A 71,548-nucleotide genomic window follows, 5' to 3' on the forward strand; every position below is an offset into this window, starting at 1 on the left:
TTTCTTATCGCAAACACAAGTGGTCGCGCGCTAGCGCGACCGATACTTCCGTACCTACTACACTGCTGTAATATGAGTAATGGTGGTTGCAAAAAAAGAACTGAAATACTGAGCTACTGTAAGCGAGATGTATTTAATCTTCGTAAACATTAGAAGTATAAAAATAATTACCATTCTGCGGTTTTGCTGTTTTAATTTTGCGTTTCGTGTAGGTACGTAGATAGGCGGCATGTGTTCACGCAGACCCAGCTGACTATCGGAAGCGCCTAAACATAGCTTTTATTACACCTATTCAAAGGTGCCTGTGTGAAAGCAGTTCTGCTCCTATTTAGGTATCTACTTAGAAGAGCGTGCCGCGTTTACGCATACTGCAAAGAAACCGGCTGTTTTGGGCGGTGTCTCAATAGAAAAACTGATAGATAGAAGTCAGCGTGAATCCGGCCTTAGAAATATTACTTTTCGTGCTGGTGGTCCATGGAAAAGCAGAAAATATGTTCCGCTTAAGATCTTTAAATTTTCGCTGGATTGACAGTTGGCCAGAACTCGATGGCAATGCTTACATGGAAAGCTGCCGCATCGTTTTCTTTTACTGGCAGAAAAGCCCGTTTTATCGCACATATCTGACTATGCAGTCACTCTTCCGCAACTTCTCGCCTTCTGATTTCGGGACTGAATAAACGATTCTCCGCCGGTAGTTAACAACCCAAAAAAACCCTTTGTTTTAATTTTCTCAGTTAGTTGCTAGTCGCACAGTAGTTTTAGCAATTTAAATCCCAGCATTTTCAAACTCACGGAAAGACTGTCTTTACTGCAGATAAATTTTACACAATAAATTTTACACAATTTTACAAGATAAATGCAGCACAATGATTTGCACAAACCGTGTATGCCGATTTTGCCACACAGGATCCCAAACACACATTTGTGTTTTAGAGTTCAATGTTTTTCGTAAAGGCTGGTTAGGCTTAATTTATTGCGCAAACGATTTATCGGTTCAACACCTTATTTGATGTCTGTTGGCAGCGGCAACGCAGGTAACAATAACGCAGTAGCGGTTACTAAATGGAAGACTTTCTTGGGTAAAGGGTACCATGTTTTTCTATGGTTTTCAGTTTTATTCGGGTAATTTTATTCTGGAGCAAAACAACGGTCGAGCAACTCGTACTTACCATGGTTTTGAACACCAAGTGCCCGTTTCCCGCATATGATTATGGCTGGTAATCCACGGACGTTTTTGGTCTCAACATACTAACTCAACTCGACCTGGTGCGAAAAAGTTCTAGTGTTTGGGTATTTATTTGACTAAGCTTCTTAGAATCTTAGGTTTACAAAAAAAGTTCATGGATCGCGTGATTATTTTCAAAATAAGTCTACAACAATTTCCTCGAAAGTTTCAAAATTTAAGAATTTTGTTAAAAGTCGTTTCAAAATCAGGGAATTTCACCACTTTACTTACTATATTAAAGCTTATCCAATATACGCGATGCTCGTGAGGGCAAGGCCACGTGATTGAATTTCTGTGAACAATGGTGTATGTAATAGTAAAGACCTTTGAGGTAGATCTCATTTTTTTCTCCGCAAAGAATCGTGAACGTTAAACGTTGGAGTTTATTTTTTTGTTCTTTTGTATTCAGATTTATATAATCCTTCAGAAATGAGCCTGTTTTAAAGTTTGAAATAGGGAGTTGCAACCCAAGGCGAGAAACTGTGATTCAGCAGTGAAACAATTCGTTTCCAATTTGCAAAACTGATATCTAAAATTTCATGCAGAATTTATTAAAATTTTGTTATTATTATCGAAAAATGTTTGAAGTAAAAAAAGTAAATGTTTCGTTCTACTTGATGCTTCAACTGCGCACCCGCTTGGTTTTTTTTCGGTTTTCTTGGAAACGATAGTTCGCTACCGAATATGATAACGTTAACGGAAAGTTCATCCGTGAAAATTATCTTTTTAATAAAAAGGACAATGGAATGATGCTGAAACGTGGTATTTATTGTGGGTTGAGCATACCGTGCTGTAGTTGCACACGCTTGTACACGCTTGCCTATCACAGACAGTGCTGTGACTTATATAGCTAGACAATGCATTCTCACGGTAGAACATCTAGGTTGTAGAACTAGATAATCAGCTCACTGGAATTGATAAAGGCAATATTCATGAATACAGTGGTTATGAATCACTATCGTAACAATGCTCTTGTTTTACTTGCTGGTCCGTTCGCTTCGAAGCGTTTGCTCGCGGCGCAGGTTCGCGTCGCCTCCGACTTCGTATTCGGTTTTCGTAGAAATGATAGCACGCTACCGTATCATTACAGTAACGAAAAGTTGAAGCGGATCTGTAAGAAGAATCTTTTGAGAATAATAGGACAATACAATCCTCTTGTTTCACTTGCTGCTCCGCTTGCTGCGCTGCGCTTGCTCGCGCCGCAGCTCGGCGGCGCCTTTGGCTTCGCCTTCGGGTTCCGCTATCGTATCAACACGGTAACAAAAGGTTCAAGCGGAACTTTAAGAATTTTTTTAGAATAAAAAGGCAATAAAATCCTCTTGTTTCACTTGCTTCTCCGCATGCTGCGCTGCGCTTGCTTAATGCTGACGTTATTAAAAAAATGTTTTGCTATGGCAAGGTTTTAAAACATATTTCCAGCAACTGCTCAAAAGTCTCAGAATCCTTTGGATTTTGTTTGAAAATTTACAAATTCTCGAATGTGCGCTTTTAAAGCGTACCCCTTCAAATATAAGCGTACCCCCCTTATAACCGGGTCCAAATTTCCGGACCCCCCGTATATCACTACGGCGGGTTCGTCAATAATGACCGGGTTATAATTTACGTTACGGTTCCTCAAAACTGCACTACCCGAGCCCGCTAAAAAAATCCGGACTGGGTCCAAATTTCCCGATCCCCCGTATATTACTATGGCGGGTTCGTCAATAATGACCGGGTTATAATTTACGTTACGGTCCCCCAAAACTAGGACTGGCTCAATCCGTACCAAGATCATGTTGCGCAGCGCGTTGCGGTTCCGACAACATTATCCGCCGCAACAAGACGGCAGTACTACTCTTCGTAGCGCCCGAAACAGCATCTGCAAACGCCGCAACGTGCAGCAACGGGCCGCAACCGTGCTAGCCCGTATGCTGCACTGGGCTGCTGCAACGCCGCAACAGCCGCAACACGGCTTATAAGCCGCAACGTGCAGCAACGGGCCGCAACCGTGCTAGCCCGTATGCTGCACTGGGTTGTTGCAACGCCGCAACAGCCGCAACACGGCTTATAAGCCGCAACGTGCAGCAACGGGCCGCAACCGTGCTAGCCCGTATGCAGCACTGGTCTGCTGCAACGCCGCAACAGCCGCAACACGGCTTAAAAGCCGCAACGAGCAGCAACGGGCCGCAACCGTGCTAGCCCGTATGCTGCACTGGGCTGCTGCAACGCCGCAACAGCCGCAACACGGCTTATAAGCCGCAACGTGCAGCAACGGGCCGCAATGATTGCTAGCCCGTGTATGCTGCCCTGGTCTGCTGCAACGCCGTAACAACCGCAACGCGACTAAAGAACCCGACGGTTGCAACGGGCCGCAACCGTGCTAGCCCGTATGCTGCTGGTCTCTTTCTGCAACGCCGCAACAGCCGCAACGACCAAAGCCGCAAACGGCAGCAACGGGCCGCAACCGTGCTAGCCCGTATGCTGCACTGGTCTGCTATGCAACGCCGCAACAGCCATAACGCGACCTAAACCGCAACGATGCAGCAACGGGCCGCAACCGTGCTAGCCGTATGCTGCACTGGGTTCTTTCGCAACGCCGCAACAGCCATAACGGCTTATAAGCCGCAAGCGATGCAGCAAACGGGCCGCAACCGTGCTTCAGTAATGCTTTGCTGGACTTCTTTCAGCCGCAACACGCAACACTATAAACCGCAAACGGTGCGGCAAACGGGCCGCAACCGTGCTGGCCAGTAATGCTGCGCTGGACTGCTGCAGCAACCAACAGCCGCAACACGACTATAAAGCCGCAACGGTGCGGCAACGGGCCGCAACCGTGCTGGCCGTATGCTGCACTGGTCTCTTTACAAACGCCGCAGCAGCCATAACACGACCTAAAGCCGCAAACGGTGCAGCAAACGGGCCGCAATCGTGCTGGCCGTATCTGCTGCGCTGGACTCTGCAACGCCGCAACAGCCGCAACACGACATAAACCGCAAACGGTCGGCAAACGGGCCGCAACCGTTAACTGGCCGTGTATGCTGCTGGACTTTCTGCAACGCCGCAACAGCCGCAACGCGACTATAAAGCCGCAACGTGCAGCAACCGCCAACCGTGCTAGCCCGTATGCTGCACTGGGCTGCTGCAACGCCGCAACAGCCGCAACACGGCTTATAAGCCGCAACGTGCAGCAACGGGCCGCAACCGTGCTAGCCCGTATGCTGCACTGGTCTGCTTTCTGCAACGCCGCAACAGCCAAACACCGACTATAAACCGCAACGTTCACGGCAACGGGCCGCAACCGTTAACTTGGCAGCCGTATGCTGCGCTGGACTCTTTCTGCAACGCCGCAACAGCCGCAACACGGCTTAAGCCGCAACGTGCAGCAACGGGCCGCAACCGTGTGCCCGTATGCTGCACTGGTCTGCTGCAACGCCGCAACAGCCGCAACACGACTTATAACCGCAACGTGCGGCAACGGCCGCAACAGTGCTAGCCCGTATGCTGCACTGGTCTTCTGCACACCCTAACAGCCGCAACACGATGCTACGGGCTTAGAACGGCCTAACAAGCGCAACACAGGAACGGTGCGCTACACTGTTGCGCCTCGTTGGACGGTTACTTTAAGTTTTTCATGTTTTTCCACTGCATACTGTAGCCCATAACAATATTTTAAAAAATATATCTATAGCTGCAATTTTTTCTGTTTGTCATGTGTACTTCGATAAATCTTATAATAAATAAGCTCCCAGCACATTATAATCACGTATCGTATTTGGACGTTCCGCTCGTTAAAACGGCTGTGAAACGGAAAGTACAATTTGAGACTACAATTAAAGTGCACTTTACGACTAACTGGTAAGCCAAAAATCCGATTCGTACAAGTGCACTGCGCCGCATGCGGATAGGATGCAGGCGTTTTAACGAGCGGGAAGCCCAGTAATGTGACTGCAGTAATTAGTGTAATGCGTTGGGAGCCCATATATAAGATTTTGCGAAGCAGTTTTTTTAATGAGAGTTAAGTATTAAGCAGCGTGAAATTCGGACATTTTGGAAAAAAGTTTAACGCAGTTTTTGGCATGACAAACTGGGAGGTCAACAAAAGGCATTTGCGTATGTTCCGAATCAGAATCTATGTTTGCGGTAGAACTTTAATTGTGTTGAATAATTTATGTTTTTATTAAGGGAAGTGACCCCGGTACATGAAGCTAAATTTGAATACATCCAAAAAAAGTTTTAATCTCCCGCACTCCCAAAGACTTTTTTTGAATCGGTTTATTGCGTTCTATTGCCAAATGATTTTTGTTTACAGCGATATGAAAACCGTGTGTGCGCGCACCATTCGGTTGAAGAGATATGAATAAAATATCCTTGTTGTTTTATTTATCTGTCAAAATGCACATCAACGAGCACCACTCACTATATAGATCACATAAAGAAAATATTTTGTCCCAGTTAACATGAGAAGGGACTGGGCACAAAATATAATCGAAGAATTAAAACAAAAAGGCACCAGAAGTCTCGCTATCGACCGATCGTTTTTCCAAAGAATCCTTTGGAAACCTAAAGATCCTTTTGACAAGAAACCAAGCTTCCATCTTTCCATATTTAAATGTACGAGTATATTCAAAATTTTAAAGTCCGCTTTAGAAGTAAAAAATGACTCCGTGCCAAAATGATCTTCATGCTTATTTGCATTTTTTCGCAAAGTGTGAAGGAGATTGGTACCTAATGAAACCTTTATTACACCTTGCTTTTAAACTTTGTATTTTTCTTGCAGCCATAACTCCCGGTCGGATGTTGCGCGCCCAAATGGTTTTTACGCCAATTCTCACATCTTATTTAACAACATGCGCTTGTAAAATAATGCAACCAGGTGTTAAGGCGGGAAATTAATTGTTTCCGTGCAAGTAACCGAATTCGGCACCATTTGCCAGGTGATATATTTTCTTTAGTAAAACCCCGGGTTCCTATATCTCCACGAGGAGACCGAAGATACTGATGCTCAAGCTGTTAAACAAGTTGGTAGGTACAACTTTCCAAACGAACAGAAATTAAAATCCAGCCCTGCAAGGGCCAGAAACAACACGGCAGCCAGCAACGGCATTATAGTGGCTGCTGCGGTATCGAAGCGTCACTTTGCGATGAACGTCCGTAACGGGCAGGATTCAGAAGTTGCAGTACCATCGCAGTTAATTTTAATGCGTCGGGCAACTAAAGATCGCTGCGCAGCGATATGCTTCGTCCATGACGTATCAACTGAGTCACTTTGTATAGGCCCGCAAAAGCACGGCAGCCATTAATGGCCTTGTAGCAATGAAATGGCGGACGCCATAGCGCTATTTTGTTACGATTTTTTTCTACCAGAAATCCTATCTGCAACGGAAAGAAACCTAAAACTACGGTACCGCTGTATATGCACGCTTCGTCGCGGCAACAAACGACAACGTCGTAGACCCGGGCTGCGGTAAGGGCGTCATAGTTATTTTTCCCTTACCAGCTTCCGTAACGAGCTTTCGTAACGGCCTCAACCTAGACATTCGCTACGCTTCGGTCGATTATTACTTCGACTTTTTCACATAGTTATCATTACACGATGGGCTAGTACTAGAAGTATCTTTGATGAACTACATAGCAATATTGATAAATCGTTGTCAAGGTACGATAAAAGTTACTTTTAGCATACCACGAAAAAATTCCTAGTGTGCCTTGCAGATGGAATCTGAATCGGTAATAGTAGGTGATACTGCAGACAATTGACCCATACGCATTGTGGTTTTATGGAAAAATCGCACTAAAGTTAGGGCGGCCCACTGACGATATGCTACCCGCTATTTTGCAGACGTTTTGCTGACCGGCAAAATATTTACCGACAATTCGTTGAGCGCTGACATTTTGCTGACAACACTCTGATGCCCGACAAAACAGCTTCCCCAAACCCAGTAAAAATTCTTTGAGATCTAAAATCAAATAACACCTAAGCAAAAATAAGAAAGTATGAGAAACATAAAAAAAACCTTATGTTACATACACCACCGGGATTACAAGAACTAAACCTGGGCAAACTGGTAATTCTATAAAACATGAGCACCGACGGAAGCACTTTGAGCCCTAAGCAACAAGCTATCCAGTAAACACGCACCGGTAGTTGAGAAACCCAGGAACCTGACCGATGGTCGGCCAACAAAATAGTTTCCGCAAAACGTCCCGCAGTGAAATTGTAGAAAAGCGAACTTAGGTAGCAATCTATCGGTTAGCAACTCGTGGTAGTTAACAACATTGTCGTACAGCAAATTGTCGGAAAGCAAAACGAAAATTAGTAAGAAAAGCGACTTGTTAACCTGAGCTGCGCGAAACACTGAAGCTAGCCATTGTCATCTCCAGTTTGTTATCGCAATCTATATGGTGGCACGCCGGCCGTATGAACTGTTTTTATCTGCGCTTAAGAAGACAAATAAAAATTTTATTAGTTCTCCAGCAGCGCGTTTTTCAAAGGCTGTACGTAAGTTCAGCTGCTTCTGAGCTAGGTCTGGCATCAGCCACTGCATCCGTAAACTGTATAGCAAGAAAAATTTTATAACGTTTTGACAATCATAACACATTGACACTGTTCTGCGTTCGAAATTTTGCGAACACAGCGATTAGCAGCTTTTGTTGCAAATTGCAGAAAATCACTTGTTACGAAACGCCAAAAAAATTAACAACAATGCAAAGATATTAAGGTTAGGCCAACTAAACCATTGCTCATTACAATTTTTCAGTACTTCCATTTTAGGATGGCTGCTGTACCCAATGGAAGAAATGCCCCTGCGGATCGAAATGTGGCTACTTTTCCTTGAAGGTGCGCATGGTTCCTCCAACAGGCCGGTTATTTTCCGCTAAACAATTCGAGAGATAATCGTTCCGACGCACTGCCATTCGGTGAATGAAAAAAAACTGCCTGGTTTTAGTCATCGCATTTAACTGCTTCTTGTACTTGGCCAACCAAGAAAACGTCTGCTCGGCAGCCATGGTATTTCGTTCAGTGAGAGTAGGATGGCTCGCTGAGTACTTATTGGGATGGTATTTTTCTTTACATTTAGGATCCTTGTGGTTCTGAATGTGCAACCCATCCACGATTTTGGATACACGACTCCACAGTTGATCGAAGGGCTCGGGGAAAGGCAAAGGCTCACCTGCAGCTTTCAGTCGGTTAAGTTGACAGATGTTATCATAACATACAAAGATGTTTCCCCACTATTCCGGCGCAACTTTTTGCAGCAACTCATAGAGTGCGCTGACAATAAAAAGGTACACCTGCCCAAGACTTTCAGCTCTGGAAAAAAACGCATGTCATTCGCAATACTGCTTTCGTATCATACAGCAATTATTTGTCCCCTGCAATTTATTAATTGCTACCAGAACGCTAGCACAAACAGTAGTAGAAAAGCAAAAAAAAAACATTAAGCTTTTCTTCGTTGTATCATATTCTTCTTCATTCTGTCCCAGCATTTCTTCAAATGAAACAACGGTAGATTTGATTTCGGTAAATGACTATTCTTCGTTTCGCGAGAATGGGCAGGTAATTCTAGTTGCTGTGTTGTGGTAATGCGCAACCGTGCAAACTGCTGTTATTTGCGGATGGAATGCAGTCATTGTACTGATGCCGAGCCAGTGCAAAGACGCCGTTGCAATGCGATTTTGTCTGTAAACTTCCGTGAAATTCAGGACGATAATTTGCAGTAATAGGAATATTTGCAGAGCGTGTGATGAGTTCATTTTTCTAGAATGTATTTGCGCGCTCGGATTAATGTTTCAAAAAGGCAACGCTTTTTCAGACGAACTTCCAGTTAGTTGGTCGGTGACTTTTATTTAGCGTCGGGATGTCCATTAAACTAATTGTCCGTCGCCTGGCAAGATGACCTTTCGGCGATATGTTTGCGGCTAAATGTTCTGCGACAAATCGTAATTGGCGAAATGTCGTGGTGCCCTCGTTCAACGCAGTGTGCCAACAGGATCATGAGCTAGTGTACCTGTAGATGGGAGCAAAGCTGAAAATATGTCCCGTTGGTCCAACAAGAAACAGATAACCGCGACTGTACAAATGCCCGCGCTGATTCTCTCCTTTCTCTTTTCTGCAACCGAGCTTGGGGTCAGACTTTCGACAGGCAATGTCTTCAGGCTCAGCATCTACTTCCCCGCTTAGAATCGAGTCGATGTCGATTCTTGCTTTAGTCTGCAGAGCCCTGGAAACTCCTGCAACAATCGAAGACTGGCGGCACCAACCTTACAAAGTATATATAGACTTGAATATCTTTCTTGACTTAAGCGACAACTGTGCGTCGAGCAATCACATTTTACAGATCCAAAAGCGAACAAGACGTAGCAAAAATAAATGCACAGCACCACTTGAAGTGCTCTGTACGAGGAGATAACCAATCGATAGTGGATTCGTTATTTTACGACAGGCTGACGAAAGTGCCTATCTACGGCAGACGTATCTACAGCATCAGCATACTAACATCCACGATTGATTATTAGTTTACTGTCACCAGTGGATAGCACAATCGACAACGAATACTGTATATGCAGTCTGCACAGAATAGCCACAAGTACAGCTATCCACGCATGGCCACGATTAATGAATGGCCACTATCCACTATCAATGAAAAATTCCGCCTAAATACCCATTTGTATCCAGAAAATAACCTCAGCAGTTCTTTACCTGCCATATGAATAGTGATTCGATCGGTTTCCGTTCCGCTTTCTTTATCAAAGATACGGTGTTTCAGACAAAACAGGGACCTGCCACATGGCGAATGCGTGCAAACTTGAGGAAAGTTAATCAAAGAAATTCCTTCAACGAAATTCTGAAAAAGCCAAATCATGAATTCGAGGTCATGAATATTTAATAATCATTAGAGACACGGCGACTTTAATGTAAACATTGATGAGGTTAAGTCAGTTTCATATATTAGCTAACCACTTGTACGTTCTAGTCTGGCGGTAGATAGTTATTCATAAATCACGAAAAACAATGACAGTTCGTGTAAACGCTTACATACAACGATGGGGCTGGAAACTATTTTATAATGCTGATATAGTTTAGCAGCAACACTATGATCGGTAAATAGACCTAATAAGGAAGATCTACTGAATTGTATAACACACCCAGCGGCTACTTACCCGCACTTCTGCTATACAATGCCGGAACACGATTTTCCAAAGTCCGTCCATAATAAACAGTCTTCCACACCCTTTGGCTACGCACTCGCCAGAACAGCGGTGTTCGTATGTGCTTGCGAAGATCTCGTCCATACGCTTGTCCAAATATTGCAAAACACTTCTCTGCTCTTCAAACTGGAAGGTGATCTTCTGCTCTCTGATGTCGCATTCAATCTCGTGTCGCAGGAAAATAACCGCCACGGTTTTTCGCGAGAACACTGAGACGAAACAAGACACACTCAACGCTTTTAAACTGGCCTGAAACTGTCTTGTATTAATTGAGACACTTATGACTCACATTTATTCCAACCATATGTGTACTTCATAGTTTCCGCGATTCCGTCGTAAGTTGCGTGATTAAAAAATCTAAATAATAAGTACTGTACAATTAGCAAAGCTGGAGACAACGTAGCCGAAGCATACATGTTATTCACGATTTCTTGGGCAAATTTCCTGCAGACGTAAATGTCCTGAGAGACATCAATGAACGGCTGCTCCACATCGTAAAAGGAATATGTAGAAGTCTGTCGGTTCGACCATGTGCATGGAGAGTAGCGGGACTCACAACCCCGGCATCTCAGAGTAACAGCCAACCCCTGAATAACCTTTCCAGCGCCGCAAAATATTGTAACCTAATAAATAATCAAATTTTTCTCCATAATCAGCTGAAATACACAATTGATGAATTCTGCAATATCGGTTTTTAAATAACAGACAATCATATCTGTAATTTTAATTTACCGTTGAAATTTATGAAGCAAAAGGTAAAGAATCTAGAAAACTCGGCATCTTTGATGCAAAAATAATGTAAATTAGACGCTATAAAGTAGGTTTTTTTGGGAAGAAAACGCAAAATGCCCCGTGGACTACTGTGCTAGATGAATGAATACCCGAACTGCTACTGCACTAGGAAGGTTCACTCGCTTTTGGCGGGCACTGCATGACCAAAGGCTCCAAAGCGTAGCATGATTCTAATTATGGCAGATAATACACATCAGGTTGTTGGCAGTATAAGTCCATTATATGATGTTTACAGTTATCGATGCAGAACTATTAGCACTACTTTATCTTTTGCAGAGCTGCCGCAGATTAATAATTTGATGAAAAGTAATTTTAGCGAAAATAGGCAATTAGTAAAAAATGCGGCAGTTTACAATAGCCGTCTCGTATACGGACGACGGAACAGCCATTGCTATAATTCTGACCATTGGTATTGCTACTGCCGCATTTTAACAAGTAACCGCTGCGTTAACTTACCCACGAAATGCGCTATTTACATACTATCTTCTACCACATAGCAAAGCGCCCATAACTTCCATACCTTAGTTGGATTACGGTGCCATGCCAAAACTCTTGGCATTCCTTTATTAGGTCCCTTTTTCCACGCACAACCTTTTAAACAATGGGTTACTGGGGGACACAGCACTTCGAGCGGAGCAACGAAAGGATCGCCTGTTAGAAAATCGGGCGAGTAAGATCCGAAATCTTTTAAAAACATCTCTCCCAATGTCGTCGACATCCCCATCATTTCGGATAAAATCTGGAAAAATAAGTCAATCCCTAGTTCACACGCTCAACACGGTAGTACGTAAATTTTCTGATTTTAGTTTTGCTTCATTACAATCTGATTACCGATATATTGCTAATTCACAGAACCTCCTTAATCGACAAACTACTTACCGACGAACACAATGCTTTTCAACTACTGTATTTGCTGCCCGACTATTCACAGAAATGCGACTAGTGTATTTTGCTGCCCCACGCTTTACAGAAAACATTTTACTGATAGATAGTTTCACCTTTAGTTAATTATTTTTTGTGCTTTTTTCATGACTTGACGCAGTAAATCCGCTACCGACTGCTGTGCAACTGGTTGTACACTTAAACCTTTTGGGAGTACCCTACCGGTCTGTACTCGTGTTTATAATCAGAATCCACTAACGTCCGACCGCCAAATGAAAAACTGTAAATTTGTAGATTTACTAACTCCTCGCATAAAAATTAATAATTCACCATCAACATGTTCTCCAGCAATGATGCCCTGCTGACAGCAGATAAAGTGTTAGACTGATTACATTGCAATGCCAAGCGGACCGGCTTCACCGCGGTCGATGGTAGTGTACAGACGAGATGAAGGAGTGCGTAACAACGATGCATCATGCGTCTGCTAGGAGCAGTCGTAGCATCCTAGACACGACACGCAGTGTTTTCCGGTGCCGTCGTTTGCAATAAAAACAATCACGATAAAGCAATAAAAATCGAACAAACATGGTTTTAATAGCGAGCGAAAAATATCTTGGCGTGGCTGAACGAACTATCTAGAGCGGTTGAATGATGATTACGTACAGAGAACTAAATGAGAATTTGACGAATTCTGTACCTTTGGCCTTGGTGCTGACGGCAGCCCCAGAAAATCTTTCATATAAAAAAAACTTTTACTTTTCATGTATTTGCAGAAACAGTAACCATCGCATAGCCTAATTAATGAGGCATGTCCACATTGAAGCTAGAAATAGCGAAATAACAATTTCAATAGCCTAATGCATCTTCATTATTTGTAACTATTTAATCAAACTGGAGCACCAGACACAAAAACAATTTCAAATTTTAAAGCTGGCACAACAAGATTTCCTCCTAATAATAGTAGCAAGCGACTCACCTTCAACCGTCGGAAGTACGGTAAAGTTACTGGTACTGCGGCGGAACAAATCTTGAGCCGCTCAACATTTTTGAGGCCGTACTTTTCAACCATAAAAGAAGATGCCTCACGAGAGTTCGTTTCAAGCTTTATTCTTTTGGCCATTTCGTTGAAAAACTTGCAAGTGGAAATAACAAATTTGCGTTTACTACCTACGACCAAAGAAATCTGCGAAAGAAGCAAGATCAGAACGAAGATGATCAGACAAAAGCCGTAGAGCGCGAAAGATGAAATAAGCCGACAACCTTTGTGATGCCGCCGCTGTACCGATGCCGCGCACGGCAGCGCATTCGGCATGCTAACACGGGTAAACCGGGTAGGCCATAAGCAAGACCATCATTTTAACGACGTGTTGCTGGTGATTGGGACGTTTGCGGACCGTCCTAATAATTTCTAAAAAAGACGTGCTGCTCACTGCATTGTTACGTAAAATAAAATTTTCGTTTTTATTTGATCGAACTACTTCTTTCTCTAATCGGCACAGCTTATCTCTGCCCAAAGATGGATTTATCGGTAAACTATACGCTTTTCCCCCTTTTACTCAATTAGCCAACATCTTTATTGGTTACAGACGACCGGCTGTTACACGTTTGATGTGGACAAGGGAAAGACCTTCAAAGTGGCAACACCGAGAGAGCAGGATGACGGCCGCAGGGAAGTTCTAAGCTGCGCAATTGAAATCCAAGCGATTATCTGTGGTGATGAAAGTGATACGGACGCCGGATACCTTGTAGACGTGGATTGCGATCAATTCGGAAAATAGTGAGTTTACTATAATAGCACACTAAATGTCGCAAGTCACGGATGCGCTGTCTTTCCTCGATATTAGTCACAAATTTTTATTCCAACTGCAGCAGTAACATCGAAGGCTGCCCAGACTTTAAAACAAACTTCCACTGCTGACGCGCGCAGTATGGGAACAAGGCTATCTAAAAAACATTCACTGCACAGCTGATACGGCGGTTTTATAAAACTAAAACATTATTGGGTTTCGCTTCGTAAAAAATTGCAGTACTGCTAGTGGTAATGTAGTTGTAAACCCCTACCCAGCATCGCTAAATGAAGCACACATTTTATGAACTAAGGTCTAGCATAATATTAAAACCGCTTTTCAAACACTGTGCTGTTTATTAGGTCTTATATATCGTCATTATCAAATCTGTGGCACGCACCACAATAAGGGCAACCCTGAAGTTGTCGCAAGACGCGCCGTAGTTATTAGGCCGTAAATATCCTTCCTATTAAACTCATAATTAGACAATTTTTAAAAATGCTGTGGTGAATACTACCAAAGAGTTGCATACATGTTCTGAGATGTCGCACGCAAGCTGTGCAACTACATCCTGTAGACCCGAGAACTACACCAACAAAACGCGTTCAGATTTGATGAAGCAGGGTGCGTTCTTGTTTCGGAAATAATGGCCTGTCCCGAAATTTATCGCGTAAAAAATAGCACCCCTAAAAATGGTGCTGGGGAGAGGCGGCTCACGTACAGCGACAAGTCTTCCAAAGTATTTCAACACTTTGCGCCGTGGTGCAGTGGTGCTGCCTACGCGGGTCTATCGACGTAGCAGGGATTCGATTCCCCCATCGGTGCACTTTTCAGTCGTTTCTTGGTTTTCTTCGATTTGCGCCCTGCTTAGTGTGCCATCTCCGCAAAACAAGCGCACCTGCACCAGGGCGTTATAGTTCGAAGTATTTGCCGCCAGGTGCCAGAAATTAGGTATTTACGTGCGTTCATACGATTGGTCGTAAAGACTCGTAATAATCATTTGCTGATTTGCATGACGCTGGGCTTGAAAAGAAAATATGTACAAAGTGTGAAGATGAAAGTTTCAGGTAAAAATACCTGGGAACTTTAAACCAGAAAGAACGGGCTGAGGTTGCATTCTCGAGCAGCTATTTATAGAGTTTTCCAAACGCTCTTTTTGCATAACTGAAATTTTTTTGATAGTAAACTTAAGAATTTTCCGCTTTAGTGATTTATTTTCCGTTACTTTACTTTTATCGGAATGTACCATCGGGTACATCCACTTGGCAGTATGGGCACTCATAAACTGTAGCAGAAAGGTCATCGGAAGACCGCTATAGCGTTCCGATTTTCAAGCAGCAAACAGCTGGCGTAATTTACGAATGGCGAAGTACCAATGTGGCAAGAAGCGAGACTGTTGGAGTACGATTTGCTCTTGATAGCTCATGGGCGCTGAGGCATTCTTTGAGTTACACTATCGTTCGTGTTTTTTCTATCTAGATGGTGACGAGATACTAACCAGTTCCGTTACGTATTTTAGCAAAGGATTTCTCTCCATCACCGCTTGGAACTCAGCAGAAAGTCTGAAGACGGCTTTGAAGAAAGGCTGCAAAGGCTTGCCTGCGATATTCTGCAAAATGAGCCAAAATGACCTTCAAGAATACGGCAAATTTCTGACAAGCGATTATATTCAGTAAGTAGCTGTCTTTAAAAAACCTTTTAGGCGTATTATATGAAACACAAAAGATATGTAATCGTTAAATCTTCACTGCACACTTCTGTTCTAAACCAATATCGTGTTGAAATGAAGCGTTAATAGCGTTGATGAACCGATATTACAGAAATATGTTTTTTCTTTAGGAAAGCCAAAGAACGCGGTGACCCGCTTGTCCGAAAAAGAGTAATCCGCCATGGCCGGCAAGCGGACGGGGATACTGTGGTTTTCGGCCCGGAAACTGCATTTCGTAAAACTGAAGTGGGCGACTTCCAACGCGTCGACCTTTCCGCAACGGAATTCGTTTGGGTTCCTGGATCGCTGCCTGAGCTGTCTGTCCCTAAAACTTTACCGCCTGATTATGACGCTCTGTCGTTCCTGTCATCTTTACTGCCAGAGAAAACAATGCTTGGGCTCTGCATGGCACTAGGTAAGACCCAAAAGAAGCGAAGAGCAACAATAATTCTCATGTAATTGAATTTATTTGGATGTAATTTTTTCAAATTAAAATTTTCTTGGAGAAATTGTCGGTGAGCCATCAAATTACGGAGAACTGATTTTTGCTGTGCCGCACAAATGGAAAATACACTGGTTTTATTTTTTAAATTTTTCTACGAATTTTTTTAAAACCGAAGATGTAGCAAAATTAACGTTGACAAATACGTTCCCTTTGGCAACTTGACGCAAGTTCAGTCCAACTGATCTTTCTCTACATCTGCTCGGCATGCCATTCTACGATATAATACACAATGAAAATGCAGCGCGTTACAAAAAGCATTTAATGCGCTTGCCAAAGTATAGTGCGCGTTGCGCCCTGTGCAGTACTTGCTATCGACATCGCAAAGCAACGGTGGCAAGTTTAACCTCTCCCGTGAAAGGACGAAGGTGCTATTAAACGTACCCGCACCCATGAAGATACAGATACAGCACCTTAACGTTATAAAGCCAGTATACTGCATTGTGCATACTGTAGTGCAATCAGGGGCGCTTATGCTTGTACGGTACTTCACGTTCTACTTATAGCATTTATGCTCTCACTGAAAATCAATGGTTTTGCACTGTTGGAAAAATTATGACTTAGCGAAAAATGAATTTACATGGCGCTTTTTGTGCCAGCTGATCTTTAATTTGTACGTTTTTGAGAGTTTATAAAACGTAGCTGCTGCTTTGCCTCCACGTTTCTTGCCATCCACGGCCGGTTTGAGCAAAGAATTCGTTTATTTCTTTGATAAAAGGGTGAACACGTTAAGCTGTCGCATGCCGATGTAATATTGTACTACATAATTCACGCACCAGTATTAAGTCTGCCAACGCATAGCAGTTGACGCAGGCGAAAGGTTTTCGTCAGTTTTAAAAATCGCTATTCCGTACTCTTAATCATGCATTTTCAGGGGGCGCTTATGCTGGTTTTCATTACGACGTTACCATTGCAAATTTCAAGCGAATGCCGGTACTGTTCTTGTATGGAGACACAAACTGCGGGAAATCGTTTGTTGCCAGTATGGTGTTGGAAATGTTTGCGCAAGGCGCATCTCAACTGTGCGACTTAAAAAGTACTACCGTAGCGGCACTGAGAGACTTCATCACAACACAAAACCTTCCGGTTGTGATACACGATCCAGTCGGCCCAGAAATTGTGAAGGCAGCAATCGAAGACACCTACGAGAAGAAAGCGTTAGCGAATTACACAGAACGGAAATATCCGCGGACTTCGGCAATTATTACGCTGAACTCTGATGCACTGGCAGACTTTCGTAACTTTGACGGGTGGGTTGTATCAGGTTTTACCTGTTTGTTATACAGTTAGAATAAACGAGACAATTCCACAGCATCCGAGGCATATCGCGCGGGAGTCTTGTGTCTTTCTCGGAGCAAATTGCGGAACGCAGTGCCTCGATTCAGGACAAGAGTTCGTTCAGCTTCCTGTCGCAGCATGCGGAGAAACTGTACGTATGCCGCGATACTGAGATTGCGGCAGTCGCGCGTTACAGTGACTCAATCTTCCCCGAAGTTATTGAAATGTTGACGAAATACGGCATGGGTCAGTCAAAGCAGCGAATTGGTTTCAACGTATCCTTGATTTATGGATACACTTGCACGGTAAGCGCTTACGGATTCCCCGACACACGCACACTAGCCCACACACGACTACCAATGACTTCGATCGTTTTCATTTCGGCCACCCTCATTTCGGCCAAAGCATTCGGCCGTCATTCACTTCGGCCGCAGCACACATCGCCGACGTCCACTTCGGCTAGCGTACTCTTCGGCCGTCATTCTACAAGCGTAAGATCTTAACCTTGACGCAAAATCTCGATACAAGTCAGATGTACTAAAAAAGAACCGCGTCAACCTTCAAGACAAAAAATACACATTCCAAACCGAGCTTAACTGAACAAAGTGCCTAGTGAAAACCGCTTATGCATATTTCAGCATTAGGACTGGCTCAATCCGTACCAAGATCACGTTGCGCAGCGCGTTGCGTTTCCGACAAAATTATCCGCCGCAACAAGACGGCAGTACTGCTCTTCGTAGCGCCCGACAAAGCATCTGCAAACGCCGCAACGTGCAGCAACGGGCCGCAACCGTGCTAGCCCGTATGCTGCACTGGTCTGCTGCAACGCCGCAACAGCCGCAACACGGCTTATAAGCCGCAACGTGCAGCAACGGGCCGCAACAGTGCTAGCCCGTATGCTGCACTGGGTTTTTGCAACGCCGCAACACGGTTTATAAGCCGCAACGTTCAGCAACGGGCCGCGACAGTGCTAGCCCGTATGCTGCCCTGGGTTGCTGCAACGCCGCAACAGCCGCAACACGGCTTATAAGCCGCAACATGCAGCAACACGGTTTATAAGCCGCAACGTGCAGCAACGGGCCGCAACAGTGCCAGCCCGTATGTGCTGCAACGCCGCAACAGCCGCAGCACGGCTTATAAGCCGCAACATGCAGCAACACGGTTTATAAGCCGCAACGTTCAGCAACGGGCCGCGACAGTGCTAGCCCGTATGCTGCCCTGGGTTGCTGCAACGCCGCAACAGCCGCAACACGGCTTATAAGCCGCAACATGCAGCAACACGGTTTATAAGCCGCAACGTGCAGCAACGGGCCGCAACAGTGCCAGCCCGTATGTGCTGCAACGCCGCAACAGCCGCAGCACGGCTTATAAGCCGCAACGTGCAGCAACGGGCCACTACAGTGCTAGACCGTATGCTGCACTGGGCTGCTGCAACGCCGCAACGTGTCTTATTAACTGAACATGGTGTGCATCCAGATTCCCAATTGGCCCTAAGGGTTTGATTGGGCAATCAACACTTTTCCTGTATCGCGCTTGCGCACTCCAACCTTCAGCCTAGATTAATCAGGAAACAATGGTACTCATCGGTTTCGTTTTTTCCGTTGCGGTAGGTTGAAAGACTGTGGTGTCAGGTTGTACGCAAAATGTAAAGAATTCATTTCTCAACATTTTCGTATTCAAAGGGTCAAAGAAAATTTCATGGGGAATTTAGTAGTCGGTGGAAGGAAATTGCATCCTGTGTATTGTATAGCGGTTGCTCCACAGTGCGTGATGCAAGCACATAAAACGCGCCATTGTAAACTGTTCTGCATATATCCCACGGTTCACTGTAAAAGTTTCCGCAACGGATTTGCCACCTGGATGCGTGCTCGATGTTATTTCTGGTGTTACAACCAGTCTGATAAATAAGGCCCACTAATCTAATACCTTCCAATGTACCAGGTAGCATCGTCAAGTGCCTCCAGTGTACTGTGACAATCTACCTTTATTTTACTGTCCTGCGGCAGATTTCTCGCTTGCGTTCGACACCTGCCTTAGCGGCTTTACCTGGGTGGCACTCTCGTAACCGCTCCATTCCGCACATAGTTATGATGCAGTAACTTCTTCGCGGTTAACATGTCATCCTCTGCACATGGAAAAAGGGACAGCGGAGGACTCAGTAACGACGGTTAACCAATATTAATCTAAATGTTGTCGAAGTTTACTGTGGAAGTTATCCACATCAACTCCTCTTCTAGGGTACTGTCTAATTGTCTGTGAGAAACTGTTAAGCAGACAATGCGAAGTATACAGACTATGCTCCTCGGCTGGACTAAAATTTTGCACGTGTCCTCAGTTCTCCCAGAAAGCGGAAATACAGAGTATTTACAGTTTTTATAGTATATGATTGTACGTACTGGTACACTGACGTACGAGTGCAGAGTATCTCGTGAATTGTTGTCGTGGGCTGTGAATAATGTGCCGTAGCAACGATCTACCTGTTGTCCGTTGTCGTCATATTGTTAAGCGATCATTTCTCTGGTTGGCTCCGTAGCGAGCAGTCGTATTAATAAAGTGCACATCGCTCACACCGCGCATATCTTTATAGTTTTGCAGGTTTTCTCGTAGACAGTGGATCAAAATTTAATGTCTATACAAGAGAAAATCAGGCTCATAGCCCGCTTACCCACGACACACAAGAGAAAATCAGGCTCATAGCCCGCTTACCAACGTCAAAGTGCAACTGGTAGCCACAATGCACAGAAACTGCTGACTAAAATAACTAAAGTCGTAAGCTAAATAAAACGTACATTTTTTCTTTAAAAACCGCTGCAGTTATCTGCAGTTACCTTGTCCGATTGATTCGTTACTTTCAAACAAACTGTTGTCTATTTGCAGGACTGACACTTAAACGCTCTCTCTTTTGCGTCTGTTAACCTGCCCTTCACGTTTCCGCACTTCAAATGAAACACAAGTTTGCAAGCCGAGCAAGCGATCCCGGGGTCCTTCATTTCCAGCGCAAGCCCACACTTAGCGCACTAAACAAACAAAAATCACCTACAAGACTGGCAGCGAATGACATGCAATAAAATGTAATAAGACTGATTTGATTACCTTTGCGCCATCATCGTTTGAAACGATTTGCACTTTGTATTTACTGGCTCGTGTTGCTGGGGCAGATCCTACGAATGGAAAAAAACCACGATGCCGTTTGAGTAAGAACTCACCATTACACACAAAAATGCGGGAGACTCTTTATAATCACAGTGAACAGCAAGCGCAGATGCAGCTCTTATGAAAAGCATACGACTAATTTTAATAGGCTGACATTAATATACCTGTGTTGGCAAGCTTGCGCTTTTTGGCTTTGCCTTCCGGTTCGGCAATCTCTGAAATGATAAGTAATATTGTTTTTAAATTCAGCGCAGGGCATAAAATTCCAGTACTGTCCACTATGGTGATTTGCGTAAAGCGAACAATTTATGGAAAAGAAGTAAATTTCGGTTGCAGGCAATTAATGGAAGTAGTTTGTCACCTTCATCAGAAGACTCGTCCTCCAAAGATTTTGGTTCCTTATTGAGACGACAAATGCCGCTGTCCTTTGTGGTTTCGGGCGATGCAATCCGTTCGCCCGGCGGGACACGCCCACCCGCTGAACACTGCTCCGTCACACCAGTGTTGTCGACTGAAACGGAAATCGACGGCGCGATGTTGGTGCCGATACCCAACTCAGTCATCCCTCCTGGATTGGCGCTGGTTGAATTGGATACAACAAGGTTGCTCTGCTGGTTAGTAGCAGAGGCCGGAGGCTTTGCGTTCGTAGGGTCTGACTGGTCTGGACCGGTAGCGGCCGTGCCCGAGATACCTTAGTGTCAAAATAAGATTGTTTTGAAGGGTAACTTCATTGTTACATGACAGCATCACCTTGCAATGTGCTCCTTACAGAAGCAAAGAGATTACTAATATTATCTGAAACTAAGATTTCTTTTTATTTTTTGCTTTCTCGATTCATTATAAACTGTGATTTGGAAAATATAAACAAATTTGCTGATTTGGTTTCCCTTTTTAAAGTTGAAGGTAGGACGGTTCTGCGGGAAAGGAAAAAAGACAAGTGCAACAAATTTTGGAGAGTTATCTGTATGAGTAGGCAAGAGATGACTGCCACTTGCACACGGACAGCTCAAAAACTCGTTTAAATACATTAGGAGCCACATAAAAAAGCCCATTTCAGATCGGATTTAACGTTATTTGTCAAGACTCCAAAAAGATGCTTACTTTTATGTATGCAAGTAGCAGAACTTTCTTTTTTCCCAACCATTCGATACTCCTTTTTCGTACTGTTTTTCTGCGATTTTCGTTTTCATAAAGCGCTCCTCAAGAAGTGGTAGTTTGAAATTATTTTGTCAGTCCTTTCATGCGGGTTAGTTATGTACGTGTTTAGACGTGTACATGTACTTCAAGCATACGCTCACGATCTACAGCAAATTTACAGCAAAAATCTACAGCTAGCGGCACTTGTATGCTGCGTGTAGATAGCTAGTAGCGTTTCCAATACTGATGTTCGCTCAAAAATCAGATTAAAATTTAAAAAACCGAGCAATAAAAGACAGATTCAAAGACAAACTGTACAAAATAAGATACTATACTTAATAACTTTTCCTGTCTTTGTGAAACCAGTTACAGCAGTGCACTCGTAGATAAGGAGATATTGAGTAAGTGTCCATCCGAGCTGTAGTGTTTCAACCGCCCGTGCAGTTTCGATAAGCATAATAATTTTATGATTTTCACCGTCGTGACTTCTCCCGTGACTGTCACCACGTTTTAGCTATTCGCACTGCCTTTTTATAAAGATTTTGCACCATGATTGCCTACTGCCACCAGTTTACCCTTTTACACCTCTTTACATACGGGTGGCGGCAATTACCGTACTTTTTGTCAGCAATCTTCTGTTCAAACACACTGTCAAAAGCAAGGCAAGTAATGGAAGCGTAAGGGCTTACATGTAAATTCTAGTTGGTCCTGTGTGCTTGCCGGTTTTTTTAAATGTTTCAGCACGTTTTTATAAGATCTTACATTATAACTGATAACTACTTTTATCTCACACAGGGTACGCTGAAGTTCCCCTACCCATTTGTCCCAGCAACTCCGTAACCCTTTTCGAAACGTATGATAGGGGGACAATTGACGCCTTCAGAATACGTCCATCCAAACGTACATCGTGGGAAACTTCAGCGTTGGAAATCAGACGAAGTGCAGGAACATAACCGGACAGGAAACGGGTATCCATTCCTTTGCTTTTCAAATCCGCTTCAAAGGCCTCGAGTTTAAACGCCAAGAAAGCAATTTGATCCCCACTTTTGGCCTTTCCCGTATAAACCTTGACATTGCTTTTTACCTAGGGAAACGTAAACCTTGGTTTTCAGCGATGTTTTAAAAAAGCTAAACTTTGCGGAAATTGGCGCAACCTCTTTGTCAGCCGAAAACCTTCTGCCCACGTTATAGACGCTCAATGGCTGTATTCTAAAATACTTACCGTAACTGGTTCCGCTTTTTCGATTGCACCTTCGATAATCATGTTAAGGTCGCTGGGAGCTGACAAAATTTTCTGCTCCTTAGACTTTGGCGACAGCGGTGTCTGAGGAAGTGCGTGCTTGGCTTTTGGTTGCGGTTGCGTCTGCCAGGTAGCCGCTACTTTGCACATAAATTTCAGGACAAAATCACGGAGAGCTTCCCTGTTTACACACATTTCGACATCCACAATGTCCAGTACCTACACAAAGCCGTTCAAGAAAGATGAACATATTGCTTGTAATGTCTAGCTGATATGGACTTGTTTGGCTGATAGACTTGTATACGCAAATGTATGAACCTGTTAATTTTTCGCAACGTCCGGAACAAAACAGTTGCAGGTCAAGACTATGACCGTGCATGTTGTTGTGTCAGATCATTATGGCGCGTAACACTTCGGCCGCACAGAATCACTTCGGGCAACGCTCACTCCGGTCGGAGCTCACTTTTTCGTAAATTTCTTTCGTTTTCATCTGTTGTTTTGTATTTTCAAGTTTTTCGGAATTCCTTGGTTTTCAAAGTCGACTTTGCGCGATCCTCACTTTTCTCGAGCGATCATGCAGGCTTATAGTGGACAACACTGAGCTTGTACATGTTGAAATATGTACCAGCGGTTATCACCAGGCATTTTGTTCAGTTAAGCTTGGTTTGGAATGTGTATTTTTTCTCTTGAAGGTTGACGCGGTTCTTATTTAGTACAACTCACTTGTCCCGAGGTTTCGCATCAAGGTTAATATTTTACGCTCGTAGAATGACGGCAGAAGAGTACACAAGCCGAAGTGGAAGTCGGCGATGTGTGCTGCGGCCGAAGTGAATGACGGCTGAATACTTGGGCCGAAATGAGGGTGGCCGAAATAAGATCGAAGTCATTGGTAGTCGTTTGTGGGCTAGCGTGCGTGTGTTGAGGAATCCGTAAGAGCTTACCGTGCAAGTGTATCCATAAATCAAGGATATGTTGAAACCAGTTCGCTGCTTTGACTGACCCATGCCGTACTTCGTCAACATTTCAATAACTTCGGGGAAGATCGAGTCACTGTAACGCGCGACTGCCGCAATCTCAGTATCGCGGCATACGTACAGTTTCTCCGCATGCTGAGACAGGAAGCTGAACGAACTCTTGTCCTGAATCCGTAACGAGGCACTGCGTTCCGCAATTTGCTCCGAGAAAGACACAAGACTCCCGCGCGATATGCCTCGGATGCTGTGGAATTGTCTCGTTAATTCTGACTGTATAACAAATAGGAAAAAACTGAAACAACCCACCCGTCAAAGTTACGAAAGTCTGCCAGTGCATCAGAGTTCAGCGTAATAATTGCCGAAGTCCGCGGATATTTCCGTTCTGTGTAATTCGCTAACGCTTTCTTCTCGTAGGTGTCTTCGATTGCTGCCTTCACAATTTCTGGGCCGACTGGATCGTGTATCACAACCGGAAGGTTTTGTGTTGTGATGAAGTCTCTCAGTGCCGCTACGGTAGTACTTTTTAAGTCGCACAGTTGAGATGCGCCTTGCGCAAACATTTCCAACACCATACTGGCAACAAACGATTTTCCGCAGTTTGTGTCTCCATACAAGAACAGTACCGGCATTCGCTTGAAATTTGCAATGGTAACGTCGTAATGAAAACCAGCATAAGCGCCCCCTGAAAATGCATGAGTAAGAGTACGAAATAGCGATTTTTAAAACTGACGAAAACCTTTTGCCTGCGTCAACTGCTATGCGTTGGCAGATTTAATACTGGAGCGTGAATTATGTAGTACAATATTACATCAGCATGCGACAGCTTAACGTGTTCACCCTTTTATTAAAGAAATAAACGAATTCTTTGCTCAAACCGGCCATGGATGGCAAGAAACGTTAAGGCAAAGCCGCAGCTACGCTTTGTAAACTCCCAGAAACGTACAAATGAAAGGTCAGCTGGCACAAAAGCGCCATGTAAGTTCATTTTTTGCTAAGTCATAATTTTTCCAACAGTGCAAAACCATTGAGTTTCAGTGTCAAAGCATAAATGCTCTAAGTAGAACGTGAAGAACCGTAGAAGCATAAGCGCCCCTGAGTGCACTACAGTATGCACTATGCATTATACTGGCTTTGTAACGTTAAGGTACTGTATCTGTATCTTCATGGGTGCTGGTACGTTTAATAATACCTTCGTCCTTTCATGGGAGATGTTAAACTCGCCACCGTTACTTTGCGATGTCGATAACAAGTACTGCAAAGGGCGCAAGACGCACTATACTTTGACAAGCGCATTAAATGCTCTTTGAAACGCGTTTCATTTTCGTTGTGTATTATATCGTAGAATAGCATGCCGAGCAGATGTAGAGAAAGATCAGATGCACTGAACTTGCGTCAAGTTGCCAAAGCGTAACGTACTTGCCAAGGTCAATTATGCTACATGTTCAATTTTAAAAAACTCGTAGAAAAATTTAAAATTGAAAACCAGTGTTTTTTCATTTGTGCAGCGCAGCAAAGATCAATTCTCCGTCATTTGATGGCTCACCGACAATTTCTCCAAAGGAAATTTTAATTTGAAAAAATTTCTAAGAAATCCGATTACGTGAAAATTATGGTTGCTTTTTCGTTTCTTTTGGGTCTTACCTAGTGCCATGCAGAGCCCAAGCATTGTTTTATCTGGCAGTAAAGATGACAGGAACGACAGAGCGTCATAATCAGGCGGTAAAGTTTTAGGGACTGACAGCTCAGGCAGCGATCCGGGAACCCAAACGAATTGCGTTGCGGAAAGGTCGACGCGTTGGAAGTCGCCCACTTCAGTTTTACGAAATGCAGTTTCCGGGCCGAAAACCACAGTATCCCCGTCCGCTTGCCGGCCATGGCGAATTACTCTTTTTCGAACAAGCGGGTCACCGCGTTCTTTGGCTTTCCTAAAGAAAAAATATATTTCTGTGATATCGGCTTCATTAACGCCATATCGCATCATTTCAGCACGATGTTGGCTTAGAATAGAAATGTGCAGCGAAGATATAACGATTATATATCATTTGGGTTTCGTTTAATCCGCCTAAAAAATTTTTTTAAAGTCAGCTACTTACTGAATAAAATCGCTTGTCAGAAATTTGCCGTATTCTTGAAGGTCGTTTTGGCTCATTTTGCAGAATATCGCAGGCAAGCCTTTGCAGCCTTTCTTCAAAGCCGTCTTCAGACATTCTGCTGAGTTCCAAGCGGTGATGGAGAGAAAGCCTTTGCTGAAATATGTAACGAAACCGGTTAGTATCTCGTCACCATCTAGACAGAAAAATCACGAACGAAAGCGTAACAGACTGAATGCCTCAACGCCCAGGAGCTATCAAGAGCGAATCGTAGTCCAACAGTCTCACTTCTTGCCACATTGGTACTTCGCCATTCGTAAATTACGGCAGCTGTTTGCTGCTTGCAAATCGAAACGCTATAGAGGTCTTCCGATGACCTTTCTGCTACTGTTTATGAGTGCAAATTCCCATACTGCCAAGCGAATGTACCTGATGGTACATTCCGATGAAAGTAAAGTAACGGAAAATAATTCACTAGAGCGGGAAATTCTTAAGACTCACTATCAAAAAGATTTCAGTTATGCAAAAAGAGCGTTTGAAAAACTTTATAAATAGCTGCTTGAGAATGCAACCTCACGCCGCTCTTTCTGGTTAAAAGTTCCCAAGTGTAATTCCTTAGTGCTTTGACCTGAAACTTTCATCTTCACACTTTGCACATATTTCCTTTTCAAGCCCAGCGTTATGCAAACTAGCAAATGATTATTACGACCAATCGTATGAACGCATACCGTAATTACCTAATTTGTGGCACTGGGCGGCAAATACTTCGAACTTTAACGCCGTGGTGCAGGTGCGCTTGTTTCGCGGGGAGATGGCACACTAAGCAGGGCGCAAGTCGAAGGAAACCAAGAAACGGCCGACAAATGCACCGATGGGGGAATTGAATCCCTGCTACGTCGATAGATCCGCGTAGGCAGCACCACTGCACCACGGCGCAAAGTGTTGAAATACTTTGAAAGACTTGTCGTTGTACGTGAGCCGCTTCTCCACAGCACCATTTCCAGGGGTGCTATTTTTTACGCGATAAATTTCGGGAGAGGCCATCATTTCCGAAACAAGAACGCATCCTGCTTCAGCAAAGCTAAACGCGTTTTGTTGGCGTAGTTCCCGGGTCTATAGGATGTAGTTGCATAGCCTGCGTGCAGAATCTCAGAACATGTATGCAACACCTTGGTAGTATTCACCACAGCATTTTTATAGTCTAATTACGAGTTTAATAGGCAGGATATTTACGGCCTAATAACTACGGCGCGTCTTGCGACAACTTCAGGGTTGCCCTTATTGTGGGTCGTGCCACAGATTTGATAATAACGCTTATTATAACGGTATATAACAACTAATAAACAGCACAGTGTTTGAAAAGCGGTTTTAATATTATGCGATACCTTAGTTCCCAAAATGTGTTAGGGTTTTTGTTAGCGATAAAATAGCGGTCGTTGAAACAGCGGCACGAGTAACCCTGAATAGTATTGGTATCGCACAAAAATTGCGGGCACTAGCAATCGCAGCTATATGCATTTGCAATTTCCACCTTGACGGATACAATTCTTGATCTTCGGGGATAGGTAACTGGTTAGGATGCTGTATTTGCAATTTCGCAGAGATGTGCAGTTAACTGTTAATTCCCGCACTGGTGTCAGAAAACTTTCGGCAATTTTGCTACGGTATCAACTGCAGGTACTACTGCTGATTTAATACGTACTGTTCTGCCGTGCTGTATGCCCTATACCGCAGTATCGCTTATTATTTTGGGTCTATCGGTATACAAAACCAAAAGCCACGGGACGGTGACATCATTAACAGAAAAACGCGTACAATTAAAGACTAAATAACGTTGATAATCGCTGAAAACGTTTAACAAAGAACAAATCGGTTTCATATACTGAGAAAAAAAGACTATTTTCCTTATGACGATTCGCAGCTACGCGATAATTAAAGCGATGTACTGATATGTTGTTTTCGATAGCCTTGTTCCCATACTGCGCGCGTCAGCAGTGGCAGTATTTTTTAAAGTCTGTACAGCCTTCGATGTAACTGCTTCTACAGTTGGGATGAAAATTTGTGACTAATATCGAGGAAAGACAGCGCATCTGTGACTTGCGACAATTAATGTGTTTTATAGTAAACTCACTATTTCCCGAATTCATCGCAATCCACGTCTACAAGGTATCCGGCGTCCGTATCACTCTCATCACCACAGATAATCGCTTGGATTTCAATTGCGCAGCTTAGAACTTCCCTGCGGCCGTCATCCTGCTCTCTCGGTGTTGCCACTTTGAAGGTCTTTCCCTTGTCCACATCAAACGTGTAACAGCCGGTCGTCTGTAACCAATAGAGATGTTGGCTGATTGAGTAAAAGGAGGAAAAGCGTATAGCTTACCGATAAATCCATCTTTAGGCAGAGATAAGCTGTGCCGATCAGAGAAAGAAGTAGTTCGATCAAATAACTTGAAAACGAAAATTTTATTTTACTTGATGAAGCAGTTAACAGCACGTTTTTTGTTTAGAAATTACAGGACGGTCCGCAAACGTCCCAATCACCAGCAACACGTCATTAAAATAATGGTCTTGCTTATGGACTACCCTAGTGTGTGCGGTTCACCCATGTTAACATGCCGAATGCGCTGCCGTGCGCGGCATCGGTACAGCGGCGGCATCACAAAGGTTGTCGGTTTCTTTCATCTTTCGCGCTCTAGTGTTCGGCTTTTGTCTGATCATTTTGGTTCTGATCTTGCTCCTCTTTCGCAGATTTCAGTGGTCGTAGATACTGAACGCGAATTTGTTATTTCCAGTTGTGTTTTCAGTTTGTCTTTGCTTGTTAAGTGCCTTTGCTGGTAATTTGAAAGTGCTTATAATGTAACCTGACCGAACTACGCGTACTTACTTACTTCGTTTTCCTGAGCCATACTGACGGAAGTGTCGCAGATTTACGTGTTCCTTTCAATTTGTTTATTTCCAATTTTCAATTTGTTATTTCCAATTTGTTATTTCCACTTGCAAGCTTTTCAACGAAATGGCCGAAAGAATAAAGCTTCAAACGAACTCTCGCGAGGCATCTTCTTTTATAGTTGAAAAATACGGCCTCAAAAATGTTGAACGGCTCAAGATTTGTTCCGCCGCAGTACCAGTAACTTTACCGTACTTCCGGCGGTTGAAGGTGAGTTCCTTGCTACTATAATTAGAAGGAAATGTTGCTGTGCCAGCTTTAAAATTTGAAATTGTTTTAGAGTCTGATGCTTCAGTTTGATTAAATAGTTACAAACAATGAAGATTCATTAGGTTAGGATGAAATAGTGAAATTGTTATTTTGCTATTTCAAGCTTCAATGTGGACACGCCTCATTAATTAAGTCATGCGATGGTTACTGTTTCTGCAAATACTTGAAAATCTAAACTTTTTTTACATGAAGGATTTTCTGGGGCTGCCGTCAGCACCATGGCCAAAGGTACAGAATTCGTCAAATTCTCATTTAGTTCTGTGTACGTAATCATCACTCAACCGCTCTAGATAGTTCGTTCAGCCGCGCCAAGTTATGTTTCGCTCGCTATTAAAACCATGTTGGTTCGATTTTCATTGCTTTATCGTGATTTTTTTTTGCAACAACGGCACCAGAAAATAAAGCGTGCCGTGTTTAGGATGCTACGACTGCTCCTAGCAGACGCATGAAGCATCGTTGTTACGCACTCCTTCATTTTGTCTGTACACTGCCATCGACCGCGGTGAAGCCGGTCCGCTTGGCATTACAATGTAATCAGTCTAACACTGTATCTCCTGTCAGCAGGGCATCATTGCTGGAGAACATGTTGATGGTGAATTATTTATTTTTATGCGAGGAGTTAGCAAATCCAGAAATTAACAGTTTTTCATTTTTCGCTCGGACGTTAATGGATTCCGATTATAAACAAAGTACAGACCGGTACGTTACTCACAAAGGTTTAAGTGTACAACCAGTTGCACGGCAGTCGGTAGCGGATTCACTGCGTCAAGTCATAAAAAGGCACAAAAAATAATTATTTTAATGTGAAAATGTCTATCAATAAAATGTTTTCTGTAAAGCGTGGGACAGCAAAATACACTGGTCGAATTTCTGTGAATAGTCGGGCGCAGCAAATACAGTAGTTAAAAAGCGATGTGTTGGTCGGTATGCAGTTTGTCGATTAATAAGGTTCTGGAATTAGCAGTATATCGGCCAACAGATTGTAATGAAGCAAAACGGAAGTCAGAAAATTGACGTACTACCGTGTTGAGCATGTGAACTAGGGATTGACTTATTTTTCCAGATTTCATCCGAAATGATGGGGATGCCGACGACATTGGGAGAGATGTTTCTAAAAGATTTTGGATCTTACTCGCCCGATTTTCTAACAGGCGATCCTTTCGTTGCTCCGGTCAAGGTGCTGTGTGCCCCAGTAACCCATTGTTTAAAAGGCTGTGCGTGGAAAAAGGGACCTAATAAAGAAATGCCAAGAGTTTTGGCATGGCACCGTAATCCAACTAAGATATGGCAGTTACGGGCGCTTTGCTGTGTGGTAGAAGATAGTACGTAAATAGTGCATTTCGTGGTGTAAGTTAACGCAGCGGTTACTTGTTATTGCGTTATGCAGCTTTCGATTGACATGGTATCCGATGCGCGCAATATTTTGCATGTGTTGTTTAATTTCGGGGCAGTGATAACGAGCTTGAGACTGGTCATCATATGGCGCCAGATAGTAGTACTTAGTATTTTAGCTGCCAGATGCTTTCGATTTACACAGGCTAAGCACTGTACATCACTTCTTTTGTATAAGAAGTCAAGAGGCAAGTTAAATTAATTTCATGGTAAGTCGCTGCGACCTAGCGTCACGCGTTTCGCATATACCGTAAAACCCGATAATAACGCTTGGGCCTTTATTTTTTTGGGAACTTCGGCAGGGGCGCTTAAAACTGCAGGGAGAGTTTATTACGGGGAGAGGGGCGTCTGATACTTGAAATATAATGCGGTCATGACGCCCCGGGTGGGGGGGGGGGGCATTTCATTCCCCCAGGGCGTTAATTTCCGGGGGTTGGGCGCTAGTATGGGGTTCCACGGTCAACTATCTACATTAAGAGGATCCTTGCAATGGCCCAGAAATTGATTAAATAACAAGCCGATTGAAAATGTGTCTTGCGCGTTCTTGCCACTGATCGGCATCATTTTTGTCACGGTCCTACGCATTTGATTGGGTATTTTCATGGTAGTTATAAGTGGTGAGCAACTGCAAGGCATACAACCGCACTAACGCCTTTACGCGTCCATGCGCCTAGGTGTGCACTGGCCAGAAGTACTCGCGGCTTGATGTATAGGACATACTCGCACAGTGGTCGTTTGTACTCACGGCTGTCACCAGCCGTGGTGTCATTTCTTTGGTACCGATGCCTTTTAATACCTTTGCTATATGTATTTACAAACTGTATGCAACACTATGCATTATATATCAGAATGCAAATGTCAGACAATTTTGGCAAAATGCGGCAGTAGCAATACCAATGGTCAGAATTATAGCAATGGCTGTTTTGTCGTCCGTCTACGAGACGGCTATTGTAAACTGCCGCATTTTTTACCAATTGCCTATTTTTGCTAAAATTACTTTTCATCAAATTACTAATTGCGGCAGCTCTGCAAAAGATAAAGTAGTGCTAATAGTTCCAAATCGATAATTGTAAACATCATATAATGGACTTATAATGCCAACAACCTAATCTGTATTATTTACCATAATTATAATCATGCTACGCTTTGGTCATGCAGTGCCCGCCAAAAGCGAGTGCGCCTTCCTAGTACGTCAGCAGTTCGGGTATTCATTCATCTAGCACAGCAGTCCACGGGGCATTTTGCGTTTACTTCCCAAAAAACCTACTTTATAGCGTCTAATTTACATTATTTTTGCATCAAAGATGCCGAGTTTTCTAGATTCTCTACCTATTGCTTCATAAATCTCAACGGTAAATTAAAATTACAGATATGATTGTCCATTATTTAAAAACCGATATTGCAGAATTTATCAATTGTATATTTCAGCTGATTATGGAAAAAAATTTGATTATTTATTAGGTTACAATCTTTTGCGGCGCTGGAAAGATTATTCAGGGGTTGGCTGTTACTCTGAGATGCCGGGGTTGCGAGTCCCGCTACTCTCCATGCACATGGTCGAACCGACAGACTTCTACATATTCCTTTTACGATGTGGAGCAGCCGTTTATTGATATCTCTCAGGACATTTACGTCTGCAGGAAATTTGCCAATGAAATCGTGAATAACATGTATGCTTCGGCTACGTTGTCTTCAGCTTTGCTAAATGTACAGTACTTATTATTTAGATTTTTTAATCACGCAACTTACGACGGAATCGCGGAAACTATGAAGTACACATATGGTTGGAATAAGTGTGAGTCATAAGTGTCTCAATTAATACAAGATAGTTTGGCCAGTTTAAAAGTGTTAAGTGTGTCTTGTTTCGTCTCAGTGTTCTCACGAAAAACCGTGGCGGTTATTTTCCTGCGACATGAGATCGAATGCGACATGAGAGAGCAGAAGATCACCTTCCAGTTTGAAGAGCAGAGAAGTGTTTTGCAATATTTGGACAAGCGTATGGACGAGATCTTCGCAAGCACGTACAAACATCGCTGTTCTGGCGAGTGCGTAGCCAAAGGGTGTGGGAGACTGTTTATTATGGACGGACTTTGGAAAATCGTGTTCCGGCATTGTATAGCAGAAGTGCGGGTAAGTAGCCGCTGGGTGTGTTATACCATTCAGCAGATCTTCCTTATTAGGTCTGTTTACCGACCATAGTGTTGCTGCTAAACTGTATCAGCATTATAAAATAATTTGCAGCCCCATCATTGTATGTAAGCGTTTACACGAATTGTGATAGTTTTTCGTGATTTATGAATAACTATCTACCGCCAGACTAGAACGTACAAGTGGTAAGCTAATAATTATATGAAACTGATTTAATCTAATCAATGTTCACATTAAAGTCGCCGTGTCTCGCCTCTGATGATTATTAAATACTCATGACCTCGAATTCATGATTTGGCTTTTCCAGAATTTCGTGGAAGGAATTTCCTTGATTAACTTTCCTCAAGTTTGCACGCATTCGCCATGTGGCAGGTCCCTGTTTTGTCTGAAACACCGTATCTTTGATAAAGAAAGCGGAACAGAAACCGATCGAATCACTATTCATATGGCAGGTGAATAACTATTTAGGGTATTTTCTGGATACAAATGGGTATTTAGGCGGAATTTTTTATTGATAGTGGATAGTGGCCATTCATTAATCGTGGCCATGCGTGGATAGCTGTACTTGTGGCTATTCTGTGCGGACTGCATATACAGTATTCGTTGTCGATTATGCTATCCACTGGTGACAGTAAGTCAGTAACCAAATAATCAGTCGTGGATGTTAGTATGCCGATGCTTTAGATACGTCTGCCGTAGATAGGCACTTTCGTCAGCCTGCCGTAAAATAACGAATCCACAATCGATTGGTTATCTCGTCGTACAGAGCACATCAAGTCGTGCTCTGCATTTATTTTTGCTCCGTAATGTTCACTTTTTGATCTGTAAAATGTGATTGCTCAACGCACAGTTGTCACTTAAGCCAGGAAAGATATTCAAGCTTAAATATACTTTGTAAGAATGGTGCCGCCAGGTTTCGATTGTTGCAGGAGTTTCCAGGGCTCTGCAGACTAAAGCAAGAATCGACATCGACTCGATTCTAAGCGGGGAAGTAGATGCCGAGTCTGAAGACGTTGCCTGCCGAAAGTTTGACCCCAAGCTCGGCTGCAGAAAAGAGAAAGGAGAAAATCAGCGTGGGCATTTGTACAGTCGCGGTTATCTGTTTCTTGTTGGACCAACGGGACATATTTTCAGCTTTGCTCCCATCTACAGGTACACTAGCTCACAATCCTGTGGGCACACTGTGTTAAACGAGGGCACCGCGACATTTCGTCAATTACGATTTGTCGCAGAACATTTAGCCGCAAACATATCGCCGAAAGGTCATCTTGCCAGGCGACGGACAGTTAAGTAGTTTAATGGACATCCCGACGGTAAATATTTCGTCGCGAGTTCCTTTCGACGCAACAAATCGTCGGGAGGCTGTTTCTTCTAAAAAGCATAAGAAAACCTGAGAAAAAATTAGGAAAACGTAGGCATTGCACTGCAAATTACTGCAAATTATCGTCCTGAATTTCAAGGAAGGTTACAGACAAAATCGCAATGCAGTGGCGTCTTTGCACTGGCTCGGCATTAGTACATTGACTACATTCCATCCGCAAATAACAGCAGTTTGCATGGTTGCGCATTACCACAACACAGCAACTAGAATTGCCTGCTCATTCTCGCGAACGAAGAATAGTCATTTACCGAAATCAGATCTACTATTGTTTCTTTTGAGAAATGCTGGGACAGAATGAAGAAGAACATGATACAACGAAGAAAAGTTTTTATTATAAGTTTTTTGTTTCTTTTCTACTACTGTTTGTGCTAGCGTTCTGATAGTAATTAATAAATTGCAGGGTACAGATAATTGCTGTAAGATACGAAAGCAGTATTGCGAAGTGACATGCGTTTTTTTTCAGAGCTGAAAGTCTTGGGCAGGTGTACCTGTTTATTGTCAGCGCACTCTACGAGTTGCTGCAAAAAGTTGCGCCGGAAGAGTGGGGAAACATCTTCGTATGTTATGACAACATCTGTCAACTTAACCGACTGAAGGCTGCAGGTGAGCTGAGTTGCATGAAAAATGTGTTCGTCAGCTCCCCCTTTTTTAAACAGCCTCGTCCCTGAAATTTGATTCCCGGCTCACCAGTAACGGATGGCTTTTAACTTGAACTGTGCATGTTAGTGATGTTAACACAGGCGCACGTACCACAACGCTTCTAACTGCGTAAGCGAGTATAAGCCTGACTTAGCCTATCGACAAATTGAGCATACATATTATAAAAGTACTTACAGGCGGAGCGAAATGCGCTTAGCATAATTGCATACTACGCTCCATTTATCGCAACAACAAGTTGCTCTCCACAGCTGGATCGGCCCTTGCTGCATCGACTTTAGTTTAGCCACCATCGGTCAGGCTCCTCCTGCTGATGTTACTACAAAATTTGGTGTTTTATAGGCCAACAACGCAAAGCATATGTCATGTGTTTTATATAGTGCAGAGTGGCGTGCCGCAGCATGAAGTTAGCGCATTCCGTACATTTGGTTTTCTCGTTTGTATCCACTTATGCTCAACTTGTCACGCTTGTACATGTGCAGTTGAAACCATAAGTATTCCGACATGCTTATGGTTTCAGCTTAAACACAAGTATGCCGGTTCTGACTTCTCCATATTCGCAGAGTTCGCAGTGTTCGCCAAGGCTGCTGTTAAGGTTAGGCTAATTAAGCCTAACCATTTGTATGCCGGTTCTGATTTGCCAATATTCGCAGCGTTCGCCAAGATTGCTCCTAAGGTTATGCCAAATAATCCCAACCATTAGTATGCCGGTTCTGATTTGCGCATATTCGCAGCGTTCGCAGTGTTCGCCAAGGTTGCTGTTAAGGTCAGGCTCAATAAGCTTAACCATTGTTATACCGGTTCTGGTTTTCCAATATTCGCAGCGTTCGCCAGAGTTGCTGCTATGATTATACAAAATAATCTTAACCATTAGTATACCCGGTTCTGGTTTTCCTGTATTGGCAACATTCGGTCAGTTCGCTAAGGAAGCGGTTCAAGTCGATCTACATTTCCTGTTCTAACACTTTTTTGTTCTGCTAATCCAATTACTTAATAAATTAGTTAAGTGTTTTTCGTACTGCAATTTCAGTTACAGTACTTAATAAATTACTTAACAAATTAGTTACGTTCCAAGTAACAATAATGTTAAGGTATCCTGGATACACTTTAACCTTAACATGAACTTGGAGAATCTTGCGAACACATGCGAATAATAAACTGGGATCTGGACCCAGACAGATGCGATACAGTAATATTTCACGTACATAATAAGAGCTTAACAATGTACAACAGTATCTACTGCGGCCACAAATAAGTACTATATGCCGATAGTATCAAGAGCGTACTACTGATTACGAAAATTTAATGCAAGCATGAGAGCAGTCAACACTAATAATTAATCTTGACGTGTGCAATACCAATAGTGCTGGTAATCCTAGCTGGTGCGAGCAACCGACTTGTCGTCGTCGCTGTTAGTATTGTCATCTGCACTGTACTGGTACGGTTCTTTACCTTTACCAAATAATGGCGACGGTGCCACTGCAAGGCGTGATAAGTTACCGGATCCATTACGTTACTGAAGAGCTTATCGCGATTCCAAATTATTACGCGCGCGTTAAACCGGCAGCCGGTATTTATGCTGTTCGTGTAATTAACTAATGCAATTTATTCTCGCCTATGACCTGGTCAACCCGTGATAGTTGATCTTCTTAAATTGCAAACCCTCGGGTAGGGTTTAAGGGCAAACTCTGGTACGGAAATGTGCAAAAATTCGGTACATTTTCTGGCGTCCTACCTCGTCAACATTTCTCGGAAGGCAAAAGAAATACATTGACCAAAACGATCATCAAGTCATCAAGTCGCAAACGTATGGCTGTGACTTTCTGACGATTCATAAAGGTTACAAACGTTTTAAAGACAGAAAACCACAATAAAATTTTGCGCTGAATCTAAATCTGTAATTTTTTTATTGAAAGTGCAAAAAACTCTGAATCGGGGAAAGAGGTGCAAATGTGACCCGGTTAAGTCGGGATTGCACTGAAGCCAGGCAGGCATTGTGTCGGCGGCAGTCTGTTTGCATCCTGCAGTCGGGGTCAATTGGGCCAGTGCTACAAGTTAGACAAAGTCCGCTAATATTCATAATTCACATTTGAAAAATCGTAGTTCTCTATTAAATCGATCACGACTTTAAAAAAGCAAGAAAGAATGTACAATCCCTTTTGAAGAAAAACCATTTGGTTAAAGCGGTTGGATATGCCACACGTTTGGGCCCTTGTAATGTGATGCATTTGACTGACACTTGCGGAAAAGTAAAAAGTTTTCATGCAGCAGAGTTCAGTCTCATTTGTTTCATTAAACCTTGTCACGGGTATGTTGCCCGTAGATACTCATCTTCCGGTTTCGCCAGTTGCTTGGTTAAGCGCGTTTTCTAGTGTGGGTAATGGGTATATCAAAAATACGCTGACGTCCGTCGAAATTACGCCATGCTTTTCCGGTAAAAAGTCTACTTAATTCACATTTTTGTATCTCTGAGAAATACTAATGTGCACGAACAGCTTCCGCTCTCCATGTATCTGACGATGAATAAACCGTCTTAGAAATGTGCATTAACAGATCCCTACCACTGATCACTTTTACTGCACCACAAAAATTGATTTTGACAGGGACTTCCTGAAACGCCAAACGATTCACAATATTTCAAACAAACAACAGCCGAGAGCGTAAAACAAAGTACGCAATTTCGTAAGCGGTGGCCTCAACACATAAGAACATTAGGCTTATAGCCGCTGCTCTACTATAAAGTGTAGCAATAGACCGTACCCCGTACAGTGGTGAAATAGCGAAAGGCTATTCTGCCGGTCATACTGCGGCAAAATAGCAAAAGGCTATTTCCGCGGACTGTGCGGCCAAATAGTGAAAGGCTATTCGGCCGACCATAGTGCGGCAAAATAGCTAAAGGCTATTTTAACGCAGTGTGCGGCAAAATAGCAAAGGGCTATTTTGCCGCACGGGGAAAAAATGCGGCAAAATAGCCTTAGCCATAATGCACGTCGACGAGATAGAGGAATGACCCCTGACAGTAGGTGAAAGGTCACCCAGAGGTCAGTTTGAACAGCCTCACTTGGAAAGAGAAGACCAGAGCAAAAGCCTGAAGTTAATCAGATCGAGTAACAAGACTCTACTTTTGTTGGGATTACAACTCTTGACATTTCTATGGGCGACAAGCGCCTTATATAGCCCTGGGCACTCGCAGGTGCGGCTCTTCGTACGCGCAGGTACGGATCTGAGAACAATAGGGATTTAGAAACTAGCCAATGAACTACGATTACACACACGTGGACCAATCTAACCGCCGCATCCTTACACGTGGACTAATAAGAACAAGAGGTCAGCTCGTACAGAAGAACAAAAGGTTTAGCTACGTCAGTGACTCGCGGTCAAAGCGAAATGGCAAGTCGCGGTCAAAGTTCTCTGCTGGAGATTTCTCAGAAGTCGATACTGAGACTCGGGGTCATGACTTGAGAAGAGGTTGTAGTAAGTACTTAGCCTAAGCCTTGGGGTAGAAGTAGTAAAGATGTGTACTAAGGAACGCCAGTACACGTCAAAACACCTGCGTGTGTGAGCCTTGACGTTCTGCTCGGGAAATCCCGGATACTTTATTGGGATTGTGTCGGCCGCACAGTTAGACATGGATCCTATTATAAGCGATATTATAAACACTTCCTCCAAACAATACATTTTACTGCAGTTTTTTTACGCTTCTGGGATCCGGCGACCAGATTGTATTATCAAAGCGGAATCAAGTTAAGTTGATGCGTTTGAATGCTCTTACATCCGCTTTTAAAAACAACTTGAGGCGGCTATGTTGAGCGATCTCCATGATGCGGAAGCTGTCAGTGACCGAATGTGCTTATGGCAAGAAAAGCAGGTACCCGTAAACAGCAGTTTCAGAAAGCAAAGCCGGTTTATACTTCCGGTTTATTACCGTTTCCGGTATCTCCAAGCAGCTTTGTAAGAGAAAATTGGACAAAAATTTCAGTCATAGAGGGTAAACGCCCACGTGTAACATCAGCGCGTTGAACTGTGTGTGTGTCTTGCCTGCACTTGGCGAAATGATCACGAGGTCAAAGCAGATCGAAGCAGAATAATAATGAAATTTCTAAGCGGTTCTTATACGAAAAGCGCTTAGGTAAGCTCCCAGCACCGAAAGCCGCAGTTTTCTTGGGTAGATTGGCACATTTGCAACATAACTTCCTAGTTGCCGCCAAGAGACTGTATTCTTGTTTAGAGCTTGATCTGAATGCTGCATATTCTGGAGAATTGTTGTTGTTCTGGGTGTCTACTGCCTTGAATTGGGCTCTGCCCTGAACGTGTGCGGACGTTCGACCTTCGAGTAAACCTTAAACGAGAACAGCAAATTAGAATCCAATGTAAGCAAATGCGTTGTCATAAAGTGAAGCATTGCATTCACAGGTTCACCAATAATTATTTCGAAATTTATCTGATGCATTTATCTATGTACCTGATGCTAGACGCAGAACTGCGCGGCCAAAATGTGGAAAGAATTTGAAAAAACGAGGAGAGAAAAGAAATTATTTTCAATCGGCGGTTCTTTATTTACTACTTTGAGGAGAGAAGCGGGTCCCGTACTGCGATAAAGCCTTTCAAAGGATTTGACGTATTGCGGCGTTGCGCCGTGGTGCAGTGGTACTGCCTACCGGCGGATCAAACGACGTAGCCGGGGTTCGATTCCCCTAGCGGTGCATTTTTCGGCCGTTTGTCGGTTTCCAGTGGATGGCGCCTGCCACCCAGATATTGAAGAGCTCGATGTAGGTCAGCGTGGACCGGAAGGGCAGCGGAACACGGTTCTCCAGAAGACAGCTGGTACCGCATTTGCCGACTGTGTCAACGTCTCCCAGCCGCAGTCGCGTTAAAGAGATATGAAACTAAACGAAACAGCGTTCTTATTCTAAATAATTTTTTTGCCGCTTTCTTTGCGCGTATCGCTTTCCGCGAAGCGGCTGTTGGTATCATAATTAGTTTTACTCGCGGAACTGAGAGCGCCTGCAGCGCCATACACATACGCACCGTCAAAGAAGAACAGGTTTCTTGGAAAATCGCATTAATTATGGAGGTCATTGTTAATGCGTGCGGATCGCTTACACGGAAGTTTTAGGTCACATTAAGCCTTAACGTGACCTAAAATTCTGGTTGCTTAATGATTAAGCAACCAGAATTTCGCTCGCCATGAGTAATTGTTATTCCTTGAGATATACAGTATTTCATGACATACTACATAAATACAAACAGAAAGTAGTTTTCTTGTAATAACGTAATTTATTCTTAGACACGGAAGAGCTCTCCGCAAAATTCGCGTTTGAGGAACGGAATATTATGAAGTACGAACAAGAATTGTAAACAACTTTATCATCATACGACAAAGAATCGTGCTTATTGTAAAGTTTTGCTACATCACACGGCACTAGCGCCGAGCGTGACATTTTGTGTCCAGGTTGAGCGATTCTTTGGATAGCAGCCAGCAGCGTGTGTACAGTAGACAAAATCGAACAGCGACAGCGGATAAATGCTTCCTCGAGACTTGTACGGCAACAACCGCCTCGCCGCCAGAGCTGTGACTTGCGCTCCCTCGAAGGACTTTCCGCGTGGGACGTGCACCCCACCTGACGACGCGTTGCTCCAAGTGGGCGTGGCCGTACCCTTGGTGTAGTTACCGCAGGTGACACCGTCGGAGATGGAGCAGCACTGCGAGACGGCGGTGTAGCCGAGCGGCGGCTTCCGCAGCAGCCACTCCCATAGATTCTTTAGAGCGGGACAGTCGCAGTCCGCGTCGGACGGGCACAACGGATTGGAGTGCAAATCTAGTTTCGGACGCACCCACGGCGAGGTCAGACTGTACAGCAGGCTGTCGTTGAGGTGCGTCAGACGGTTCCCGGCCAAGGACAGCGTCTGTAATGTCGGCATCGCGAAGTACTTAGTAAAGTAGATTTCCTGCACTTCGCTGTACATCACGGAAACCCTCTGTAAACACTCGAACAATTTACTATGAAGCGATGTAAGCAAAAATATCCGGCAAAATAATAAACAATGCACGAATTGTACCTCCAATGTTGAAGCCGCCGGTGCGAAAACTGACCAATCGAATTTGGTAAAATTCCCTTCGTAAATGTGGATAGTGACGAATTTCGATGGAAGCCCGTGGAACGCAAAGGCGTCAAGCGAGATGGCCGCTAAGCGGTTGCTCTTCAGCTGCAAGTCCGTCAGCAGCGGGAATCCCGCGAAGGTCTCGCGGGTCAACGCGGGAATGTGGATCCCCGCTAGACGCATTTCGGTGACGGTCGCTTGGACGTTGATGAGGAAGCGGTTGAGTGGGAACGGCCCATCGTCCGGCGCCACCCACAAATCGAAGAGCCAAATGCTGGTTAGATTGGGCAGATGCGGCAGCGGCGTAAAGGTGCTCAGCATGCAGCTCCCACCGCAGCCACCCTGGTCTTCCGAATTGCCGATCACCAAGGCTGTCAGATTGCGCGAAATGGCGCTGACGTTGTACTCCCGTTTGTGGCAGCCGCAACGCGGCCAATCGTCGTTGCACGCCGGCAGCACATAGCTGTGGCATACGTATTCCTGAGGAGAGTCCCAACCGGATGGGTATCCTCCTCGGTACAGGTCAGCGCCGTGGACGTATTCGTCCGAATCTGCTCGCAAAAAAACCGCCGTCACCGGTGCCGACCAGCATACCAGCATCAAGAGCAGCATGGCCAATATCCTTGTCATGGATACAGGTCGCATTGAAATAGCTGGATATTCTTTCACAGACAGCGCCAGATATTGAACGCGAGACCATGCCATTATTTTGCAAACGAAGTTTAGCAAACACAGATGAACATTAATAAGAGATAGACGTGGCATTTGTGCTGAGTTTTAGCGCAACGTGGAAGCAGCTGCAGAGAATTGCCGGCAACGCTCAATATGAAATTAATGACAGAAACGGCTGCTGTGGAAATGAAACAGGTTTTCTTCGAAGAAGCAGTCATGGTTTGTGCTGCACAGTGATAAATCGCGGGTAATGCTGCTGCTGTTGCGCAGAAACGTTCAGGTGACGTGACGAATCACTGTATGGCAGTTGCATTCTAATGAATGAATGTACTAAATGCACCACTGAAGCGGACAGCACCGAGAGAAATTTATCCATGGCAGCATCAACGATCTTGGAAATCAAATCTATTCGTGTATTTAAATGACCACTAAATAACCTTATCGTTATGACAGTTTCGAGTCTGAAAGTAGTGATAAATTTGGCACGAATCCGAATCTACTCTAGCTATCATGAGTTCGTTAAAATAATTGGACGTTTTGTTAAGCCAACGAATTATAGTCATCTATAGGCATCCGATCCCAGTCTTCCACGACGTATGTCGTCACGGCGGGATCCATCGTGTTGGTGAAGCGGGTCGGCCACTGGGAGTACAGCTGACACTGATGGGTGTTTCCCTTGTTTATCTCCGTAGCTGCTACACAAATTCCCGGCATAAGTTGGCAAAGGGCTTGACACTCACCACTCAAGAGGTCTCGCAGAAGGGCACCGGAGATCTGACTGACCGGCTTCGACCCAGCCTGCACAATTACCTTCTTGTCAAAGGTTCGTAGGAGGCGGTTGCTACGCCCAATTATGGCGACATCACCGGACGAGTGAGGCTTATACTGGCAGTTAGCGAGACTGTCATGCACGTTGCAGCTTTTTCCGGTCAGATTTAGCGTCGCCAGCACTCCGTAGTTTTCGGCAAGTCGGGCACATTTCTCAATCATGTTGCGGTTGGTAAGCTCGGCAGGGCTGAGGTAGTTTTCCAGTTGGTACGGGTCGCCTTCGCAGTCCACTATCCACTTGAAAAGAAAATAAGTTTCCCGGGTCTCTGGAAATCAAGATTAATACAACAGATGACCTTTCTAAGAATCACTGATAAGGTGGTTGACGCTACTAACAATTATTGTAAACACCATGAAAAGTCAGACTGCGAGGAGGATGAGGTATAGCAGCAGAACTACCACAGAATTCGGGTGATTGACACAATTTTCACTGTTAACTGGGAGCAGCTACGTTTTCTCACTGAAACTGTTATTAAATAGGAATAATCACTGATTGGGTACCTTTGAGAAGCTCACGATTCTGTCTGGGACACTTATAACGCGTGCGCATCTTTTCCACATCAAAAAATCGTAAGCGTGGAGTTTCCCGGATGGGTCCGGCGACCCAAAAGAGCGGCATTCCGGGTTGTAGCTGGACTGTGGTAAGAGGGGTACCATCAACCCTTCTGGAATAATCGTCAAAGCCCGAATGCATGATACTGCGAGGATCATAAGGCATTTTCATATCCGATGAGAAATGTGGTGCGGTTGGGTCGTTTTTCTCGAAGTAATGGAGATTATTGTTGGGATCCATCGGGTTATCTGGAAAGCGGGATGGAGTTGAGGCAGTTTTAACGTATTTCTTTACTGAATTATTTGATTGAACACGGTAACATGACAGTGTTAAGATTAATTAATCATAATAACAAAATTTCGTTTAATGCCCATTGCTGGCATTGCTTATCGCTGGTTCAGTATGGAGTGCTTACTGCACATCAGATTGGAGGAAAACAGCTTCATGTACTGATCGCGATCTGCCCTCGTATGTTCATGCCGTATATCAAAAACACCGTGAAGGATTTCGTGAATAAAAACAACTTCCAGCAGCCAATCCGGGCGTTCATGTTGAGGCTCATCGAACGGTACTGTGTTTATGTAGATCCCGTTATCGGATTTTTCGTCAGGATTTAAACCCAGCTGCTCGGAATAGGGGGCGCTACAACCACGCAGGTAACGCACACAGCAATAAAGTTTGGTTTTTTTTTAAACTTTTGATTGTGTAATGCCGGCCGTAGTGGTATGACTCACGAAGGTTATGCGGTGTATACATCCGTAAAAATAATTTTACGTATACCAGCTCTTTCCACATACATACTGTACATCTATATTTAGTATCCACTACTGTACATAGTTAATACCTGCGTTATGACAGCTTAACTGTTATCACCGAAAATGTGGTTTAGTGTTATCTTTACGGACTTTGGTTTTGACGGTTTAATCGGCGCACGTTAAAATGATAACGCTATGTATTGCAGTAAAGACTTCAGTCTGCTATACTTCTTTAGCAACTGAAAGTCAGTAAAACTGTAACTGCAAGTAACAATACGACTCTAGCTAATTGACTAGATAATTACAAAATAAATAAATAACTAATTATTTAATAATTAAATGAGTAATACATATGTGATTAATAAATTAGCATGCGTAATAATGGGTCGTCTCATTAGTGCACTAAATGCAAAACCATCAGAATGAAGAAAAATCAAAATCAATTAGTTTACCACTAATTTACGTAGATAATTATGTACGTAGTTTCTGATTACTTACCCCATTGAGCAGGATTGGTACGTACAGAAGTCTTGAAAGATGTTGATGTTTAACACAGGAAATGCTTCATTTGCGTCAGCTTCCCACACATCCACCCATTGCAGTGTCTATGGCTTCGATGGCTCGCTTGGCACTGTTCACAAACCTCGTATTCGCGTTCACAGTGTTATCGTATACTGCGAACAAATTAATAAAATGAGCGTTTATTAAAAACGGCAAACCGAACGCAATAATGCTCCAACAATTATTCAAAGGAAAGACACGTGTGCTGCGCAGCGGACTTAAAGGTTTACCTAGCCTATAAGGGATTCCACGAATCTTGGCATTGGGCCAGATATTTGGCTCGAACAGATTTGGGTCAGAGTAAAGTGGTGTAAATTTGGGTTCGCACCATTGATTCGGATTGTTTGGCATCCCACCCGGCATCATGTTGGTGCCAACAGGCGAACCAGAAAAGGCAAACGGTGGAGACAGCGGACTGATGCCACCATAGGGAGAATAGCGATAGCCACCGTAGTTTGCATCGAAAGGAAGTGATGGATAATTAGCAGGATCGTATAACTCTTAACATTGAAGACCAATATGTATTTAGACTTCAGAGCAACCTAATAATAATAATAAATGACCGGCAAATACTTTATCTGCGCAACGTACCCACAATGGGATAAGAGCGATTTTCACGGTAATTATCATGCGTGCATGACGTTCCCGAGCCAGTGATGCAGCCGCTGCTGACCATGGTGGTCGGTTGCTTCGTCGGCGTATCTGGGATCGAAGGGGGCTGGGTGGTGCGGCCATAAGGGGGATTCTCCACTTGGCAGAAGCCGAATACCGCGTCGACTTTCTCACAAAAGAGGTCCTCGCAACACTCGATGGCATCGGAGCACCCTTCACCCGGAAGCCGGCAGGCAGCCGCTAACTGCAAACACAGAACGCGCATTGTTAAGTTTGCTCTTCAGTTAGACCGACAGTCTTTACCAACAGGTGAGGTTAGTCGTTAAAATAAATAGATTCTTACCATCACTAAACTGCTCCAGGCTGCAACAAGCAGCATCATGGTGGCAAATGCACTGAAGTGAAGAAAACTGTTATTTAAACAAAAATCGTTAATCTTTTAATGTGTGCAGAGAATACGTTACATAATCACAGTGGAACGATAATGCGCAATGAAGTCAGACAAAACTGTTTTATATCGGTTTGGCGAACAGCCGCTGCATTCGATCAGGTGACTGGAATCTTCACTTTTTACGCACTTGTCTCCCTGGATCACTTGGAATTTTCTCCTTCAAGTGGCTGACGTTCCGACACGAGCTGCTTGCAGCCGTTTTCGCCTAAGAGAATTCGCACAAGCTGCTGACTGCTGCGAAACGTGGCTGCAGCCGCCACCGTCATTGCGAAGAAACACTTAAGGCTTTATACCGGGGAAAATGTAGAATACAGTATAATTTCGCAAGTGAATTCGATTTTTCCGAAGCTGAGTGTGCAGTTCATACGTGTATGTTGTTATCGAACCGGAAGCAAAGGCAGATCAGAGAAGCGGCATTAGCATTATGGATGGAAAAACACTTGAGAAGACGCATAGTGCGCGCGGAATGCTGAGGCTGCAGTGACGAGTATGCTGCCAGAATCGTTGCATCGATGGCACAGTGCTGCCACCCTGCAGCTGCCGATGGGGCCAAGCGCTGGCTGCGGGTTGCACAACGGGCTCTTCAATTCCTCTGGGAACCATTTCGCAAGCTGGAATCCGGTGGCAGGGTATGTTGGTTCGATGATCGGGTAAAAGCGGTCGCTGTCTAAAAACGCATAGTACTGGATTAGGTGGCAAACTGTTGCCCTTAAAATAGCATTTCGCGGCGCATGCTTTTGCAAAGGTCATACGTATCCGACATTATTCTGCAAGCGCATCATTTGGAAAAAAATTACCTGTGAGTGCAACATTCCTGTGCTTATCGATTATGCGTTCATTTTATTTGAATAAAGCAAAAGATCCTTCCGAAACCTACCAGTATATTTATATATATTTATTATTATTATCTTGTTGTTGCAGTAATTTACGCATAAGAAACTTGCACGATATAAGGAGTAAGCCAGTGATTTCTGGGCACACTTTTAATTCTTTTTTTATCCTAAAGGCTTACTTCCAGAGTTCTGGGTAAGCACTGGATGGTGGGATGATGTTAACCAGTCACAGGTTATTTCGGTGTGCGGTTTGCTTCCCGCAGAAATGGGTGGGCAACGCCCTCGATAAGCAACTTTCTGCCGTACGAAAACCGTGTCACGTGGATTTTTGCGGTGTGCCGTGGCCATATACATCAATGACCGGGGTAAGCCATTACCGTGAACATCGTTCTCCGCAGGCATCCAGTGCTCACACGCCGCTAAACCGCTGCTCTGATGGATGTGCAGATGTTAATGCCAGCGCGCTGCATTCACTGTAGTTTCTCTTTGATGTCGCTACCAGATCGCGCGTCCGGAAAAAGCACCGGATTATCTTGCGCGTTGCCCGGTGCCGCACCGCACTGCAGGATATTTCCACTACGCTGCCATCGCCATGACCTGTGCGCTGCAACGTCCACACAGTGTAATGCACTTATTTGAACATTTGGTAGCAGATTGCACTAAAAATCGTTTCCCCATCATACTGACGATATTACAACGTAGGCTGAGACGCTACGTACTGGATTGCCTTTCCGGCGGCCCAGTCGCCTAACTTGATCTAACTGTAGTCGAGTTATGATGGTGTAGGAACTAAGGAATACGGGATCGTAACAACAACAGGTTTTGGCAGTAGTTTAATAACATTCGGTCGATCGTTCGTTCGTTAGAAGACGTAAGATAATCTTCTATCCTCCGTAAACAGTAACAGTCTGCCATTTTATAGGCGAAGAAACAATGAGTGTTTAGGTAAGGCTAAATGAAATGGGATAGGTTTTTTGATTTAAGATTACACTCACATTTTACTCATACAACACGTACACACTCGTACATTATTAGTCACACAAGACACTAACGCTATAATATGAATCCGTTATTTCTAATAAAATATTGTAAACATTTGCATTGTGCTCGACAGGTGGCAAGCTCGGAAATGGAACTGCGCCGATCATAACATACATGAATTTCTTAAAGAAAAACGTACCTCTTTAGCGGAAGGTATGCAACGATCCAATGACCAAAATTAATGATATACTTGTAGGCACCTCGGTTTTACTAATAACTAATAAGCATGTGTTGTACTCGTACATTAAATTATTCACCAGATAAATCTTATGTTGTTTTTTGATTTGCCGAATTCGTGTCTTAATTGCTGAAATGCAGACTCAGCACATTACCGCCTCTATTTCCGAATGGCAGCCACCACAAGCTAGTATGTAATTTCATCAATTAGTATCAATGTAATTCATCAATTCCCTCTTTACACATTTTTCTAATCGCTAACGGGCTTTTTCAGTCATCCGTTTTCCCTCTTCAGACAAACGTCGAAGTAATTATTTTAATATCAACTGATTTCCTTCATTGCATAGCGCTGTGCTTAGAGCGAAAAGAGAGTCAAAGCCACGGCCAGTTACGTCGGAGGGAAGAAGACCACTGTCGCCCACTGTCCGCCACGTAATTATGCTTTAGGACCGCGCCGCATCGCAGGCGCTGTACCACAGCGACCGTCTGCTGGAGGGCCCCGACAGTCTTGGACGATCAGCAGTTCGCCTAGGACACCATGTTCCACCGCGCCAACGAGCACTGCTGCCTGAAGTGGCGAAGTCAAGGGTCGGTGCCATCATCGGAAGAATACCAGCCAAGAACAACTGCGATTATCGTTAGCGCCTATTCAGCTTTGACTGATCTAATAGTTGGCCATTTCTTTATCTAAGAAACCGGTTCTTGTTTTCAGCAAGTAGTAAACCGTGTTATCGAATTCCGAATGGCAGCCACCACAAGCTAGTATGTAATTTCATCAATTAGTATCAATGTAATTCATCAATTCCCTCTTTACACATTTTTCTAATCGCTAACGGGCTTTTTCAGTCATCCGTTTTCCCTCTTCAGACAAACGTCGAAGTAATTATTTTAATATCAACTGATTTCCTTCATTGCATAGCGCTGTGCTTAGAGCGAAAAGAGAGTCAAAGCCACGGCCAGTTACGTCGGAGGGAAGAAGACCACTGTCGCCCACTGTCCGCCACGTAATTATGCTTTAGGACCGCCGCATCGCAGGCGCTGTACCACAGCGACCGTCTGCTGGAGGGCCCCGACAGTCTTGGACGATCAGCAGTTCGCCTAGGACACCATGTTCCACCGCGCCAACGAGCACTGCTGCCTGAAGTGGCGAAGTCAAGGGTCGGTGCCATCATCGGAAGAATACCAGCCAAGAACAACTGCGATTATCGTTAGCGCCTATTCAGCTTTGACTGATCTAATAGTTGGCCATTTCTTTATCTAAGAAACCGGTTCTTGTTTTCAGCAAGTAGTAAACCGTGTTATCGAATTCTGCCGACGCACGCAGCTCTTGACGACCACACTCGAAAATGGCCTGGTGCGGGCCGAAAACGAGAAATCAGCTGTCTGATGCGAACACTGCTGTGCATCTAACATCAGACAGCGGTCGACAACGTGGACAACGGCGAGTACTTTAAACTTTTAAACCTGAATTTTAGGAAATTCATTCATGGTCGCCTGACTACGCCGTGCAGCAGCGCTTACGCGGCACGGAAGAGATACTTCATATTCCTTTTCTTGCCGGGTTTCACACTTTCTCTTTAGTGATGTTTTTAAAACGATGGAAAAAAGCGCCATTGCGAATATGAGGATAGTGCTCCACTATGAAGCGGCAAATATTAAGTTAGTTTTTACACCGATGCGGCCCTTTCGTACCACTATAAAATGGCCCATTTTTTTGTTTACTGTATTCTACGCATGCCTGTTTATCCTACATGTTTTCTTTCTGTATTCACGGTATATTCTCCATTATTTCGCTTTTCCAAGTGCGTCTCACTGCGTCTTCCTGCGCTGTATTTCCGTATTCTCCACATATTCTGCCCGTGTGTTTTCCATGCTCACAATGTATTCTTCGGCTTCTTAGGTTTTTTTTCAAAAGAACAGCAGGAATTAATACGGTACGGGCTAAATTCGTTAGAATGCGGTCTATCTGCTATGTTTATTTTGTACTAGGGTTCTTGTCCAGTGTGCATAAACGAAGTTAGCCGAATATACCGTAGCTGAATCGCTTTGTTAGCATAGGCTTGATTTCGAAGGGGCGTTAGAAAACTGAAGAATCTGACGCAGCCAAGCCAACTACGAAAGCTGTCATGAGAATTGCTAGTGAGTTTAACAAACTTAACACAGATGCCTATCCCTGTTTTCCATTGTAACGTGCAAGCACGATGTATTGTTGGAATTTGTTGCAGATCACTTTAAAACAGCAACTTTCGCGCGTACGTTAATTAACGATTTTTAAACAAAAACAGTCAGAAAATAATTGAAAATTACTTTAACTTTGATCCCTTTCACAGTTTTAAAGTAATGAAAGTAAGAGCCAAACGTCCGGGCCGATGTCAACTGTCAAGTCAAGTCAAGTCAATTGCTGCTGCGGTCTCCAGTGGGAACGCGTCTTCCGATTCTGCCAAAACGGAGGCAGCGCAGCGCAGCTTACAGCCGATGCAAGAAGACCACCGCCGCCCATTGCTTGGCACACAAACGCACCACCATGCCGATCGCGGAAAATAAAATGGGGATGCGGTTAGCAATAATAATGACCTTTAACAAGCCTGATGTAACACGCATTGGTGGTCCGTTATATAAGGCTGCAATCTAACTTTGAAAATTTAAAAATCGCGTATTCGCGCCACGTGTTAAAATGAACGACAAGCTGTTTACGGCGGATCGACTCACGAGCCAAGCCAAGCACGATGAATCTCATTTCATCCACAGCAAACGTCTACTGGCAGGTTGGGCACATGTCGGTACATCTAATGATGACCTTCACTGGCGCCAGCCGATGCTTATGCAGCGGTGTTAGCGGAGTGTCGTTGACTACCACGTGATCTTCTCCTGCAGTGTGTTAGACCTCCTACGACGTACTCGACAGGATTTCTCATGGAGACTGTATGTATGCTATTATTGTTTTTGCTGCTAAACGAATTAATACATATGCACGACATAACTAAGCAGTTAAACAGTTTCTGCTCACTATAAACTAATTAAGCGGGTTCGCCGAAATTTTTGAAATGCCACGGGGGGCTTCAACAATGTCCGAAATACCGGCGGGTTTTTCTTGAATTTATTATTTTAACTTTCAGTGCAGTACATGATGAATTCGGTTAAATTCTATCAGCCTATTGCAATATTTTTTTGTTAATTTTAAAAATTGCACACTATTGTTGTCGGTTTCCCTGGGCGAGGGATACGTTTTTCGGCATGCCGTCTTCATCCGCCGTCATGTTGTTGAGACGCGCATGCGCCAGACTGACAATTTCGGTGGAAAAGTATTTCTTGGCGGCTGTGCTCAGAATGTACGGAAACCTGGATTCGAAATCGGAAAACTGGCTATTAATGGTGTAATTGCCGCAGATCAGCTGGTCCGGGGAGCTGGGGAAGCCGTAGCAGCAACTGTAAGACACTTTCGTCCGCAGTGTCTTCAGGAAGAAGCTCCACAGATTATCCAGCGCGGAGCAGCGGCATTCCGCGTCGCCGACACAGAAGCGGTTGTAGCCCAAACGCAGGAAGGATCTCTCTTCCGCAGTGGAGAGACTCGATAGAAGGATGTCGTCGATGTGCGTCAGACGGTTCCCGGAAAGATCGACCCATTTCACTTCCGGCATCGTGAATTACTGGCTGAAGTAGATTTTCTTAATGCCGTTCATGCGCAAGTTGACTTCCTGAAAGGAAACAGAGGCGAATGAATACGAATTATACGATTGCCATACAAATGACGGCGTAAGCGTCAAATGTCGAAATTACCCCTTCTGGTCTGTTGATATCTCGTTTTTTGTATTGACCTTTAGTAAATATCAAACGCAAGTACTCACTTAGTATAAAACCAGAAAGAGAATTTATAACAAAACCACTTCCTCATTGCTATCCTGATGCCTGCTGATACATAACCTTTCACAAAAAAACCTGTTACTTACGGTACCGTAGTTCTTTAAAGATGAGCCACGTTTCACTGTATTTCGGTTTTGTAAGAGATTTTCAGGTCTAACGCCGCTTCTGTACTCGGAAGGATGGGAGCGGCGCTAGCGTTAGATGATATTCTGATGTTATAACTATGAATTGTTTCTCATCTCAAGGAATATTCAAAGATCGAGCGAATCACTTCCCTGTACTCCTGCAGTCACCCGGCTGGAATGTGACATTGCGGTAGTACCGTAGTACGTGCCGCTGAATCGGCGCGGTATGTAATGCGGCAACGTTAACCGCCAGCCGGTTGACGGCCACAAGTACGAAGAGTGGTGAGCATGGCCTTTGAAAGCCCCCCAAATTTATTTTTTATGGAATTACGACTACCTACGGAAATGTGTTTACCTCCAGGCTCGCCGCCACCGGCTTGAACACGGACCAGTCGAACTTGGCAAGGAAGTTTCCTTCACTCCAGAATCCGCTCAAAGGAGGAATGGCCGATGCGCTCTGCCACGGCGCCAGAGACGCAAAGGCGTCCAGCGCAATCTCCGACAACTCCCGTCGCCCATCGAAAGTATCTGGATCGAAGGGAATCGCTGGTGAAATTTGATTGGTCGGTGTTCTTGCCGGTGGCGAATAGTTTAACGGTGAGTGCTAAGCAGCATCACAGTATGGTACTATGGGCCATGCATGACAAGTGGTCATAACAAGTAAGTAATTATAGCACTTACCAGAGCACAATGGCCCCCTCCCAATTCGAAAAATTTTCGTTTTTTGTAAAAAGGTGGGGTACTATTGTAGTATAGAGTTTATAACTGTAGTCTGTAGTCTTTAAAACAGCAGTTTAAAACTGTTTAAAACTTTAAGATGGTAGTCTGTACAAGTTTAAAATTATTTTCATCTGCCATCGTCAAGAGGGCGTAGCCAGACAATAATTAAACGTTTGCATACTATCACATACTGTATAATGCAGTGCAGCACAAGTTATTCGTAACTACTAATTATTACAGTATTGTGTTCACTTTTTACTGCAGCACCGTGGACTTTTACATCTGTCGAGTAGGGATGTAAAAGAGGCCCACTTCCGGCTCGTGCCATTGTAGCTGAGTACACATTTTCAAAAACTGTTTATCGATTAGTGTTGTAACCAATAAGTTATGCAAACAATCTTTCGGCACTAATAAACAGATACGTGCTGTACTCATTACACAGTATATGATAGTATGTAAACTTTTCATTGTTGTCTGGCCGCGCCCTCTGGACGATGTCAGATGAAAAAATTTTTAAAACGTACTACAACTACACTACTGTTTTAACATAGATGAAAATAATTCGAATTTGGAGGGGGCGAATATGCCCGGGATTAGACGACAGTTCGCTTCGATAACGATTGTTGTATTGGCGAACTTTCCGTGCGCTGTTACAGTTATGCGATGGTGATCGAAATGACGAACGACGACCACACTGTACATGCTTGCGTTGTTGCAGAAGATTTCCCTACAGATGAACGACACTGGGGAAATCTATTCAAGTCAGTACTTCACACTGCCCGCCCTGTTATGGGTCGTGCTGTCCGGAAACCGGCTAACGTTCATCGACGACAGCTTCTTGGATACGCTGTCCACGCACGAAGGCAGACCGTATCTGCAGTTGGAATACAATCGCTTCTGCATGAATGACGCCCGATGCAATTGTTCCGCCATCGACAATCTGTGGAAGTGGTTCGCGACGCCACCTCGCCGCTACTTTCCCGATCGCCGCCAATTCACTTGGTCGGATCAGTTGACTTGCGGAAACTACACCGTTTTGACCGAATTTTCCAACTACGAGTCGCGGTTTCTGCCCTTGTTCGACAAGACCGGTGAGCTGGATAAGATGCGCGGACGAACGTATTATGCCGGGGAAGTAATCAGCCGGGCTTGCGGTCTCTATGCGAGCACTGAGATAGACATGGGCGGCATAGCTAAGTCATCGTTTACGACCTTTCTATCCAAAATAGCTAAGGATTCGTCCACGTTCTGTGCAGCACTGCAAGCGGAAGTATCACAAAGAATACTTCCGACGAATCCAATTCACTGTCAGCAGGGTGTTTATAGAACCGCAAGCTGTCCTTAGAAAATACTTGTCTTTAATCATAATTTAATACTTACATGCTTGTCATGCACATGCTTAAACATGCTTGTCATTTTCATGCTATTTTACAGTATAAATGTTATTTTTTCTATCGAAATATTTTTATCTGCAGCCAAAGCGCTTTTAATGCGAAAAATATCAGGGAATGGGCCGGATCTCAAACTCAGCCCGCGAGGTGACTTTCCAGCACTGCTTCAGCCTTGATCGTTTCTACAAAAATCTAAATTTCTACCTTTACCAGTCTTCCCGCTTTTGTGAATGCTTGATTCGTTGCCCCCATAAAAACAACATTTTTATGCCAAATGCAGCCCACCGTTGACCTTAAAAAGAACTTCGATATGCACTGACTACAGCAAATTATTTTCTTGAATTTTTCACTTTGTGACAATACGTGAGCTGCGTAGCTTTCCGTTAATAGCATCTAGTCACAAAGTTTCTAACTTTTCATTTTCCTGAGAAAGCGGTATGACACGATTATTCTGTTTCGTGTTTTGTACAGTATTACACTTGCAGAAAAAAAGTATTCTAAACTTCAGGAAACTTCACGAAATCTCGCGCCTCACGGAAACTGAGGAGGAAGAAGGTGAAAAATGTCAAAAACCATCCTGGTAAACCGCGAGGAACGACGTTAAAAATCGTCGTCGAGGAAAGACGTTTTCGGCGATTCGTCTCAGTTTGATAGTAGTTGTTCTATGTTATAATTTCTTTCTGTTCCTCCCTGAAGGACTTGTGTACGAGTAGCTATATGGGAAAATTTAACTGAAGCGTATAAAACGGGAGATACAAAACAGGGAGACCTAATTTTGTTATGTCCTTTAGTTAGCCGCATAACACTAACAACGCGCCGCCAGTCGCGTTGAGATGCGCATGGCCGTCGTGTGCACCTGTGGATCATGCTACTGCATTTCATTTGTCATGCTTTCGTCTGTCATGGGAAGTTTTTTGATAGTCGTGGACTTGTGGGTAGTATGTTGGAAAGTGTAATAACGGAGAGGAATGTCGCTGGAAATATTGGGAACTGTAGGCATTGGCATGTGGCTAGACGGTCTCATTTTGTGGCAGTGTGCTTCTCGCGGAAGATATGCAGTCTGTGCAGAAGAAAATATTCTGGTATACGATCTGTGCAGGATACAGCTTACTAAACATCGTTGCTGCGAAATATCGTAAAGGTCACAGGCGTAGCCGTGTAAAGATACGGGTAACACTTTGTATGTACCACCAAATTTTATTCATAGTAATTTGCAAATATGCCATTCTATAGCGTTAGACTGGCATGAGTAGTTGTATTGTCGCTGCTGGGAGCCGGGAAGTACAGATACGAATTTCGGTGATTGATTGGCCTGCTTATTGAGCACCCAGGCCTGTAAACGGGCGCTTCCGCATGTCTTTATCTATTCAAAAACATCATGCGCTGACTATATGGCAATAACATGCCGCAATGGGTTAAGTTCGCTGTTAAAAAAAGCTGCCAGTATATATGACGCATGCAGTTCCATGGAGTGAATCAGCACATGACGGTTAAATTGACCCGGTTGAGGTCACGCATGTTAAACGTTTTCTTACAGTGTATTATTAATTTTTATTAATATCCAAGCGCCGCGGCCAAATTTATTATTTTTAGAGACATCCTACCAGGCTACTGGAACACAGTTTTCTTTAGTTCTGTGCTGTTTTTGGAGTCGATTTGCTGAGCGCATGAGCGATAGAATGTTTGGTAAGTCGGTCTTTGTCCGGCAGAAGGGCCTTGAGGCGTGTACGCGCCAAACTGATCACATCGGCATAGTAATCCCGTCCGTCTGTTCGGCCCGAAAAGGGAACGAATCTCGACTCGAATTGCGGGGACTCGGGCCAAATGGTGTAATTGCCGCATGTCAACTCGTCCGACGGGTGCTGGTAGAAAAATCTAGGTAGCAATTTGTTACGCGGTGCCTTCAGGAAGAAGCTCCACAGATTGTCTAACGAGGAGCAGCGGCACTCTGCGCTGTTGACGCAGAAGCGATTGAAGCCCAGCCGCAGATAGGGTCGCAGCTGCGCATTTGACACACTGGCCAACAAAGTGTCGTTGATGCGCGTAAGACTATTTCCCGCTAAATCCACCCATTCCACAGCCGGCATCGGGAAGTACTCACTGAAGTAGATCTCCTCAATGTCGTTCATCCTTAAGGTGATGTCCTGAAAGCCAAAAGAGTGGCAATAATTGTGAAATAGTGTAAACGTACCGTACAATACTACACGGACAAAAAATTTTATTTTTAATTTTATAATTTAATTTATTTTATTTTATTTTTAATTTTATAATTAATGTTAACCGTATGTCGTCAGTGAACGTGCTGACGGCTCCTACCGCTGTACGTTACAGCAACGTTCATCAGAATCTAACAAGTCAAGAATAAACAAGTAAATAACCAAGTCGGGTCAAGTCAGCTAACAGTACGTATAGTTACCCTGAGGCTAGCCGCCACTGGCTTGAGCACCGCCAAATCGAATTTTGAAGAAGGGTTTCCTTCGCTCCAGAATTGGTTCAAAGTGGGCGTTGCCGACAAGGATGCAAAGGCGTCCAGCGCAATGGCCGACATCCGGTTGCGGATCAGTTGGAGCTTCTCCAAGGCCGCAAAGCCCGCAAAGGTCACGCGGCTCAACGTAGGCAGATGGATTTGCACCAGTCGCAACCATCGCACTGTCGGCTGAACATTTCGCAGGAAGCGGCCGACAGGGAAGGGACCGTCATCCGGCGCCACCCAGATATCAATGAGCCAGACCGCGACCACATTAGGCCGACGTGGCAACGAAATAGAGGTGTTCAGCAGACAGCTGGGACCGCAGCGGCCCTCTGCATCATCTGCGCCGATCCTCACGTAATCCCAGTCTTCTCCAATGTCGCTGACATTGAAGACTGGTTTGTTGCAGGCACACTGTGTCCACTGCGGACTGCAGCTCGGCAGAACATAGTTGAAACACCAGCGTGTGGGAACCTTGACGTACTGCTCGGGAAATCCTGGATACTTTGGCGGCGTTGTGTCGGCAGCACAGTTAGACATGGATCCTATCAACAGCGATAATATCAACACTTTATCGAAGTAAGACATTTTGCTGCAATTTTCGCGGCTGAGGTTCGATGAATTCAGGTTTTTAACGTGTCAGCGAAAACAAGCTAATGTGATATGAAAAAGTGTTTTTACATCCGCTTAAAACACACGGGGTCGTTATGCTTGTTGATCGCTCTGTGTGATGTGGAAGCTGTCTAAGGCTGACACGCATCATGATCGCTAACGGCAACAAACGTGCGTACACTTATGCAGTAATTTCTTAGAAGCAAATCCGGTTATAGGTACTGCGAGTGCAATACCCTTTCTGCGAGCAATGTGGGAGTACTGTACAGGTAGTACTCAGTAATAGTAGTTGCTGTCCACAGAGCAGCTTGTAAAACAGCCGGTAAGGTGAACAGCAGCAACACAAAGTAAAATAAATCGTACATCCAATGCTGTTGCCACCGGAAGGAAAACTGACCAATCGGATTGGGTGAAATTTTCCGGGACACTGTCGCATGCGATGAGCCTGAGCGTATGTTCATAATGTAAAGGCGCCGTGAAAGGTCGCCGACAACGGTCATAACCTCACCGACCGTTATACCGGGCTTCCGAGGCCAATGCAGCCTTTCCGGCAATCCTTTAAAGTCGTACCTACCGATAAGTTGATACGGATACCATTGAGAAATCCCAGATATTTCTTTAGTACGAGATATTGGTTTAGACATATTATCTGCAAGTTGCCCATACAGAGGGCGCTTGCAACGCCGAATATGTGGATGCGCCCTCCCCCCCCCTTGTGTCACGACGACCGGGTGGTTCTTTTCTACTTGCTGACCGATGACGCACCATATTTTCTAAAAACCGGTACGTTTACTGACACCAAAATAAAGAAACCCTAAGAAACCGTCAACTGAGAAACCGAATACCAGCCTGGGCGTCAGAGCTACATAGACGAATTAGTGGGATGATGACGATAATGGTGAACTACTTTAGTTTTGCCGCTACTTAAGAGCATTATCAACTACTTTAGAGCACAACTTTAGAGCATTACTACTTTAGAGCATTATCTTAGCATGGATAATGGCGCCATTCTTTTTCGCCGTTTTGCCAATCAAACATCAAGCAAAAAATGTGCTGGATCCAGACCAGAAAATGACACTGCAGCATGTCACCCGCCCCGCGTATACCTGATGCAGGAAGCGCAGTAATTTTTACTGCAGACAGCTGACTTAATCATTTTTAGGGTAAACACGCGGCTTGTTCGAGTGTGACTGTCACGAACTGCCTACGTCGGCAAAATTTGATAACACTGTTTTGTAAAGGCTGGAAACCATAACCGGTTTTCTCGGTAATGATAAGCCCAGTTGTAGTGTTTACGAAGGCAGTCAAATTAACGAGGCAGTCTGTAGAAACAGACTGTAATACAAAGCTGCAGTAGATCTTCGCTGGCGTGTTTCACTTGCAGTTGTAGTTAGTAGGAGTATTCAGAACTATTCACTGACTCATCGACGAATGTCGAAAGATCGGCGGCAAATGATTTGTTGTGTTTGGTTGCAGATCAACAGCGGCAATGCTCGAAACTTGAGAGCTTCCAGTTCCCGGCCAGGTCGTGATGATGACATACAGTGCGCATCTCCAAACGAAACAAAGCCCCGTGGCCGGACGGAAGCGGAAGGGCCCGTCGTGTTCATCGCGGAGAGCCGCGAAGACGGCCATGTCGCGATTCGCAGCTCCGAATCATGGACACGAACTGTAGCGGCCACACTTGCGAAGAGTGGATGTTGCGCGCCGGCGCTTTGGAGGAATTAAAGTCAACCAACACGTGGTCTCCGACAATGTCCTGCATGAATCCCAGCCACCAGTTATCCTTCTCCATCTGCCCTACGACGCTATTCTGGTAGCTAATGGACTCTTTGCCCAGCAGAAGCCGTCGAAATGCCGGGGGTGCGAGTCTGCGATCCATTTTGTGCTACAACAGTGCTACAAGAAAACAGGGTTCAGTAGTTAATGATCGCTATTCGTTTAGGTTTAGAACATATGTTTTCCTATCTTTTCTTAACTCAGCCATAATATAAAACTTCCATTTGTTTTCTTGTAATAAAATACATAATTGTCGAATTTGGTGCGGCGGGCGAGAGAGCAGCACTAATTTGCACAGCGATTGCAAGAAGCCGTCAGCGCATTGCCTCACGTTGAGCAACGCCGTTTATGTTTTCATAAAGAGAGCAGATACAGCTAACGTAGTCGTCGCGGAGGAAAACAGACTTATGGTCTTGACATAAGCAAAAGGTCACCAATGTCTTTCGGCTGGAAGGTGGGATAGAAAATCGTACTTAAAGCTGGCCGTTATGTTATTCTTTTGGTGTTTAATGTATATACATACAGCCCAGGAAGCGGAGCGAACGTTGAAATATTATTTGTGTTTCGTAGTCCGATTTCTGCCCGCCTTTTCTGGCTCGTATGCGGACTTGATATCTGACACTGTACATTCTCGGAACGTTGGGTAGATGAGCTTGCTACACTATTAGTACGCAAAGACCCCGTTTCAACAATACTTTTGTATGACCTTTGTATTAGTATTGTTTCAACAAAACTTTTGTATATGTTGTGGCCCCGTTTCACCAATACTTTTGTATTAGCTCGGACTGCCCTGTACGACTGTCCAGCCGTACGAGCCTGCACATAAGCGAGACAGGGTCTACACAAGCGCTCTCCTCTCTGGCCATAAATTCTATTCAATAAACTGTCTGTTTTAAATTTTTAATCTAACCCGTGCACACTTCTACAAAAGGGAAATAAGTAATCGAAGTGGCCCGACACCTGTGTTTGTTTGTTCCCGCACTGATTGACCCGGATTAATACTGTAGGGCCATCCACGATTGCCCGCAAACTTTTCGATATCCCCAATTTATTCTACAAAATCTTACGCTGTCTCATTGTAATAAGTAATTAATGTACAAATATACTGTGTCTTTATCAATTAACAATATTTTTTGCATCATGCTCACTTTGACTGCCATTGGTAAACTGTTGCAATTAGTCAGCACTGAGAAAACCGGTCCTGGTTTACACTCACTGGAAAGCAGTATCATCGAAAATTGCCGACCGTTACAGTTCGCGATAACTGCACTGCGTGCACTCGCAGACATCCGATGATGCGCTTTTCTGACACGCAAGTACCAAGTTGCTGCTGTCAGGAAAACGCAACATCGGCTGTCTGCAGTAAATAGTATGTCTCCACTACGCAGCCGTCGCCGCGCTTGACGGATACGCTGCCGTACAGCATTCGTCGACCTTCATTTATATTCATGGTCCGCAAAACAAGAGCGACGCTAAAGCTAGCTTAAATTTGCCAGAGCTTTACTTTTGGAGACATTTTAACCCGAAGACGTATACAACCATCATACTAAGTCGGCTAGGTAGTTCGGATGGTCAGACAGCCTTGAGTTGGGAATCGAGCGGTCATGGTTGACTTCCACGTTCGCTTCCGTCCGGACGGGTTGTCGGCAAACTGAACAGTCGCGCGAACAGGTCGTCGGGCAGGTCGCATGGCCCACTGCAAGAAAACCGTAACAATCGAAACAATATGTTTTGTCTCGGTACCCTAGATAGCTATTTTGGGGCATTCTAAATTAAATTCAGGACTCGGTCGGCTCTTTCAGACGGTCGGCTTATCGGCACCCCGACGATTTTCGGACAACTCCCTTGCTGACCGACAAAATGTTTTCCCGACGACATGTTGTAGCGGCACGTCGGTTGGCAAATTGCCGAGAAGCAACCCTTAATCAGCGATCGAAGTGCTACCAAAGACTGCAAACAAGCTTACCGTGAAAGTAAGGCCAGATGATTTTCATCTCGCCGACAGCAAACTTTTGCTGGCACGTTGCGCAAAAGGCGTCAGATTCCTCGGTGACCTTTACCGGTGTTAATCCCTGCATTTCCAACAGCGTTAGCGGATTGCCGTTGAATGGCATCACTTGGTCTTCTCGCGGTTGAACGGCCACGGGTGCCCTTGCAGAGCGGCGCACATGCTCCTCTTGCAAAGTCTGACCGCTTAGGTTCAAATTGACCGGGTTGGATTCAGCGGTAGATTCCGTCTGAACAGGCATAACCATGAAAATCGTTCTTATACCGATCCATTGTTCTAGCATGTTTTTCAACTTCTAAACTAAATTTCAAAAATTCCTAAATTCATCTTAAAGTTCGAAAAAAATCGTGGATGTCTGGATCCGTACAACGATCTTCATGGTTATGTGCAATTACGTGGAAGATTTGAAGGGGATCGGTCCATAATGGGACTTTGGTACACCTTGGTGCACTTAAACCTTTTGGATTTTTATAAAAGCCATAGCTCCCGAACCGGATGTTGCGCGCTACACGCGCCCAAACTGTTTTGACACCTGTTAATTAATACAAACCATCTGACGGTCTGACCACAGAATGTCATAAAACAGAGCAAGAAGTGTATCGTAGTGCGCAAAACTAAGTTTTCATGCATGTTCACGTATTTACTGCCATATACCGGGCCATATCTCTTAAGACGTTATAACGCATGCCGGCTGAAATGTTAACGGCGTTATAACATGTGCCGGCTGAAATGTTAACGGCGCTATAACATGTGCCGGCTCAAATGTTAACGGCGTTATAACATCTGCTGTCTCAAATGTTAACCGGGCGTTAACAAGCGGTTTTGACTGGAACGCCGGATATTTACTTTTTACGATAATAATTTAATGCAGTGTTGCTTATAATGCAGTGCTTCGAATGATCAACAAAAAACTGTGAAATCAACATTCAGCATAATATATGTATGCAAAGTTAAAAATCTTGAAACACATGATTCGAAACATAGCTGTACAATTAACTTTAAACTATTTGCTTAACATTCCCGCCGGGCCCAAATGTTAACGACCGAACCATATACGTTGCACATGGATTTACGGATTCTATCTCTACCATCGTGTAATTGCCATTGTTGTGCAATTAATGCTCTGAGAGCCAACTAGTTTTTACTGAACTCGCACAACGGTTAAGGTATTAACATGTGTGCCGGGCGAGCATGTTAACGTTAATATTCCCACCGGGCCCAAATGTTTACGACCGAAATCATGCAAGTTGCACATGGACCTATGGATATAATTCCTTCAATGTATGCAATAATAGTTATAGCATAATGGTACCACCCTACTCCAAAAATGACCACTACTCTACCCCGTACCCCGTTGGTCACCTCTTCGCGACTCACTGGTACTTCGAAAATTCTTTCAAATTTTTAGATCTGCAATAAAATTTACACTGGAAAAAGTTCATGTTTTCTTGTGTTTTTTTTAGTCAGAAATAGCGGCAAAATGTTTTAGAATGCAGATCGGTATTCGGCAGCCGGCTTGCGTTTCATACACAGGCAAAACAATCAATGAGAAAATTAAGATGATCACTCCGTACACAACCTTTCGCTAGTTTACTCCGTAAACTTTGCGTAATTTCTCATTCCGTGCACAACCTTGTTGCGCTACCTTTCGGTACACTATCTTTTCGAGCCTACTACCTTTGACTACGTACACGACGATTAATATTGGACACCACCTTTATCTTGATGCACTTTATTTTTTACCTTTTATTTTTTAATTTTTTCACAGCAAAGTTATTTCTGGAACTGCCATTTTTCATTAACAGCTGTTACTGCTGCATAATTGAGAGCATTATCGGCAGTTATCAAGCCGAGTTCTCTTGAGTAACTGCTGTAATTCTAAGCGCCCGTGATTGCTCTGTCTACTGTACCTGGTGTGTTTCGCTTTTTTTCGGCAACGAGCCACCAGCTGCAGCATCGCTCCCTTTATCGTTCAACATTGAGTCAACAAAATCATCTCGAAAATGTTCATACTGCTCCAGAATTCTGGAAAATCTGTGTGTTCCAAGATCAGCTCAGCGGTTCTCGCTGTCTTTTGGGACTATTCTTACATCCGCACATCTTTTGTGTCTTGTCTGAAGTAATATAATTGTACCATTTAAGTTATATTATATACAAAAGTATGGTATTTATAAAGTATATATAGCTCCAGAAAACGTAATACAAGCATGAAAGGGTGACGCCACTGCAGAAGCCTATGACAATGCTGACTCTGAAATATTTGATGCGCAAGCGATGTAGGGGGAAGCAAGCGGAGCAAACCTGCACCTGAGTATTGCGTACTCCAAATGAATGGTAGTTTCAAAGATAGTCGACCGAAAGCAAGGTAGTAGCCGAAAAGTTTGTGCACAGAATGAAAGGTAATGAAAAAGGTTGTGTACGGAGTGGTCACGTAAAATTATTAAAACAGTATAGCTACGTCGTATTTACAATGTAGTACAGCAATTGAGTACAGTAACTTTAAGTCTGCTCTGTTCAGTGCACAATGCACATGATGGCGACTCGTGTTAACAATATCAACTTACTACCGTTAACATGGGCGCCGGGCAGGGATGTTAACGTTTGTTCGCTACAATTAATTCGATTTTACTTATAAAAGTTGTAGTTTAAACGAGGGCAATTTGCTTTTGAAAATTGTAGCGCGCATTTAAAAGGAGCGGACTTTGCTCTTTACACTAACTACATGCATACTTCTATGTATTTACCCCAAAACGAATTGTGCTAAGAATTGCGCAATAGTATTTTCTTGCGGTGCATGTGTTGAAATCTTGCCGCAGTCAAATGTGCAATGCGAATCTGTGTAGTTGAATGTTGCGGCTGTCTGATCAGATGTTTTAAAAATAATATCTTCGACGACTAGAAGTAACGATCGGCTAAGAATGAATTTCCAGGAGCTGGACACATTAATCTGAAAAATCAACTACAACAGCACAGTGTACATATGTATGGCTCTCTTTTCTGTACGGTCGGCGCCGGCAATCGGCATTGTGCACCGCATTTATTTTGCCAACCCGCGTTAGCCGGGCAGGGATATCGACGAGTTAACTAATTTAGTTATCGATGGGAGTTTGTTAAAAGTAAAAGGGTAATTTCAACTTTTGCGAAGACCAGTCGTATTTTGTCGAGCTGTAGAATCTTATTAAATTTATTAGTTACGATTAGTGCCTGTTTAACATTGCAATAGTGTTAAAAATAAAAATGTAGCTACAACGCATACAACCACTACTTGAACAATAATATGGTAATTCGGTACTCCTTTAGCGCTTCGTTCGAGCCGCCATTATACGCAGTTCATGAGAAAAATTGACATAATACGGACAACAAATAATTATTTATTTGTAAGCATCATTTTTTCTGGTAAGATACTTTTCGAGCGAACGCAGAGAAACGGTATCCTTATTTCCAGAAGCGGGGAATTATTATCTAGTATCGTAATACTTTGTTAAATTTGGCGCCGGGTAGGGATGTTAACGTTAACACGCATACTGGGCTCAGATGTTAATGCTTGCTAACTATGACAGTAAATAGCTACGGTCTTCTCGTAGTCCTGGAAGTTCAAAGAGAAAGGATCTCTGGATCCTTCCCTTAAGTGCAAAGTAAAACCACCCATGCAAAGCAAAATCAGCCATGCAGAGTTTTTAATCCTATCATGATACTTATTAAAGGTCGTTTCTCAGTAGAATCACCAATATGCACCAGTGGTCGCTCGACGACGACAATTTAGATTAATTTTTGAAGCGTAAATGTTTGTGCATACACTGCGAGCACCATTGGTGCAAAAAAAAACAGTATACAGTAAAACCTGCGTACTTTGAACATCTGCGGTTCCAAATGTTTTGTTAAATGTAGACGCCTGTTCAATGTACAGAGCAGCTGCCCCCGGGGAGGCCGCCCTTGGAGACAGTGCTTCTGCGCTGTAAAGCTGCCCCTGGGGGCGAAGCCTCCTCAAGGGGGACAGCCGCGTTACCAAGCCTTTTACGCTATTTTTGCGCAAAACAAATCAAAAATCTTGTGGTGTTAAAGTTGTAACCAGCAAACGTCTAGTGAACTCCGATCCGTTTGTTTTGTTTTTTCGCTTTCGAAACCAGATTCCGGCGCTTTGTTCATTTTCAAAAGGTCTGAATATTAGTAAATAATTAGATCCGTTCCAGCTGATTTGTTCAATGTTCACTTTAGAGAGGCGTTCAATGTATGCGAGGTCCCCCCTGTGTTATAGTCTACGAGACGCGCCGGTTCCGTAATGACCGTTCAATGTACACCAGTGTTCAATTTACGCGAGTGTTCAAAGTCACAGGTTTTACTGTATAAACATGCACCATTAGTGCATGAACATAAGGACGGCAAAATACCTGCCCTTGCTCAAATTATCAAGCGGCGAAGGAACAACGACATACATATGTTAAAATAATTATTCAAAGGCCAGGTTCGGCCCGCGCTCAAGCTCTGACTCTGACTCAGACTCTGACCGCTCAAACTCTGACTCTGACTACTCAAAGTCTGACTCTGACTGTCCAAATTCTGACTCTGACTGAATAACCTAAGAATAACTTGAGAAACCTATGAAAAACTAAGAAACCTAAGAAACCTAAGAAACCTAAGAAACCTAAGAAACCTAAGAAACCTATTAAGAAACCTAAGAAACCTTCAGAGTCAGAGTCAGACTTTAAGCGGTCTGAGTCAGACTTTGAGTAGTCAGAGTCAGAGTTTGAGTGGTCAGAATCAGAATCAGAGTCAGAGTTGGAGTCTAGGCCGCCAGGTTCATGGTGCACCAAATATACTGTGCATGCACCAATGTTCCGCAAACATGCACCGTTCGGATCGGATCTTTATTGGCGCCAGTTTGCTCTCGTAAATGTTTCACTAACCTGAATTATTATTCATTTAACCAACTTTAATAAAAATAAGACATATATTTATATCAAGGAAGAAGATCTGCAATGCAACTACAAAAAAAGCTGAGACATCGAGATCGGAAAAACCAGAGCCTAATAAAAAGAACTGTAAACGCCATTAGATTCAGCATCTTCAGAAACTGTCACATGCATTTCATTTCTTAAAAAATTATCTAAACCCGTCCCACCGATGCCGGTTTCGGCAAAACTGGCTTCGGTAAAGCTTTCAAGTTGTCCTTGAGAATAATAGCAGTGCCAGTTGCTTAGAACGTTTATTGATAAAGCGATAAGTATGTACTTACTATAATAAATTTGTAGAGTAGTTAGTTTATTTGCTAACATGCTGAATTTTAATCGCCTGATTGCGGTTCAGATGTTCAATGTTCAAATATCTAAAAAAAAATCCGATTTCCGAACCTTGTCTGAATTAGCCCAGGTTTTGAAGGCAACAAAACCCAGTGAACCAAACTGCTAGGGCAGTGAGTGACCCAACTACCACCACTGTCCAGTGAACAAAATCGCTAGGTGAGTAAGTGACCGAGCTACCACAACTGTCCAGTGAAAAAAATTGCTAGATGAGCGAGTGACCGAGCTAGACTCATTGCCTAAGAAGCTTTACAATAACTGCTAAGGCAGTTAGTGAATTTACCTACTAACGAATCACTGTTAATGAAACGATTTGTTTAAAGCGGTCGTGGATCACAAGAAACGCGGAGTCAAAGCCGCAGCGGCTTCTTGTATGTATTCGTATAATCTGTTAAAGCGAAATCGTTGCTACTTCGTATACTTCGTTAAGGTTTATTAAGTATAGTTAATAAACCTTAACATACCGGCCCGGAGCGCGCGTTAACTGTTAACGTTACGGTTAAAATCCCTGCCAGGCACCACGTTAACAAAAGTAACATGATACCGCTGTTATGAGCCGCCATGCTCAGCAGATCAGATATTCGGCTGTAGCCTACTTGCGGCCTTTCTTTTTGGATGATTAATTAATGGTTCTCTTTGCCTTGTATTATTGAGCACGGTGTTAATAAGTACTGCTTCTACCATTCAATGTGAGCACACAAGTACAGTAACAAAGGCTCACAAATATTCAAATAACCTCATATCTCGCACATATTAATGTTTTATAGAACTCCAATTCTTGAAGGGAGTAAAACTGTTTTCTGTAAATTTTTGGTACTGCGCTTTTGCAGATCATTTGTGAAAATGTTTGTACTTCCAGCAACGGCAGAAATAATAAAACACATTATGCTGTAATTATTATTTCATACACTGAAGGATTTATATCCATAGATCCATGTGCAACTTGCATGATTTCGGTCGTAAACATCTGGGCCCGGTAAGAATATTAACTTTAACATGCTCGCCCGGCGCACATGTTAATGCCTTAACCGTTGTGCGAGTTCAGTAAAAACTAGTGAGCTCTCAGAGCATTAATTGCACAACAATGGCAATTACACGATGGTAGAGATAGAATTTGTAGGAATAGAAAACACAACCCGAAGTAAAAGACTTTCTTGAACTAGAAAAATAAACCCGGCACCCATGTTAACGGCGTTAACATCCCTGCCCGGCTCCAGTGTTAACGGTGTAATTTGATACCACTGATGAGCCGTCGAGCGTCTGTTCTCTACACGACACGTAACCACCATCCTAGTCGTCTCTAGTGCGCACTGCGAACGTTAACAGAAGCGATTTTCAGTGAAAATTAGCGCACATATAATATGATGTATGGGAAGGTTTTCCCCTGTGATAGTTCAAATGGTTTGATGGCCCGAAAAGGTCACTTAAAAACATAATCTCAGCTAAAAAACCCAGACATTTTGTTCGAATGGATCGTATACTGTACTTTGAAAGAAGCAAAATCCTAATCACAAATCACAGTTAATGGTTCATGTTCGATACCTTCACCATGATTCGATTAACAGCCACTCTGCACTTACAAAAACAGCCACTCTGCACGCGGCACTTACAAAAACGGCTTCGTTCCAAAAATTGTATTAAGATACTAACGCGCTATGCATAGATTGCGCGTATTACGTACGTACGTGTTATGACGTTGTTGTGTATTCTGTTACGTACGATTTGCTGTTCTTATCTAACGGATTTGATCGCTAATTCCATCCATGATTTTGGTTTAATGAATCCGTCTGAATTTCCGAGTTCAACTGAATCTGTGAGCTTGTTTCTAGCTGAAAGGTCGTGTGACTCTAGGTTAGAAGGAAGATCATATCTCGTTCTGTTCTGTTTACTTGTCTGTACGCTATTAGGCCGTTATTGGCGAAATCACAACCGGGTGTAACGAAATCAAAACTGGGATGTTAACGCCGTTAACATTCTAGCCCGGCAAGCTTGTTCTTACCTGCGCAGACTGATTGTGTACTGTATTCGCTCGCACATCTTGAACCACAGAGTGAGTGTACGGGAAAAAAGCGCACTCAATATACACACGCTAACTGGGCAAAATTCACGATTCGCAAACTTTAATTACTTATTTGCTGCAATAAGATGATAAGTACTGTATTCGCTCGCACATCTTGGACCACAGAGTGTGTGTACGGGAAAAACGCGCATTCAATATACACACTCTAACCGGGCCAAACGCGCGATTCGCGATTTGATAAATTTCTGATGTCTTACAACATCTGACTGAGAACTTCTTGAATAATGAAAAAATTAGAGCTCTAACAATTTTATCATGTTTAGGCTCGAAAGCAGCCATTAACATACAGCTTTGGCGTAAGCACGAGTTACAAACGGATTTTGTTGTGGTTTTTGGGGTGCCCCTGATGGAGGGGTACGTTCCGCGTCAACATTCTTGATGGCGATGAACCACCGAACAATGCGAGCTTTCAGCTACAGAACCTTTTTTTTCCAGAGTGAATTGCCATTTAAATGAAAAGACTTGATTTAATAAACAAAAATTCACAAGAAGAACTGTTCATCTTGAAACCAAATGAGGAATATTTCGTAGTCGTGCATTTTGCCCGGTTAGAGTGTGTATATTGAATGCGTGTTTTTCCCGTACACGGACTCTGTGGTTCAAGATGTGCGAGCGGATACAGTACCCTAGATACAATTCAACATTTTATTCAACGATTTTTATTTTACTTAAGTAACCCGGTACATAGTACCTAATTCGTGTACATTCACAAAAACTTTGACATTTCACCTTCTTTTAAAATCTTTAAAACCTCGAAGTTCCTCAAAATTCGTTTGTGTTCAAACAAGACTGAGCTTTATTTGCCCTTTTGCGCAAAATTCGAAGATCATCTGTCCATTACGAGATTTTCCATACTCGCGCACCTAACCGAGTTCAAACTTCTGGAATTTTCTTTCAGCCATAACTTTCTAATCGGTAGTGGCGTGCGCAAACAAGCCAATGTACACAAATCACTCTGCTACATAAATGTCATAAGAACTGTGCCTTATGGCATTGTGAATTTTGGAAGTACGTGAAAGTGAATGTTTTCGTGTATGTCACCAAATTTGGTGCCACTTTTGGCGGAAAGAAACTTTTGCATTATTATGCAGTGGTCAGGTGTATTATTCGAATTGCTGCCGGGCGATGCGCTAAATGCTGCATGATGTTTGCTAGTGATTCGCATAGCGTTATATGCACAAGAACGGCGTTTACACGATTGTCCAGACAGCATTTGTAAAAGAAAACACATTCCGAAGTAAAAGACTTGAACTGGAAAGTAAGACCGGCACCCATGTTAACGGCGTTAACATTCTGGCCCGGCTAGAATGTTAACGGTGTAATTTGATACCATTAATGAGCCGTCGAAGGTCTGTTTTACTTGAATATACAGCGCCTTAGCATGTGTGCTGCAGCCTGTTTCCTGGCTGTCTATCTGCCCAACAAGTCTAACAGCCAAGCGTAGATAGGCGCATTGGTAACTAAATTATAAGCAGAAAGAAGGTGCAGAAATTTTGGGTCAAAACATACCTGTAGTATAAATCGTTAACTACTGATTAACGAAAACCAATGATTTGTTTTTGAAAAATTTTAATTATAACTAAAAACGGTTAGCCAAAACATAATCCAGGTACCGCTACTCCTGTGCTGATTGTTATGTCATCTTCTTGTTCCCGCATTTGAGAGGTGGTTTCGCATCAGGCACCTCAGTCATGCGTTTTGCTTTCCGTTCTAGACCCCTTCCGCCCGCAATTTTGCAAACCCTCTTTTAATACCCTTTAAAAAACGTTTCTAGCAGAAACGGCAAAAATAATTAAACTCGATACTTCTATAGGTAATTATTATTACATACGTTGTAGGATTTGTATCCATAACATGAATCATTAAATCCATGTACAACGTGTACGATTTCGGTCGTTAACATCTGGGCCCGGCGGGAATGTTAACGTTAACATCCTCGCCCGGCACACGTGTTAATGCGTTAACCGTTAACATGTTAACAGTTCTGCCGGCTACATGCGCGAATAGGTTGTCAGCCAGGTCGTCAAGCAAGGCGCATGTCCAACTGAAAAAAAACGATAATAAGAAGGAGAACGTGCTCGTTTTGTCGTTATTGAAAAGCAGCAATCACGGCCCTACACCGCCCTACAGTTAATTTGCGTTGACTTTCTCTAGCCTCACACTGCAAAACTACTCCGCGGGTTTACCGTGAAAGCAAGGCAAGATGGTCTTTATTTCGCCCACAGCAAGCGCTTGCTGGCAAGTTGGACAGATGTTGCTCGATTCCTCGATGACCTGCACTGGCGGTAGCCGTTGCATTTCCGACAGTTCAAGCGGAGTCCCGTAAAGTGGTACGTAATCCCGTAAAGTGGTACGGTGGTGGTGGTGGGGGTGGTGGTCGTGGTATCTCCTTGTGGGACGTTGGCTAAGGAGGCGTCGATAAACCGGCGAATTTGTGACTCCTGCAAAGCTTGACCGCGTGCCGTTTCCTCCTCTGTTGCGGCCCGTGCGGAAGCTTCAGCGCCCGCCGTTCCTCTGCCACTCTGGCTCTGGCTTGCCGGCGTGCGTGTCTTCTGCGCCGCGCAATGACGACGACCAGAAGGGGGATACCGAGACTAGCGGTAATGCTTAAAAAAGTCATTACGTTTAATCTGATTGAACGCAGTGATTCGGTGAAAGATTCGGTCCATCCCGGCGGGACGAAAGGCGCACGGTATGGATACACGTAACTGCATTCACGATGACAAAAACATACAGTCAGTTAAATCCTGATGCTACAGAAACTATTTGAGATATAAAACTTTAGATCACGGAATCTCCGGCAGGGAAGCAAATGGGCCTAATTGGCCGATCGCCATGGAATTAGCGCCCAGTCGGTATCTGCGGGAAAGCAGCAAAATATTCTTCAGCAAATCGGCATTCCGTAAACTACGCAGGAAACAGTACAAAAATGAATCATTTCAGCAGAAAGTAAGGAACTTCTCTACCCAACAGGCAACACATAAGTTGCGCCGTGTTTACGTACCGTATCGCCGAGAACGCATTGTACGCGTACTGGACCAGTTGCACTTCTGAGTCATGCTGGACGAAATGCATCGCAAGATAGATCTGAGTGGCGATGTTGCCCGGAATCGGCATCGGGAAGAGTGTAGTCCGCGGCTGTGCCGGCGCCGACGGAACCCATCCTCCATCAACCGCCCTCGGGGCTGCTGTATCCTTGAGAACAGCGGCATAAATGATGATGCCGCTGTAGCCTCTGGTCTGGGCATTAATGATTTTTTTTTGTCACTTGTCTGTTTTCTGTGCCAAAAATGCCTGTGTTACGAGAGCGTTGTAACAGTTAACACTCTCAGTTATCTATGGTTTAATTACAGGGAGTTTTGTTGTGTGCCGCGCAGGCGCAGCCCATGGATTTGCCCTAATCCGGTGTAGAACGGTCTCATATTCATCCAAAACGTTTTCTACACTTTGTTCCTCGGTTTTATGAAGCACGCAAGTAGAAAGAGTTACTTTCTGAACAACATCAGCGGAGTTATACCGCACAAAGGTGTGCAAGTGACAAGTTACCGTGTTAGCAACTTGGCGCGCAGTTCACGTACATACCCCATTTCAGGTAGGGGATTTTGCGAGTACATCGAATTTGATCGAAACAATGTATCTGTAGCGCTTCTCGCATCGTTTGAGCGTACTAGGCTGAATAATTAGTATAAAAATTGGCTACAGTTTCGAAGAATACCATAACACTTCTTGATGGTCACTTTAACATCTTTTTACTACCAGCTTGATCGCAATTTTGTCTAGCAGAAACACTAGCTGGAACATGGCATTGATGCAACTATAAAAGTACTTTTGCACACACTTCAAAAGGTTTCTGGTATGCGTTGCTGCA

At 43.8% G+C, this 71,548-nt stretch overlaps 4 protein-coding genes and 1 long non-coding RNA gene across 5 annotated transcripts; 1 reads left to right on the forward strand and 4 right to left on the reverse strand.

Annotated features, from left to right (window-relative positions):
* Positions 1 to 9,984: 9,984 nt before the first annotated feature.
* On the reverse strand, positions 9,985 to 10,856 carry LOC129583133 (uncharacterized). The gene is made up of 4 exons (XR_008689729.1): positions 10,829 to 10,856; positions 10,704 to 10,771; positions 10,367 to 10,623; positions 9,985 to 10,050 (listed from the first exon to the last, which is right to left on the reverse strand). It is a non-coding gene; the product is annotated as an uncharacterized LOC129583133 (long non-coding RNA).
* A 4,605-nt stretch (positions 10,857 to 15,461) lies between these two features.
* LOC129582912 (uncharacterized) lies at positions 15,462 to 20,246 on the forward strand. The gene is made up of 4 exons (XM_055474542.1): positions 15,462 to 15,547; positions 15,715 to 15,998; positions 16,960 to 17,018; positions 20,241 to 20,246. Exons 1-4 carry the CDS (start codon positions 15,492 to 15,494, stop codon positions 20,244 to 20,246), a joined length of 405 nt encoding a protein of 134 aa, XP_055330517.1. The 5' UTR covers positions 15,462 to 15,491.
* A 19,773-nt stretch (positions 20,247 to 40,019) lies between these two features.
* Positions 40,020 to 41,679, reverse strand: LOC129583050 (uncharacterized). The gene is made up of 2 exons (XM_055474744.1): positions 40,813 to 41,679; positions 40,020 to 40,731 (listed from the first exon to the last, which is right to left on the reverse strand). The coding sequence occupies exons 1-2, from the start codon at positions 41,617 to 41,619 to the stop codon at positions 40,165 to 40,167; spliced, it is 1,374 nt and encodes a 457-aa protein (XP_055330719.1). The 5' UTR covers positions 41,620 to 41,679; the 3' UTR covers positions 40,020 to 40,164.
* Positions 41,680 to 41,921: 242 nt separating this feature from the next.
* LOC129583101 (uncharacterized) lies at positions 41,922 to 44,309 on the reverse strand. The gene is made up of 4 exons (XM_055474816.1): positions 44,161 to 44,309; positions 43,323 to 43,549; positions 42,856 to 43,155; positions 41,922 to 42,620 (listed from the first exon to the last, which is right to left on the reverse strand). The coding sequence occupies exons 1-4, from the start codon at positions 44,163 to 44,165 to the stop codon at positions 42,067 to 42,069; spliced, it is 1,086 nt and encodes a 361-aa protein (XP_055330791.1). The 5' UTR covers positions 44,166 to 44,309; the 3' UTR covers positions 41,922 to 42,066.
* Positions 44,310 to 54,682: 10,373 nt separating this feature from the next.
* On the reverse strand, positions 54,683 to 56,612 carry LOC129583049 (uncharacterized). The gene is made up of 2 exons (XM_055474743.1): positions 55,851 to 56,612; positions 54,683 to 55,578 (listed from the first exon to the last, which is right to left on the reverse strand). Exons 1-2 carry the CDS (start codon positions 56,490 to 56,492, stop codon positions 55,063 to 55,065), a joined length of 1,158 nt encoding a protein of 385 aa, XP_055330718.1. The 5' UTR covers positions 56,493 to 56,612; the 3' UTR covers positions 54,683 to 55,062.
* Between the last annotated feature and the right edge of the window lie 14,936 nt (positions 56,613 to 71,548).

Source organism: Paramacrobiotus metropolitanus, unplaced genomic scaffold, assembly GCF_019649055.1.
Source record: "Paramacrobiotus metropolitanus isolate TYO unplaced genomic scaffold, Prichtersi_v1.0 Parri_scaffold0000009, whole genome shotgun sequence".
Classification (NCBI taxonomy): Eukaryota; Metazoa; Tardigrada; class Eutardigrada; order Parachela; family Macrobiotidae; genus Paramacrobiotus; species Paramacrobiotus metropolitanus.

Bases quoted from the DNA above. Each gene is read 5' to 3' on its own strand.
- LOC129582912 (XM_055474542.1), top strand. From the start codon at position 15,492: ATGAGCCAAAATGACCTTCAAGAATACGGCAAATTTCTGACAAGCGAT. The intron at 15,548-15,714 runs GTAAGTAGCTGT...TTTTTTCTTTAG, and splicing joins CTGACAAGCGATTATATTCA to GAAAGCCAAAGAACGCGGTG. The intron at 15,999-16,959 runs GTAAGACCCAAA...ATGCATTTTCAG, and splicing joins TGGGCTCTGCATGGCACTAG to GGGGCGCTTATGCTGGTTTT.
- LOC129583050 (XM_055474744.1), bottom strand. From the start codon at position 41,619: ATGCCACGTCTATCTCTTATTAATGTTCATCTGTGTTTGCTAAACTTC. The intron at 40,732-40,812 runs GTACAATTCGTG...GAGTGTTTACAG, and splicing joins CGGCGGCTTCAACATTGGAG to AGGGTTTCCGTGATGTACAG.
- LOC129583101 (XM_055474816.1), bottom strand. The intron at 43,156-43,322 runs GTAAGCACTCCA...CCCGCTTTCCAG, and splicing joins TTCCTCCAATCTGATGTGCA to ATAACCCGATGGATCCCAAC. The intron at 42,621-42,855 runs GTACCCAATCAG...CTTGATTTCCAG, and splicing joins GAATCGTGAGCTTCTCAAAG to AGACCCGGGAAACTTATTTT.
- LOC129583049 (XM_055474743.1), bottom strand. From the start codon at position 56,492: ATGTCTTACTTCGATAAAGTGTTGATATTATCGCTGTTGATAGGATCC. The intron at 55,579-55,850 runs GTAACTATACGT...TTTGGCTTTCAG, and splicing joins CAGTGGCGGCTAGCCTCAGG to GACATCACCTTAAGGATGAA.